The following is a 70,820-nucleotide window of genomic DNA, read 5'->3' as shown; positions in this document are numbered from 1 at the left end:
TCTCATTGGCGGTCTGTTTGTAAATACCTTATGTGAAAGGATGCAACTTGCACTGAACATCATAGAGGAATGGTGTCACAAACATGAATTGTCAGCGAACCCAACCAAAACGGAAATGGTTCTATTTACCAAAAAGACTAAGATAGGTAATTTAAAGCTACCTAAACTTTTTAATACAACCTTAAAGTTAACAAATGAGGTAAAGTATCTCGGCATATGGCTAGACCACCGCCTAAGCTGGTCTAAACATGTGGAGAAAACCCTAAGTAAAGCAACAATATCCCTATACCAAACTAGGAAACTTGTTGGATCCAAATGGGGACTCAAGCCAAAGCTGTGTAAATGGTTGTACACAGCGGTGGTCAGACCTATAATAACATATGGAGCAGTGGTTTGGTGGCAAAGATCGAACCTCATTACTGTGAAAAACAAACTACGACAGTTTCAAAGGCTTGCATGCGTTTCAATCACCGGATGTATGAAGTCAACCCCAACAGCCGCCCTAGAAATAATTCTAGGACTTCCACCACTCGATATTATCATCAAGCAGGAAGCTAAAGCGGCGGCGATAAGGCTAAGTAACATGGGACTATGGTCAACGAATACTACTGCACAGGGACACAGTCGCATACTTGACATTGCCAAGTTGTCGGCTCCCGGGTCCACTGAATGCAGCGACACTACTATAAAGACGTTTATCTTCAACAGAAGCTACACTATCCAGCGAGATCAGTGTGGCACATCAGACGAAAACAATTACGACATCAATATCTACATTGACGGAGCCAAGAACAAGAAGGGCAGCGGTGGAGGTGTCTTCTGCCCGGAACTTAATTTACAATACTCTGTCAGCTTCGGGAACAAAGCTACTGTTTTTCAGGCAGAAGCTGCCAGCCTACTTGACGGAGCTACACAAATAAAAGACACAAAAAATAGCAATATCTGCTTCTACACAGACAGTATGGCTATTTTAGGTGCCTTAGGCAGAACTGTAACAAAATCTAAATTAATTTTAGAATGTCACAGAACACTGGAAAACCTAAGCATTTCAAATAATGTAACAGTACAGTGGATTAAAAGTCATAACGACAACATAGGAAATTGCGAGGCTGACCGACTAGCAAGAATGGGATCAAATACCCTACCAATAGGGCCAGAACCATTTATTAGTCTGTCATCAAAGGCAATAAGGCAATGTCTCACCGATAAAACACTATCTGAACACAATCAGGAGTGGAAAAATCGTGTAGATTGCAGACAAACTAAAGCGTTTATTGTATCACACAACCACAAACTTACACGCTACTTACTCAACCTGTCCCGTAGTAATATATCATTAATGGTAGGACTAATAACAGGACATTGTTGCGTGAATAAACACTTATATACCATAGGTAACTCAACTAGTCCCTTATGTAGGACATGTAAGGAAGTAGATGAGACGGTTGAACATATTCTGTTAGCTTGTCCACCTACTACAGAAACAAGATTATCTATTCTTGGACCAACAGAGCGCCTACCTCAGCTATTACAACACCCAGGCCTGCTACTCCAGTTTACCCGGGAGCTAGGCTGGCTGAGCTGAAACCAAGGGGATATGTACAAAGGTTCCACTCGAGAGAGCCACGTACAGGAACTTCACCCCCTATGAGAATAGAATAGAATAGAATAGAGTATCTAAAATGTCCATGTAATTTCGTAAGTTTCGTTACAGTCACTGGATTTTACATGCACAATTATTCATCTTCAAGAAGATCAATTTATACTATTATTTACTAATTCTATGCTCTTCTGAAATACCTACCTAAATATATTAGCCGCCGCAAATAAACCCTCGGCAATCAGTTGCGGATCGAAGGCGTCCCACTGCTCTCTCGGAATGAACTTGGTCTGCGGGTCTCGTTGGATCTCCGTGGTCTGCTGGATGTAGGCCGCGAACCTCAGAAGAAGGACGGCCACGTACAGAGAGTTCCTAGTGAAGTCGATGAAGTTCCACATGTTACGCAGGTAGGATTGGATGCCTTCTATGTAGATTTCTTGTGTCTCTTCCCAGATGAATCCTGGAAAGATGAATGTAAAGTGAGCCCTATTGGCATTAATGATCAGACTGGACCACTTAATAGAAGGCCGCATCTCAATGGATGAGCAGACGTGTATATGTGAAAATTCTTAGAAGGTAAACAAAATTAGCAATTCGTTAGGTACCTAGCTCTCACAAAAAATGCAAGGTTAAAACTGTCGTAAATGATACTGCTACAGATGATGATGACGATGACAATGACGATAACTATGAGGATGTACATACCCAACACATAAACCACGACGACCACTTCAAGGTACGTGGGCCCGGCGCCGCGCTGCTTCTTCAGCTCTTCTTCCAGCTCCTTCCTCATCCACTCGGGACCAAACAGCTGGATCGCCTGCACCTCCGCTCTTTGTGATACCAGGATCAGAATCACTGTGAAAAAGTGACGCCTTTTTATCAATGAAGAAAAAAAATCTTTAAAAGTCACGTGGGTACCAAGCTTATGTCTAGTTTGGAGTCTGATGACCGTGTATGATTGTTAAAGTTCTTTTGAGGAAGGGATTATGTTATGCAATTCAAATTTCCCATCCGTTTTGGAGCCATAAAAAGGCTCAAAGAAAGTCACCGCCATATAACAGCCATCCAACACATGCGTTGCGGCATCTTTATCTTCGTACGACGACAAAGTATCGTCACTTTATCGTACTATGATATTGGTGTGATCATAGGGTGTGACGAATTATTATACGAGGGGCAGAATTTAAAACAAAACACAACACCAAAATACTTACAAAGAAAGAACAAGTAGCTAGACGCATGGATCAAGAACTTCATAAACGGCTTCCTCATCAGCTTCCCGGTGCCGCAGTTGGGAGCTATCATGTAGAGAGAGCAGTAGAACGGGAACAGAAGGGCCACTCGGCAGATGATCATGATCTTTTCCATGGAGGTCTTGCGTCGGAAGCCAGGCACTCCTTCGTACCAGATGGATGCTAGCAGTTGCTGGATGTTCGGGTGGGCTACGAACTGTATAGAGAAAATAAGTGATGTTATTATAAAATATATCCCCATAAGGATGGTATGGCATTACTGTGTCCAAAAAAAGCTGCACCTATGATCTTCCCCGATATATTTGAAATCACAAGTGCCAGAAAGGGAAAGGTCAATAAAGGCTTCGATAAGGATGATAGTTAAATAATAATAATAATATAATAATAATAATATATCTTTATTTCAGGTGTAAAAAGCCCATATCATGTCCTAATTACATTTAAAGCATACTTACATACATATTTATAGAATACTCCATTGTTTATCACAAGGCAGTTAGCATATAGCGCCAAGGGTCACGCCAATTTACCACGTCATAATGAAAGAAAGCAATAACAAGCATACTTTTTTTTACCTTCTTCTGCTTAAAATTGATAGCCTGTTCCAACTTGGCCAGCGCCATATGTTCGCCCTCTTCAAAGGGAGGTGAGTCAGGGTCGTGGTTCAGGATGATGGCCAGCTCCTGAGAGCTCCGTGATTGGTCGAGCAGGTCCACGGCAAATTGTTGGGCTTGACGACGCAGCTCCAGGTATTCTTGTTTACTTTCCTGTGTTTTATGAAGACTGTTAGCGAATAAAAGTTTTTTAAAGTTTGATCATGGTGTTTTTGAGATTTCTAGTAAATTATGCTGGTATTGTGATGCCCCTTTTGATCCTAGAGTAGAGACCGTGAATCACAAAGTTAGCGTGAGAGGCCATCCAACCCTTTCGACCGACGATCTAAGACAGCATGTAGTATTTGGATGTGGAATACCGAAAACCAGAGTGCTCCATAGAGGGGCATATCTCAAGAAGTGTGTGATGATGATGATGATTGTAAATGCAAAAGTTCATCAGTAACATCCTACCTGTTCAGCAAAAGCCAAGTTCCTGAGCTCCCAGGACAACTGGAAGGCGGTGATGATGGGGTCCACCGAGGACAGAGCTATGAGCGAGGGCGACGCCAGCGCGCGGTACTCATTCAGCCGGGTCAGAGAGTGACGCAGCGAGTCTTGGGTGGACTCGCGGATGCACTCGTCACAACCACATCTAGAGAAAGATTTTTATCGATTATACTCTGGTGACGACAACAAACTGTACAAAGCTATCACCCTATCTTGAAATCAATCATTGGAACCTGCATGCATTGAAAACGTCCCAAATATATTATATGACTCAGAAAAGTTCTGAGAAGGGATTATCTTGTTCAATGCTACAGGGCTGTCAGAATCTGCAATAAGGACTGTTATTTAGGTGTAGCCCATAATTTTATTGAACTCAAAAACTACCTTTGACTTTATAAGACAGCAATATACCACTAAAATCAACACTCACTTAACATCATGAGGGTTGGGCAGCGTGGCTCCTCTGTCCAGCAGTATCTTGATGATCTCGTAGTTGTTCCGGTGAGCCGCCAGCATCAGCGGGGTGATGTCCAGCGTGAACTGCGCTGTGTTCGGGTCTACCAGTTGCCAGCTCTGGAGGGAAGAAATTATTATGAAGCCCTCAATAATAATGCAGATGTCGACATCGACTTCGCTAGGTGAAAGGTGTTGCAAATCGAAATGAACTGAACAGAAAACCACATCACTGGTATAGCATGGGTTCCTCAAGGAAAGAGGTCTTTTAGGATGCCTCCAAGGTTTCACGTGCATCTTAATGATGAGCCTGATGCTGCTCGTATTGATGGCAACTAAAATAAATAACACAATTTTGCTGGTACTGACACAGACAACTAGTATAATAACTATCAGACAATAGTAAATATTACAAAAAATTGAAACTCACATAAGGCTCCCCAGGCTTATGAATGATCTCCTCGTGCTCCAACAGCAGCTCGACCGCCTCCACGAACTCGGAGTTGATGGCCTGCAGCAGCGCGTCCTTGGTCTGCACCTCCATGATGATGAGGAGCTCCACCATCTCCATGTTCTCTCCCTCGATGGCGAGGGTCAGCGCGCCGCGGCCGAGCGAGTCCACGCAGTTGATGTCGATGTGCTTCTTACGGTGCGCTTTTTGGAGGATTCTGGGGAGTGGAGTTGGATAGTTTATTTAGGTCATTCATCTGAGAGTTAAGGTTATCATAGGTCGGTGATCGGTTACTTAAATTCCTGAAATTTGCCGTTTAGTCTATAGTCATAGAATCGGTCATCCTAAAAAAACGTTTCAGTAGAGTCGTATACGATTTATTGCAATTTAAATTTGAATGAGAAAAGTAACGGCATATAGGTCCAGTTTTGAAAACCAATTAACTAATTATAATTCTGAAGCTTATCGAAGTCCCTCATGTAACAAAAAAATGATCACTATAGCTCGTGGCTATAGCCATATACCTTAGAGTTTCAGAGTGCTACTGCGCTAGCCACAACGCTATATTGCATAACAGCCATATAACAGGTCTCGTTCGTTCTTATGACGACCTAAATATTACCTAACTGTTATTTCTTCAGTACACTTGACCCTATTTGATCATAAAATATCCTTCCATCCAAAGGTTGTCTTACTAAAATCGCTTTCAGCGATAAGACCGCCATTTTTGTACCTATGTGTTAGTATATAAGTTTTGTAATTTCTTAATATTCTATTTAAAGTAAAAGTCTCCAGGAGCCACCAGATCCCGTCACCAGCAGCTCACCTGCGCACATTGGCCATGTCCCCTCTCTCCACGGCCAGAAGGTACTTCTTCTCGTCCAGGGTCAGCGCCTTGGGCAGCGTCGGCAGTTCCATGGGCTTGCGGACGAACTCCGTCACACCCTGGGTAAAAGAACGGGTGAGGAAGGGAAAGTTGTTTTCGGACATTAAGTTTTGGTAGCCATATTATATGAACGGCCACTGCAGTCTAAGTTAATTCGCATAGTTCAGCCAGTTTTTTATACATGTGTGCGTCCACCGCAAACTAACTACCTATCGCTGTTATTGCAAAATGTTCCATGTCATCGAACAGCGACGCTATGTACCTACTATGTACGAAAAACTGGCTCAACTATGCGAACTAACTTAGTTCAGCCGGCAGTGGACGTTCGGCTTTACCTCTCTATATACTTTTGTGAAGGTAAACTCAATATTTCGGGCTGCAATCCTACCAACACAGTTTTGACCCAATGTAAGCATTACAAAACTTAATTAAATTATGAAATAAATAAAAAAGATCAGAGAAGATACTTTTTTATGGCATGGCATAGAAATAACTGTGCAAGTAAGTAAAACTTAAGATGGGCTATGTCCTGTTTTATTCTATTATACATAGGTAATGCTGCTGAAAGAATTATTATGAACTTACGCTTTCCACATCTCCTTTCGAAGGCATGTTGGCTGGCGGGCCCCGGCCCAGGCTTCAGGAGGTAGCGTCCGCCCCCGCAGGCAGACTTCTGAAACATTCCAACGACACACTAACATCCGGCTGACTGTACCGAACTGCATAGAGTACCCATTTGGGTGACCTTTGTTCAATGCGTGGATATATATATAAATAAGACCCCAGCAAATGTTAATGTTAAATGGTAGGTTATCTTATGCTGCCTTCATGCCTACTTCTGGAAAACATTCTATTGTTAAAAGTTCTAGATTAAAAACTTAGGTAAGTAAGAAATAAGTATTAGTAGTATACCTACGTATTAGTGCTCTGATAGTAAAAAGTTCTGAAGCAATGGAATCTCAATAAGTATAGCTTACCTATTCATGATTATGGAAATCTCATCAATAAAAAATGTAGATAATATTTTTGATTGCTCGAGTGAGATATAAAACACAAGCGCGAATTGTTTGAACTTTTAACAAAGCCGAGAAAATCGAGGAAATGTGTGACACAAAGTTGTCGTTGCTAACTTTTAACTTTCTCTCGACTTTGAAAAGTTGGAATCAAAGTGACTAAAGGGTTTTCAACTCATTTAATGACCAGGAGGGGTACCGTGAAGACAAAACGAAGTACTTAACATTTACGAAGTAATTAACTAACTAGTGTCCAATATATTTTATATCCGAAAATTCGTTGTCATACCTAGTTTACGATAGGAGGCCAGTTCATTTACTTGAGACATAAGTGTGAGTTGGGCCGCTAAAGGTGCGTAGGTACCTAAGCCATTTCCACTTAGGTATTTGTTTGGATCGAAAGTGAGAAAATCCCGGATGTACCTACCATGCGTATACCCCTTACGACATCATTTCTTATGTTATGTTACATCATACACCTACACAAGTACCTAGCTATTTACTTATTATTATATACCTACTACGTCATACAATTGAATTACCCACATCCCTGTGTAAGGTTACGCGCGCGTAACTGGGCGACGCGCGTAATCTACATGTCAAACCGGATTAGTGTCGCTTCACGGGCTTCCTGATCTAGGGTTTAGAGAACAGGCTAAGTCTGGTTCAGGGCTGGTTGTCGGGTGCCCTGGATAACGCGGGTGGATTCTGCGTAGCGGAGCGATTCCGAGGTAGAGATGCTTGAGGCAGAAAGTGCCGAAGTGCTTATTTACAGTCACGAGACTTAGGAGCAATGAAAAAGTTCCAGTGACATATGGAACGGCATCGGCAATGGCATGGCGGTTAGATCTTTTTCAGTGCTCGTGAGTTCGTGACTCGTGAGTGTATGTTCATGGAAGTTACGAGTATGTTATGTTAATGTCAAAGTAGCACGTAGAAATCTACGACCATGGGCTTTAGGGCCACTTCACTTTTACTTAACGCTAAACGTATTTAAAATTGTATTCAAATCAAATTTAAATTAATTTTGTACTCATTGACAGAGGTTTAACAGGCGACTAAATACGTTTTGTGTTTGGTGAAATTCCACCTTAGTCTAGGAAAGTTACTATAAAGATAGAGCTCAACGATCTGCGGGCAAAAAAAAATACTTTCAACGCTTGAGGCTAAAAAGTCTTAACCATTAGCCAACTTTTCAGTGTCAGGCGCTCCACCGATAAATAAATTAAAATAAAATATCTTCTTAAAATTTAATATTGTTGGTCCTCGGGCTAAAAGCAAACTAAAAGAATATTTTCAAAAGTACTAAGTTACCTAGTCAAAACCTGACTAAGTTAGTACTTATCTTAATTTGACTAATGAGGTTCCATAAAAAAACGTCTTGAATACTTGAATATTCTCGGTCGCCAACCAGTTGAATAATAAGTAATAACGACCTCGCGGTAGTGAGATACCTTTCACTGGCTAAGATGTGAATTCACAATAACTACTAGGCAATGCAGTCGGTAACTTTTTATAAAATTCATCATCATCATCAGCTGTACATCATCCACTGCTGAACAAAGGCTTCTCCCATAGAGCGCCACAACACCCTTTCCTCTCCTTTCCTCATTCAAACATTATAATACTGGACCAGAGTGTCATCCTACCTAGGGTGGTTCGGAGAATAAAAAAAAGAGAGAAACATTAGGTATTTGTAATTCTTAAATAACAACCCCAAGATACCTATCTGCTTTAAGATCCGCTGCTGAATGTGGCGAAAGGCAGAACGCTACCAATTCGGACACGTACCGATTTGTAGTTAGGTATTACCATAAGTACTTACAGGAAAAGTTTAAAAGTAGAGTCCTACAATGCAACGCTAGGGAAATTATGTTTAAACGACTACTTCGAAAAAAGGAGGAGGTTCTCAATTCCTCTGTAACTATTGTACTTAGGTATATATTTTTTTGTTTAGGCACTTTTTTTGATTACTAAGTCTGATTTTTCGGTCTATGTAAAACATTTGACAATCGGTATTAATTGTAACTAGGTACCTACTTATTTTAAGCAGAATATCAAAGACCCATGACAACTTTGCTATAAAAAACCTTTTATTGTAAGTAAACATTTTGTTGTTGAAATTTAAAGTTTGCGTTTAGCAACTTTGAGAAGTTGCTAAACCCAAACTTTAAATTTCTTGGCTGAGGCCAAAAGTTTCTAGAATTTTTTTTTGATAAAAAATAAAAACTGTATCGTGGACAAAAGTATTGTAAACAATGTACTCACGTCGCACCACGCACCGAGGCTGGCTGGACGCCACTCCTGCGTACGCACTGCCCCCCCGCCCTTATATACCACCCCCTACAGGGGATGAACTCAGAGACAATCCAATTACATCCCCCACTAGGGGGGGCTTCGGCGCCCACATCCGAGATCATACGTTCAACGCATGTTGTGAGCTCTTTGCAACTAGACTTCTAGTAATCATCCTAAATAATATTATTAATGCGAAAGTAACTGGGTCTGTCTGTCTGTCTATCTGTTACTCTTTCACGCCAAAACTACTGAACGGATTTGATTGAAATTTTGTTATACATATGGTCTAGACCCTGAGAAAGAACATAGGCTACATTTATCCCAGAATTCCCACGGAAAAACTTTTTAAGGCGAAGCGAAGCTCGCTGGAACAGCTAGTAGCATATATTTTTTTGCAATTTTCTAGCAATGTTTTGGTAGTTTGAATCTGCGTCTCTTATTAATCGACTCAGAAAAAAGAGAGAAGTTCTCAATTCGTCTTATCTATGGTTTTTTTTTTATGAAAGTAGGTTTTATGTAGACCGTTAAAAAATATTTAAAAATGAGAGATTCTAATTAGGTAGATAAACAATAAAAAACGTGTTTAAAAATGTAAAACTTTTATTACATAATTTTTGCAAGTTATTGTTGCGGTATTATCGACCAAGTGGAACACATAAAAGTCTTTCATCCAAATTTGATAACTATAAACAAAACAATATTATAATTAATAAAATAAAGAAGAATGGCGAAACCTGACCCGCTTTGCGTAAGTTTGCAGCCACTAACCAAACCTATTTTAAGTTATTGATAAAAATGTCTACTATCAGGGAAAAATATTTAAAAAAATGTAAACCATGGGGTTCTTGAGATATTAGGGTTCAAATGTAAATTAATTAATATATTTTTTTTCGTTCAATAAGTTTTTGATGAATAGTACACGCACAAACAAGTTTTATAATCTAAATCATGAGATTCCCAATACATAGTGCATCACAAAATGTATTACATGATTTTATTTCTGCAAATAATATCAAGATTATTTTTGCACATTTCACACTCGGAAACCTATTTTTATAAAGAGATCAATTTCAAAAATTATTTCATTCTATTCAAGTTCCCGTTATCCCGAAGTAACATAGAATACTTTTTATCCAGGAATTCCCACGGGAACACTTTTAAAAACTATTTTTAGCTCAAGGGTAACATCTAGTACAGTAGAAAGACTTGATCTTTCGCCACTTATATCTTTGTTCTCCCATGCCTCATAATAATAAAATTAATACCAGTATATACTGTAGTCACGGACTACACATCAGTGTATGTTCCATCAATGGCTGCTCTGGGTCATGGCGCTATAGATAAATTGCCATTCTCCTTTGCATCCATCAATACAATGAGTAAATAAAATATATGAATATAATAAAATTTATCGCATGGCATCTACCTAATTTTGTCAATTTAATTATGATGTCACTCAGAAAGAAGAACAATAAAAACATACATTATGCAAAACATATTTAACATTACATAACACGTACCGACAATACCCAACTCTGGTTAAACATGCAGAGTGTAAGTTTTAAGATTTTACGTAAAAACCAAGTTTATGTTTCCATTTTTACCGCTAGAGGCGCTGCATGGTATGAAAAATTGAGAAAACTTTTTTAACGTAAATTGTGATAATCTTACACCCGGCACACTCAACACAATACAATCTACTAACACAAGCCTATGGCCATTTTCAATAGCTTATTGCTATAATTCGTAGCTCAAATATCCATCAATAATATTCTAAATTATTCGACTAGTGTTTCAGTTTAGTTTAACGACACTAAGGTTGACTTGCACCAAAACTATTTGCCGCTTTAACAGCAGAGCAATAGATTTAAATATTCGTTTAAATGTTTGGTGCAAGTCACCCTAATTGGTAGGTCCGAGACCTAGTAATGTTTTTGAGGTGTTTAAGTAAAAATGCTAATGACTGACGAAACATTACAATTTTAAAGATATCAAAGTCGTTAATCTAGTAAATACATATTTCATGTTGACTACTTCTACTAAAGTTACATGTAAAATTGTCCATACAGAGATCTGTGACGTTGGTCTTATAAACTATTGCCTGTTATTTATAAAAAGTTATAAGTACTCATTACCAATAACCAATTTTGGAAAAAAAATACTATAAGTAATTTACTGTGTTTTTTTTACATTCGTTTATGTAAAATTTAATATTTCTCCTGTAGGTCTATCACGAAGTCATTTTGACGAACGAACGAACGACGTGATTGGTGTAACATTTTATTACGGTCGAATGGCGTAGTGGTTAGTGACCCTGACTGCTATGCCGAAGGTCCCGGGTTCGATTCCCGGCTGGGGCAGATATTTGTTTAAAGACAGATATTTGTACTCGGGTCTTGGGTGTTGATATTTATATTTAATATGTATCTATCTATTCTATGTATTTGTGTTGTGTAGATATATCAGCTGTCCGATACCCATCCCATAACACAGGCTCTGCCTAGCTTGGGGTCGGATGGCCATGTGTGAGATGTCCCCACATATTATTATTATTTATTATTATAAAATTATTATTATGACGTTGACGTTGACCCTTAGTCGTTCGTTCGTTCGTCAATATAAGTTCGCGATTCCCGAGTCCCGAGCCTTTTCAAAATGTCGATGACTGCTTTTTTATTTCATTATGTAATCGAAAGAATTGCTTCACACTTCATAAATTATAGCTTTTTATATCTAACAGGATGATAACAGAGAAGTACTCGTACTTATAAGGTATATTGCACACGAAAAAGAAAGCCGCCTTATAAATAAATCTAATACAACGTATAATAGCTATTCCATGTATTATCGTGTAAGACTAATGCTGCGATCCCAGTAGGCAAACTGTTCGCGACCGACTGAGATAGCGGCGTATCACAGTTTGCTAGTTTATTGTGCTCACTCTAGGTTACGCGTTGCTATACTTCCTATAGTAACGGCCAAACAGATTGCCCACTGTGAACGTATAAGAATAAACTTGAACACCATTACCATACTAATTACTCCTATAGATACATAAAGAATAAAGTATCAGCTACACATAAGAAATATATTTATTACATTTAATGTTGTTTTGTTAAACACTACAATTAAAAAATCGAAAGCGTTCTCTTACAGCTGAATAATGTATTTTCGTTGTTATAAAATTACGATTGTAAATTGTAAAAATAACTTTAAAAATTACAACTAACTAAATAACTTTAAAAAATATTTATTTTCTAAGGTATAATTAGGATAACATCAACAAAATCATACAATGGTGGAATATTAAAAATTTAATACAACAAAATAGGAAACATTGTAAATGCAAGAAGAAAATGACTAATGTATAAAAATAACAACATTTTGGACGGACCTACAGGATTTTAATAGACCAAAAACAAATTATAATATGAAAAAAAAACAATTTTACTTATACCGAAAGACATTTGTCTATCTACATTGAAATTGAAAAATAAGATTTTATTAAAAAATGAATTTACATGACCATATCTTTGAAATGGTTTAACATTAGTTTTATTACCTACACCTACTAACACAACTGCTACTTATTAATTGACTTTCAAAATCGTTTTTGTTTAGATAAGTACAAAACAAACTAACATACATACTTATTAAGGGTAAAGAGCCCGTAGCATAAATTTTCATCGTAAACGTGAAGTAAAATTACTCGATGAATTTAATAGGAAAATTTTAGTTCTGCTACCGACCAGTGGCGCTGTTCATATATTCATAAAAAAATACTCGATGAATTTTACTTCACGTTAACGATGAAAATTTTTGCTAAAGGCTCTGGATTTTATTTTAATAAAATCATGACTTGCATTAATACAGTAAGTATAAAATCCTACATCCCATAGGATAGGGGATAAATTTTTAACTACTTTTTTTCTATGACATTGCGTAATTCACTTTATTATGTTTGTAATTTGTAATAGAATAAAAACAAATTTATTTATTATTATGTAAGTAAGTATAGCTATCAATTGAATTTGACTCTAAAGCTGTGGATAGTAAGTAATAATATAATATTGTTGTCTCACTCTAGAGTTCTGCCGATTAGTAATTTGCTATATAATTTCCAATAAAAATTCCCTATGATGGTCCTCTGAAACTACATTGTTTTCGATAAGTTTGTAATAAGTAGATTGACTTACTCATTATAGTTTTTATAATAATAATAATATATATCTACATCACTCATGTGTCAGTAAAGAAGAGTTAGAATTGATTAATTATATTAAAACTCAAAAAGTTTTTCTCCTGTTACGTCTTATTATTACATTAAGATCAAGTAGGTACTTGACTATGTTTTCTTCTTCTGTAAACATTTAGAACAAATAATTAGATTTTTTATCCTATCGAGATAAAAATTAAATTGATCACAAAATGTTGACTAAAAAATATGTCAAAAATATTTACACTGCTATTAAATCGTGATTAGTAATTAGAAATACTACAAATATTTACTTTAGATCCTCTTCGTCGTCCTCCACGTACAGTAAATCCTCCATCTTTGTTTTAAATTTACTGTTCAGCTCTTCCATTTCTGGCGTCGTCGCGTTTGGATTCTGAAAATGAGATAACACTTACTTTATAATAATAATATGTGGGGACATCTCACACACAGCCATCTGACCCCAAGCTAGGCAGAGCCTGTATTATGTACTTTATAATACTCTTGATGTAGGTATGTTTAAGTTCGTTTTTTATGTTGGAATTCACACGTTATATGTGGCGGCGTCCCAGTACGCAAACTGTTGTTTATTACGGCGATCATTCAAAGTTTTTCAGTTATTTTTTTCAGCTCTGTCTATGCAATTTGCAGCATTACGCAGAACAGTTTGCCTACTGGGAACGCAGAAGCTACGACTGACATTGTACTTTCAGCACGCTATGCTACTTCAGAATGTTTGACTTGTAAAGCTGCGTACAGACCGGCCAAACGAACGCCAACGAACGGGTTTCGTTGACCTTTATTGCTGCAATCTGCCCGGTATTATGTATGATAAATATCCATCGTTGGGCGTACGCAGCTTAACATGCTCATGTCAAATCAAAAATCAATTTCAATTGCCACATTTAGAACTAATAGGAAACAAAGAAGAACTTACTAGGTATAATGGAAGTCGCTCGTATTTCTTTGCTTCATTCTTACTATTTTTCTTTACCTACGTAACAATGGTTTTCTATCACCCAGTGGCAGAAAGGTTTTAATAAACATTAAACGTATTTCGTCTACTTTTTACTGTCAAAGGAAATTGATGACAGTCATCGATTAAATGTTGATATCAGATAGTTCCATTAAAAACTTCTTGCGACTAGGATAGGCCCTACATCAAATTTTAGAATTTAGATTGAGAACCAACACACATTAAAAACTCTAAACAATAACGACATTATATTTGTTATGGTTATGATATTATAAAATGAAACATGCATTCTTTTTTATGTATTTATTGCAAGCAAACAATCAAACGGATTAGTGCAATCAAACAAAAGCGGTGACATACACAATTCATGCAACAACAAAACATATTTGAGGTAAAATATTACAGCTCAAAAAACCTATTAATTTTTTCACAACTATTTATCTTTAAACAAAGCTCCTTTATTGCAAAACATTTCACTTTTTTACTGGCGGTAATTTGAGTAAAATAAATAATTCAAAGGAACAGTTGACTTTTACACATATTCGTATTTAGTTAAATGCATTTTATAATTATGTTTCACAATTATCTCCTGTTCTAAAACATTCTTAAAAATAGATGTTTGATCATTAAAATTACCCGGAAAATTAAAAACATTGGCATACTGAGGTAAAACTCAAAACTTAAAAAAATAAGGTATTTCTAAAGAGTACAAAACAGAACATCACACACAAACAACAAACAAATTGATAAAGAAATGACAATTGTCGATAAAGCTAGCATTATGTCCAGTACCTTTGAGGAAATTAGCACATTATGGCTAGAGATAGGTGGCCTTTCAATACTTAATTTTCCACATGATTGCAATCACAAACATCCAATGGCACTATTCAGTCTTATAGTTTACATTCGGAAGAGTAAAATCGGTATAATCTTTTATATTTCAGAAATACTGCTTTTTTACATCGTACACTATATCACTTTTAATCAAAGGGTGTATCGTGAAGCAATTTTCAGGATCGAACAAATTACGCGTCGTGATCGGTTCAACATTTGATTATGAAGTTCACAGTTCAAACTTCAATTTTGCGTTCGTTCGTTCGTCAATATGAGTTCGCGATACCTATACAGACACGATCTGTCAAATGAATTGCTTCATTGGCAAATAACAGTAGCCAAAAGTGACAGCTTCTACAATATAAAATACCAACCAGCAATTTAACATAGGCGCCATATCCATATCTTTCTATCGATCACAGAATACTTGAAATAGCTTTAAAATATTCTGAATTACTTGGCTTACCTACAACAAAACGCTGATAATAGTAAGAGTTTAAAATATTAATAATGAATATAATCTTCTTCTAAAGAAGAATATTTAGGCGCTTACACCAGCATCCTTAGGACGTACTGGCAATCTTTATTGAAAATGTTGTAAGAGTAAACCAAGTTATTCATATTAAACCATAACAGACAAAACACATACACTTTGGGTTCAAAGGATCACAGATGGAAGATACTATTATTAGAAGTTAAAAAGCCTGTTTTCACGTTTTTGGAATACCGGACATCAACGCTTTTGTAAAATTTATGCAATGGTAACAGTGATTTAGTTATCTTCTTTACAATACAGCGACTCAGTGGCGCCAGAATTTGTATGCAATTCGCGCCTAGTGGCCAAAAAGTGAAACTTTTGCGTTGTGGACTTTTGATGTCGATAAAAGGTCCCAAAACCATGAAAACAGGTTTAAAATGTTGTGCTTAAGTATCGAGCCATGTTATTAATTTAGTTGAAGCGTCTTGTCGGAGTCCAAAACATGCTGGATCGCGACCGTTCAAAACATTTGAACGGCGACTGTGGAATAAACACATGCGTTATAGGTTAGCAACATGCAACATACACTAGCTTTTAGCTATACATGCCACGCAAATAACGAAACAATAGGAAGATAGCAGCTGAACTTGTAATATTCGTAGGCCTGTCAATAATTCCTGTTTCTACTGTTTAAGTAACAGCCGCCATTTTAATAATATTTCGTTATCTGCGCTCACAATACCAAGCAAAACAATGTAGGGCACTTTTCAAATGATTTGTATATGCCGACATTTGAAAATATAGTGAAGTAGGGAGACTAGCAGTCTACCCTGAAGTTTTATACTGGGACGGGCAGAATACTATATATAAGCTATAATGTCTAATAGGAAACTGGGTGTTTGGTATTTTTATTATAATTATTACACACATGCATACAGAACATTATAATCATGCAACAACAACACAATACACATGCTCACATAAACAATAAACAAGCTAATGAAAGTAGCATAATTATGGATTAGGTAAATATTCTAAGTACTGAAATATTTCAAGCCGAGATACGAAAGAACGTCTAACTAAAGTATAAAATAAATTATTGATTAGAGGCGCGTATACGCTCCTCTTGCGCTATGGCAATTATTAGCATTAGACTAACCAGAACTGTACCTAATCTAAAATGGAACGCTCTTCTATCTTACCCTAATAGATCTAGTCTTTTCACAGACGTACTTATCATTGTCACTCAGTACATCCATTCTATAATTCACTATTGAATGCGAGGATCGATCGTTCTTTGCCTTGATTTAGCGACTGGCATTTCATGGCTGTTTTTAGCCTTAGTACAAAGAGAACGCAAGCTTTAGGTATTTACTCACGATTTAGTTCTGTGGTGCCTCAAAGTCGCTGAGATACCGTTGTCGTTTTGTTATGTAAACTAACACCCTCGATCCATCTGTATTCTTATCGTGCAACCGCATTATAAGATAGCGGTAGCGGCTAAGACACCGGTTCCGCTTTTATGACGTCATGTAACTTTCACTTCCACTTTAACTTCAACTAACCTGCTGCTGCACATGTGCCTGAAAACACACAATGAGCACGGTCATGTTGTCGCAGCCCACGCCGCCGGTGGCGCAGTTGGGCGCCAGGCAGCGCTGCATGAGAGCCTCGCAGACTGACTGTACCTAATCTAACCTACCTAGGCATACCAATGTTGTATTTAAACTATCTATACTCCTGCAAGTTGAATAACAGAAAATGAATAGCGATATGAACATAAGACAGCCGATTGCTACTACGACGCCCGTTCTTTTCCCCGATCATCGTAACAAAACGTCAATCGCATCTAAGCGACTGGGATTTTATGCCTGCTTTTAGGCTTCCTGCACTCACGATTTAACTAAAAAATTGTGAAATTGCGGGTCGCGGAGATGCCGCTGTCGTTTTGTCACGAAAATTAAGACACTGGTCTAATGATGATATATAATGATGACGTCATCCAACTGAAACTAACCTGCTGCTGCACATGTGCTTGAAAACACACGATGAGCACGGTCATGTTGTCGCAGCCCACGCCGCCAGTGGCGCAGTTGGGCGCCAGGCAGCGCTGCATGAGAGCCTCACAGACTGCTGTAGGCTCCCAGCCGGAGAGCAGGCGGGCGCGGCAGAAGGAGATTACTTCCTGGGGTGGGAGATGGAACGTTGTTAGCAGGAGTCGTGGTGGTGTAAGGTCGTAAGGTTTCGGCTCTCATTCGTCAGGCAGTCGAATACTGCCATGTACCACTGAGTTCTTTAAAATTTGAAACTTATTAAGTACATTTATACCACGTACTCCTACGGTGAAGGAAAATATTGTGAGAACACCTGCACATCTAGATTCTAGATGAGTACTCTATGTACTCGTTAAAAAATGGCGATACCTATCTATCACGTGAGTACAAATGTACAGTGAAAAGCGGGTGGCTTGCATGCAAGTCACCTCTGACTACCCCTTTAGGGATTACAGTCGTGAGCATATATTGTATACTGTATGTTACTCACGGGTTGAAACTCATAAATTTATTCTTGGCATAACTTTGTTGCCATCTTATCTATCATTATGAATATGAATAACATTCCCTATAGGGCTGCTTTTTCATTGGCCATGAGATGTTAAAAGTACATTTGTTTTACCTCATTAGACAGAACTTCCCAGATGCCGTCGCACGCGATCACTATGAACTCCCAGTCGTCTGTCAGCTGCCGGACTTGCACGTCGGGGTAAGCTGAAAATTATAGATAAGAATACATTAATATGAGTATTATAAGCCAATAACAAAGTTGAAAAATGGTATTAAACTTGTTTAAAGCTACATACAAATACCGGACCTGTGCCTGCCTTCAATCATTTATTCACGCCCGGAGGCGGCAGATCCCCTTAAACAGATAATTAACGTTCATTCACCATTCGTTCATTCACCGCTGGCGACCTGGTGGCGAGGTGGTAGTTCCTTTTGACTACATAATCACAGTTCACCCGCTCCACCTTCATTCAGTCATTCATTCGTTCGTTCACTCACCAGTGACAACCTTGTCCATAGGCGACAGGAGGTCATTCCTCTAGGATACAGAGTAACTGCAGCTTCGTTTATTCATTCACTCCTTCACTCACAAGTAACCACCTGGTCCCTAGCCGACAGGCGGCTATTCCTTTTGAACACACCTTTGTTCATTCATTCATTCACTGATTCCTTCTTTATTAATTCATTCATTCGTTCACTCACCAGTAACCACCTGGTCCCTGGCCGACAGGCGGCTGTTCCTCTTGAACACGTAGTCTCCCAGCGCCCTGGACAGGGCCAGGTTCCCGTTGACCCGGTTGAGCTGGACCCAGCCCCCGCCGGCCGTGATGCGGCGCAGCTCCTCAGGGTTGTTGGGCTTGTGGTCGTAGGATAGGGACTCAGCCTGGAAAGGAAGGTGAAGTTGGTGAATGAGGTAAGTGACTACTGGAGAAGAGTAAAGTAAGGCTAAAGTCACAGGGCTTTACTCATACTGTCTTGAGCTCTACAAATGACTTACATACTCTATTCTGTGAGTACCCGTCGTTCCATACTACCACAGCTAATATGTTGAAATAACCGTCGATGCCATTGATTTGCCACCAACATCTGCTGTTTTTTATTAGGCCTTACGTATTAAATTCTGCTTCTTACTAGATATGTACATAATATGCCGTGCTGTATGCTCACGACAGTTATTCCTGAAAAGGTAGTCAGAGGCAGTCGGAGGGTATGGATGGAAAGGCAGCCTGACACTCACCCGCCCGGCGACGCAGGCCACGGCGCGCGAGTCGCCCACGTTGGCGCAGTACACGGCGCCGCCGCGCACCAGCACCGCCACGGCCGTGCTGCCCGCCACCTTCTCCTGAAGGTCCTCTTCGAGCATCGCCTGGTCCAGGTCTAGGAAACCCTGGGGGGAAGGAGATAGGGGTGAGTTTTGGTTTGGCTGGAGATTGTTGGTAGGGGTGAAGATACTTTTGCTCCGATAGGGGTGGCTAAGGCGAGCCGTGGCAAAAGGTATCCAACATCTATGTCCTCTTGGAGTCAGTTGGAGCATCGCCTGGTTGAGGTCCAGAAAACCCTGGGTGGAAGCAGATAGGGGTCGAGTTTTTTTGTGCGTGAGCGAGGTTATTGATCAGAATGGTTTGGCAAGGAGGTTTTTCGCCTGGTTGAGGTCGAGGAAACCCTGAAGGGATCGAGATGGATAAAATGCTGTGCACTGACTGCAGTCAAGTTTTATAAAACCTAGAGGTCAGAGAATATGGATGAATATACTGTAGATACTATAGCCGAAGACATAGGACAGACTAATCAAGAAGAAAGTTTTGATTTGAACTTGCAATCTAAGCGAAAGATAATTCAAGTGGTACAAAATACTAGTATTCCAGCAAGGTATATTAAATTATTCGCCTTGACTTAAAATGTAATGTAATGTTACCGGAATGCAAATAAAACGGTACCGCATACGCTCAGCTGCCAAAACCCATTATGTATTACAATATAATATTAAAACACTCAACTCATATTCGTAACGACGGAAATTATAAATTCTCCGCAACAATTTACCACTTCTGTCGTTTTAATTTAAAGTGAGGAAATATTTACACGCAAATGCCAGATTCCTTTACTATTTTTGGCGTTTATTTTCTGTTAATTGTTAGCCATGATACGGTCACACCATATTTTGAATAAAGTAATCTAATCTAAACTATTACTAATAGTCCGCTTTGTTCGATGCTAATATCTAATAATCTATTAGGGACTTTCCAACACAACAGACACAATGTTCGACAGAATGATGTTTGGTACATTTAAAATATGACTGTTGTAGGTATATGAATGAGTAATAGATTGAACATGAAGGACAGTAAATAATTATGTAAGTCTAGGGAATTGATTCAAAGTTGGACGAAATATAAAAACTATGGGGCTTACCACAAAAACTTAGACAGTATTTAACAGATGTTTAGTGACAACGCCTACAAAATCTGTCAAATTTCGTTTTAAACACTAGTTAAACAGTGTTTGAAGTTTTTTTGTGATAGTAGTTAAGGTATACTGTGCTACCACAAAAAACTTTAAACACTGTTTACCTAACTAGTTTTTCAAACGAAATTTGACAGATTTGTTAGGCGTTTGACAGCGCTAAACATCAGTTAAATACTGTCTAAGTTTTAGTGGTAAGGCCCTTGATGTTTAAACAGGGCTCTATTATAGGTTTTCTAAGCGATATTCAATTCATAGCATAAGAAATTCCATCCGTTTCAGTCACTGTTACCATAATATCGCAGGAATCAGTCCCTCGAGGAAAGAAAATGCCAATGCTTTTACTACCTTCACCTTGAAATCTAATAAGACGCAAGCATTACCTCCGTAAAAGCTTGCCATACTTATGTACAGTCAGCATCATGTATACAGGGTGTTGCAAATAGGGTATACTAAGCCGAAACCTACATGTGAAGCATGGTATATCTAAGCCCGAAACTGAAATCAGAATTTAAAAATTCGCGAAAAAAAATATCATTTTCTATAGAAATTTTGTTGGTCACGTTACTTTTTTACTATGGGCAATGTTTTTTTTTAATGTAGTAAGTAAAATGTTATACAATTTTGTGCCCTATTTGTGCCTTTACAAACCACCTTTTATTCTTTCAAACATTGGCTGTTATTTTTAAAAAGTATAAAGCTGACCGTACTCTACGCACGATAATTTTAATAGATTAGATTCGATTATTCCGATATTTTCACAGAAATCCAAGATGGCCGCCTTAGCGCATCACGCGAGAAACTATTTAACTCCAATTATAAGTTATGAGTAACAAGCGAGTCACATTTCCCGAGTATAAATATATTTTTCAGGGCCGCGTCCTTGAGCATGCAACTGCCCATGTTCGGCATAATTAATTACCTCACACCTATATGTAAATTAATACTTGGAATGGTACGACTTTAGCAGGTAGGTACTTATTCTGCATACCTAGCACAGGGCGCGAGAATCGCACGACAAGACTCGCTCGTTTCTGTCGCGTGGCCTCGAGCGCGAGCGCCATAGTTAATAGAAAAATGATATTGAGACTTGACAGGGTATGACTGAGGTGGTCATTCTGAACAACTCTTGTTTTACGGCTGCTAGATATCGCTAATAGGTTACAGGCCACCGACTTTGAATTCAAAGACCATCAAAGTCGGTCATGCATTTCATCTTAAATAGGTACCTTGCTATTCTTAGATTTCCATTTTATCCCGATGCTTCTGTAGTGACTGTATTACTACGAAACTTGAAAACATGAGAAATATGACGAATTTTTAACAAATCCTAAGTATTTCTCATGGCATGAAGGTGTACATTTTTTTGATTAATTAGTTTGTCATTTCTCCAATTAGAAAATAATTCCCTTTTGTTTATAGTAATTTTATAGGCATGCAAACGTGTTGGCCTCCTTAATTAACAACGCAATAATATAGGGTATGGATTTTGATTAAGTTGTTATGTATTAAAGGAATTTCAATTCTATTACTCTTTCTCAGAACTTGAAAACCTTATGTAATAGGTAGGAAAGCCATGCATTTTATTACATCATACTGTGAGTCACATTTTAATCTTGTGGGTTTTTTACCTGTTATCATTGTCCTTATGCATGCTACCCATTCCGTAATGTTTCATATTCCTATCTGTATTTCAAACCTGGGAACTCCATAACGATAGGTGTAAGCATGTTGGTGATAAACACTATAGCTAGACTAGACTTGGATTTGACACTGAGGTTAAAGGATTTGTTCATTAGTATTTAGATTATTGTCAGTTGCTGGGTGCCCTAAGGTATAGTTGCTATGGCCCCAAACAAACTGGCTTATTTTTTGTTGTGGGTAATTATTTACTTTTCTATTTAAGGTTACCTGTTTCATGGCCTCTTCAATGTTCCCAAGATGGTACTCCGGCCGTGCTGTGATGAACTTGTGAAGGTGTTTGCCCGCATACTCTGCTATGTTTGCTCCTGAAAATTGTGTTTACATTTTGTATGATTAACATAATAATAATATCCCCTACTTTCTTAAATAAAGTGTTAGAGCTGTCTATTATTTCAAGCCTAGCAAAGGCCAACCCAATTGAATTATTTTGGATAGATATTTGAGCTAAGTAATTTTGTCTGTACTTATTTAACTTTTTAACAAGCTATTCTATTTTATTCTATACACCTATGTTATGTGTGTTTCTATTTCGCACAGCTGGAACTGGGAAGTCACTCCTTATTCTTCCTACCTTAGGTACACCATCAAATACATTCAATAAATTTTTACTCATCAACATCCATTCACAAAAACCTCCTTACCTCCATGCCCATCGTACACAGCGAAGAAAGCCGTTCCTGGATCATCAGGCAGTGACAGTATGTGAGTGTGAGCGTCGTCCATGGACACCCGCCACCCCTGCATGCAGGACGAGCCCACGAGGAAGCGGCTGTCCTGGCATGTGAACGACTGCTTCTCCGTCACCGGCTCCGAGAGGGTCTGACCCATCACTCTGGAACAGAAATGAAGATGTTAAATGTAATGGCATTTAATTTTTCTTGTCATGAAAATTTTAGGACTGACACGAAATTTACTCTTTGAAAGTGGTTTTTAGTAGTCATTGGAAGGAATATCTAAGTTTATTTTTTAAATATAATGTTTTGGGTTTTTTTGCCAACCAATAATACTGAAATAATTAAAACAAAATTAACACCAAATAATTAATAAGGTTGATTTCATCATTCCTTGAATGTAGTCAGGCCTAAGAATAACATATAAAATCCTAATTTTTCTCTTCAAAAAATATCCTTGCTTAAGGATACTAAAGTCAGCTAAAGAGGCAGAATATCTACCTACCTTTCGCATTACAAAGGCTATGATATCCCTTTCATAAAGTACTTGTAGGTACCTCCTCCATTGATAAAAAAATAGAATTTAAATAGTTGCCCATGTAGTTGACTCCTGTTCCAATGATAATATCGAGAGATGTAGTTCGCAACTTTAAATTTGACCTTTGATTGGAAAAATTCATTGAGTGTAAACATTAATAATCGGGTTTATTTTTAGGAACAAAATAATGAGTATGTTTACCTACTTACAAGCGGTGCTAGGTGATACAGGAATGTGGAAACTTCACTTTAAACCGCGTTTTAATCACTGATATTTAATCCCATTCGAATCTACTACCTATTGAATGTATTTTGTTAGAAGTTGAATAAATGAAATCCTTCCACTTCCACTTATTTCCACTACGAAGGAAAAAGGAAACTGCGTACAAAAATAACTTGACGAAACGTCAATTGTCAAAAAGGATGTCATCTGTCAAAGTATCAATGTAAAACCTGTTTCTTTACACGCACAACATAAAATTTGAGGTATTAAAATTTAGGTATATATATTATAAGTACGGATAGCGAATAAAGAAATACAAATGATCAATTTCATTAAAACAATCAGTAAAATCATTTTTTTAAATATACAGGTATAGGTTTATGTTATGTTTAAAAATAAAGTAATAAAATATGTTGTATAGTAAGGTAACACTAGATGGCGCTGTAACAATAAAATTAGGATGGGAAAATTCATAGGATAAGTATTTTTTCTGAAGATTCTTGAACTAGGTAACCTACCTACTTACCTAAACAAACTACGTCATAAATAATTAAACTAAATATACTTAAGTATCTAGTATAATAAAATTAGGTAAGTATATTGTCCTAGACTAACCGTAGCTTAGCGTAGGTAACCGTAAACACTAACCGTATCAATCGCGAAGCGGATAGAAACATGTTTACAGTAGTTTTTTATGTAGGTAGTAAGAAGGTTCAGATGTAGATCCTCAATAAATTTGTAGTTCCCAATGTTTCTTAAATCACACTGAATTACACTAACATTTTGTTCGAAATACTGAAAAGTTGTTATAATGTAAACAAACTAACCAAAGGCTACAATAATATCAGAGAGCACGAGAGCACACACAATGAGGTGAATGAGGTAGAGTTGTCTATGAATCCAACGGACCTTCTTATATTTTTATTAAAAACTCGGAACACGGATACTCGGATAGCCCTGACCCGAAAAATACCTAACTACCAGCAGACTAGTCTGTTTATAGGACCGTCTGCCTTTTTTTCATTTCTTACAGTGGTCAGCGAGCTGATGCGAGTGCAAGGGCTGAGCTGGACGGAGGCCAGGCAGTTGCTGAGAACAGGACGCCATCGCCATAAAAGCCCTATGGAGTCTCTGTTCCACTGGTGGGGTACCTTAAGACAGCAACATGCTTTGAAGCCATCAGTAAAGGCACCGACACATTAGCTGATAGCGACTGATACGAGTAGTGTGCACGGTCTTTCGGGACAGTTCGTTCCAGATCGCTCTCGGACGTTTTGTTTATTGTTCATTTATTTATAATACCTATTTCTTGATAATACATAGGTACAGTGCTCTTAAACCTATTAACGTCTGAAAGCTGAACGACAAAATAATGCTAATGTCCACTGCTTGGCATATAAGGCCTATCAAAAAGAGTCATAAAACTCTGGCGAAAAGTGGGTGCAGCAATGCACCTCTGCCTACCCCGCAAGAGAGTACAATAGTACAAGGCGTGAGTGCGTGTTTTTTTTTTTATTTTATTCATAAAACTGTGTCCTCGGCCTTCCTCATACAACCACAACGAACTATTTACATTTCACATTATACGCACCGCGGGCCGCAAGTTGATAATACGACTCCCAATAAAATAAAATTTAAACGGTGTCATTGATAGTAATGTTTGCGTAGTTTTTGCCGCTAGTTTTTTTGTAGTTTTTTAGGTAGGTAAGTACCTAGCTATTGGGAGTTAGTAGGTATTTATTGAACTCTTATTGAAATAAGTATACAAGCATTGGAGATTGTAGGCTATTAACCCCTAACGTCCCTAATCTATGAAAGCTCGAGAATTTCATAGGGTATATGGCGATAGTAGCTTTTACTACAGTAGGTAAGTAAGTACCTAAGTAGTTTAAATTTTATAAAGCCAATTTTACCCCATTGAAACAGGTATCTGTATGATGATTGATGATGATTATTTCCCCTAAGTCCACGAGGAGCATAGGGCCTCCACAGTTCTTCTCCAGACGTTCCTGTCCTGGGCTCTTTCTTTGGCTTCGTCCCAGGATTCCGACGGCATTGAGGTCGCTGAGAATGGATCTCCTCCGAGTTATTGCAGGTCGCCCTTTGCGCCGTCTACCCTGCTGCGGATTTCAATCGCCCTTTTGGCGATATTCCCCTCCTGGTCTTCTAAGGCAGTGTCCGATCCAACTCCTCTTTCTTCAGAAAATCTCTTTGGTATCTGTACGTAGGAAGGTACAAAATATACGCAAAATTAATTAAGTATAAGTACTTACGTTGTAAAGGACATAACATAACGCAACAAACCGCATGGCTTACAGCGAAAAAAACAACTCAAACTTGCGCGTATCTGTGAGAAATCACGGCGTCATTAAAAACAGTGACAACGTAATCAATAATTTAAGTTTTAAGTTACAGCTTATCAGTGTACCTACATGATGAAACCCACACTGCCGCTTGCCGCCGCGCTTCAGTCGGCTCGGATCGTATGTCGGATCGAGTTGTGAGAATCGAAACGCGAGCATTCCACGGAAAAACACGCGAGTTTGAAAATCGAATCTACATTCTACAGTAGCATTTTGTTTTTCTTAGCTGCCAGTGCTATCGGATTTAGCTATGGCTTGCCCAATGAGGTGAGTGGTTTTTCTTTCTTTTTTTAATCTAGTAAAAAGGTCTTGGACGTCAAAGTGATACCCTCGTTTTAAGATTGTTAACGTATTCGTTAAAGTGGGGTGTTAAGGTTCTAGATAAGTTAAATAAAGAATTCTGATTGTGAATATACAAACTTAATTTCAACAAAATTTCAACTGCCTATGTTTATACAGCAATGTATTTTCATGAAGAAAGTCGTTGTTATAAGCTTAACAGCGTATTCCCTTGTTTTGCCGTTTAATCTAATTACTTGACTAAGGTCTGTGTTAATGACTTTTATAACTAGGCGCCTAGTTGTTGAGTTAAACTGTTTTCTGCAATTTCTTGTCAAGTTTAGTGACCCAATAAAATTGGTAAACAAAACGATCACAAACTTATCTCGTGTTCATTCATGATAATGAAAGTTAACGCTATGTTAACTAACTAACCTGTACCTACTTAGGCATAATCAAACAGCAAGCTCCATATACCTACCTAATCATAATGTTTTTAATAATATCTCGGTAGTCGGTACCCAAAGGCGTTACATTTAATAAGAATACGATAAGGACAATTAGCAAATAACAAAACTGATTTATTTTCTTGTTGGTGCTGACTTGTTATGAAGACGCACGGTGTTTTTTTTTCAGTTATCGACACTATATATTGTTCAGGAGATTCAGGCTATGGCAAACTTGAACCTTCACAGACTTACAATAAGTGACTACTACTACCTTCCATTTGTAAACACCGTGATCACTTCTAGGTGTCCGGTTCCAGTATTGTTCACTTCAGCACAATACATTCCACTAATGCAAAGATTACTAAATACCTAGTTAGGTACACCTTTCTTTAACTACTGTTAATACTTCATTAACTATTAAGTAGGTAGGTACTATCATCAGGCAAACCCATGATGGTCCATTTTCAAAACAATTTCCCGTGCAAAACTCTTCGTGCGAGCATGCTTCAAGCTGTTCTAGTTATAGGTCGACTTCCACAATATTTAATCTGTGTCAATAGTATACGAAAGTACTTACCTACGCAAAAATAGCGGTAAATAATTTTTGCAACAAGATCAATTTAGTTTCCTGTGTGTCGATCAGGTTTGACGACTCGGAGGCATGTTATTAATTAGGAATGATGAAATGAGGCGAGTTTCTTACCACTTTTTGCTGAGAGAATAAATTAGTGATGGGACTCTTGAGACCGCCTGGCTAGCAGAATACGAGGAAGGCATACAAAAGTGTCATAACTTTTTTTGCTGGCGGTATTGGGGATTGGGGAGTAGAATTATTGCTGGAAATTATGTCCTGATGATTATTAAATTTTAATTAAGTAAGAAGGTATTGCTTTAGAATTCTTTAGTACACTTTGACCCCTCTTTGATCATAAATATCCTTCCATCCTATTCTATCTCTCTATCCATAGACTAAATACATTATCTATCCTCTATCACCCTTTTCGTTACTTTCACGGATAACTAATACCTAGGTAGATAGATATACCTATACCTCTCCCTTATTATGATAGGTTGTGTTGCGTAATTAGGTAGGTATTACGTTTTACGCGAAAACATCTGGAGCAATTCATATTGATGAGATTTAAACATAGGTTACTTATGTAGGAAACTGACTACTTTTACCATAGAATAACGAGTACTAGTATGTCCTTGTTATTCTATGGTTTTACACAAGTATACAGGTTTTTTATCCCACAATTCCAACTGCTAAACCTCCCATCTCCCCTCTTCCTGTTCCAGGTCAGCGATGGACCAGGCGTCCTCCAGCGACCCTCAAGGCAACGAGGCGGGCATGCTCTACGGAGAGTACCTGATGCTGGACAAGCTGCTCGCCTCCCAGCGCATGCTGAGCGCGCAGTCCAGCAAGACCGTGCACGATGAGCATCTGTTCATCATCACGCATCAAGGTGAGGAACTAGTCTGTTAGGACAGCCAGTTATAATCTAGCGTGGTAACCGTAAATGATGTCAGGTGGTGCTTAGGTACATGCAGTAGGTATGGCAAAAAGATCTGGCTCACTCTAAGAGGGGTCTGGTCTCTCTGCCTCAGGCAGTACAGGGCGCAGAAATAGGCACGCAAAAATACATAAGACCACAAAAAGTGAAATTCGGACTTACCTATGAAGGATTACATCCCATAGGTATACCTACCTAATAATATATCAACCCACTAGGTATGCTATTATACGATATGAAACCGATCTTTTTGAAAAACTGGATCATTTTATCACATCAGAGCATTGACATATATATTATCAGAGCCTTGTCGGTATAGTTCCCGTCACCGCTGTCTGTCACAAGCCATGCAGTTCTTTAATACATACATTTCATCACATAGGCTACCGGAAAACCCACGGAAAAACTTATTAAAACGAAGCGACGCTCACAGCTTAATATTCAAACTTACCTAATTGAACCATTCCACGTTCCAGCGTACGAGCTCTGGTTCAAGCAGATCATCTTCGAGGTGGACTCCGTGCGCACCATCCTCAACGTGGAGGGGCTGGACGAGGGACACACCATGGAGATCCTGAAGAGGCTCAACCGCGTCGTGCTTATTCTGAAGGTTAGTTGCCTCTGGAACTCTTTTTACGAAGAAAATAGTATCCGCCATCTTCTAGCCGCCATCTTGTATTCTCTTGGTATGTTTACAAGAAAATACGGCTGTCCAATTTCAAAACACAGTAGTAGTACAAAAAACAGCCAAGAGACAAAATGTTCAGGAGAGCCAAAAAACGTTTTTGTCCCTTCATTTCAATGCCCTGGTAAAACTATGATAGTTACATATCTAAACGAATGTAAGCTTAAAAGAACCGGCAGAACCTAGGCTTTACATACAATACTATTTCATTTAAATATTACTAATATTGTTGCTGTAATGCACAAAAGAAAACACTAACTAGGTTTTAAATGGTTTTCTCACCCTAAAACCGCCCTCACTGACCATTTTATAACCTAGTAAGAGCCATTATTGTGTAATTTAAGACAAGTAAAGTATATTGAAATTGCAATAATAACGTAATAATTTACATTTTTTTATTTTTTTATATGTTTTGGATCCTTTACATAATATAAATCAAATTTTGCAGCACTTTTACACGACCGCACTAAGTAATAGCTGAAATACCGGCATATTTTTAAGTTTTATCTAAATGAACCAAATCGCCATATTAAGAAGGCATGTCTGACACGAACATTATTTATGGCTGCCTTAAATTAGACAATATTTCCTAAATTTTGAGCTAAAATTAGTTTACAATGTTTGAGTTTTTTTTGGTTTATGCAAAATAGGGCTAGTAGAAAGGTTCTGACGAGAAAGGTCTCTATGGCTGTTATAAAGAAGACAAAATTTCCTTATGTTCTACTTTTAATTCACCTCTCTAGGTCTTATTGGTTCAAAGATACAGGTTCTGAAATATCTGATATTTTTTCGAAAAAAGTGTTTGTAATAATGTATGCCATTTGTGACTTACTAAAATTAACGGGCAAAAATTGACCTTTGCTGACCATTTCAAAACCTAGTAAGCGCCATTGACAATTTTAAAACCTAGTAAGTCATTTTCACTTACTGTGTTTTAAAATGGTTGGTGGCTCTTACTGTGTTTTAAAATGGTTTTCGTGGCATTTTTGATTTCGCAGCGTGGAGTTACTAGGTTTTTAGAAATTTTATTTTCGTTTCTAAGCCGTTTTTTGATATTCTGACAATGCAGGAATGTGCGGAATCGCCTAAAATAATGTATAAATCAAAGACCCGTTTTTTTTTTAAGTTGGCGCTTACTGTGTTTTGAAATTGGACAGCTGAATAGTATCCGCCATCTTGTATTCTCTTGCTATGTTTACGAATAAAATAGTATCCGCCATCTTGTATCCGCTATCCTGTAACCGCCAGCTTGTGTTCTCTTGCTAGGTTACGTTAAGTCCCAACTTATATCAAAGAGCTGCTGCCATGCTATTGATCAGAGTCGCGAGCACAGGATTCTAGAACTAACAAATTTGCCTTACATTTTGATAGTGACATTTGACGATACGCAACGTAAATGGAAGAATCCTGTGCTCGCGGCTCAGTTACATTAATTAAAGATACCGCGATAAGTTTGGTGGAGTTTGTTAAATCTTTAGATGCTTCTCTACTCCCACCAGCCGCTCGGTATATACAGGGTGTCTCAAAAGTCAACGTTATCCCGATTTAAAGTTGCGCGGCTGTTTTAACTACTACTGCCAATGCTGTCTATAAAACATTGTTAACTTCGTTAGGATATTATTTCATTCTAGTGCCTAGATAAGAAGAACGTATTTATTATCATTATTCAATCTAATTACAAGCCCATTTCTACAAATACTGTTGATATAATGTTGATCTTGCTTCTCCGAATTGACCCTATAATCATAATATTTTTTTATCTTCTCATGAAACCAGAATAAACTGGAATCTGTGGGATAAGTAATGCTATTTTTAATCCCTGACTGCAGAAGCATGGTAGGTAGTTATTATAAGTTAATACTTGGTAACTAAAGTAAAATTTATCTATGGTATTTTCCGGAAGTTTTTATCCGTGTTTGATCAAAGTGTTTTGCGCCGATTTTTATTAATTTATCAGTGACAATGATTTGATTTAATCATATCATAAATTAAATCTAGATCATGACTATTTAGACGATATTATCTAATGCCTGGTCATCATTGTGATGGTAGATCAATAATTTCTATGTTTGTCAACATGACTCTGGTGTTTGTAGTTACCACCCATTTCATTGTGTGATATTTATGATATCCGTAACAAATAGGAGCGATTTTCGATAAAATTACGTAAATTAACATCTTCTCCTCAGACAAAGAGCCTTTTACGACGTACAGTCGCATGCACACGAAACTGACCTCCTTGAATGATATTGCTACTAATGAGGTTTTTTTGCAGCCTATCTCTGTAAGTAAACTTAAAATAGTATATTGAGTAGGAAAGTAGTCTCGTTATTCTATGGTAGGTACTTATGTATAACAATATGAGTCCCATTAAGTCATTATAACAAAAGTTCTGTGGACAACTTTAAGTATATACATATAGTTAGTTACGATGACTAAAAACATGTGACTCTCACTATAACATGACGATGATACTCCCCAGCTGCTAGTGGACCAGGTGATGATCCTGGAGACGATGACTCCGCTGGACTTCATGGACTTCAGGAACTACCTGAAGCCGGCCTCGGGCTTCCAGAGCCTGCAGTTCAGGCTGCTGGAGAACAAGGTGAGATAGACGAATGAGATGAGGTCAGGTTTCGTTGCCCCAGATTGTACCAGCTGATTTTTAAGCACAGTATGTCAGAGTTGGTGCCATACATAACGTTATAGGAATTACAATACAGGGTGTTGCAAAAAGGGTACACTATAGTGTAACTATAGTTAAGCCAAAACCTACCGCGAATTTTGAAATTCCGATTTAATTGTAGGTTTCAGCTTAGTACCTATACCCTTTTTGAAACAACCTGTATATGCACTATGCATCCGTTCATTATACGCTGTTTAAAGGAAAATCACTGATAAAATTCCACCCTGTATAAGTAATTCGATAAGGTTCTAAAAACGCAGTGCAATGCAATAAATACTGCATGTCATCATTTTATTATTTTGTTTTGTTACTTATCTTTTCTCTATGTTTTCATCAAGATTTATAATGCCTATATGTAGGTATGTCAATTAGTTATAACTGTATGGATTACAACTGCATTCATAATTATACTGAATTATACCTAATGTGGCTATGATTTCAGCTGGGTCTGAAGCAAGCGCTGCGCGTCAAGTACAACTCTAGCTACCAGACCGTGTTCGGAGATGACCCCGAGGCCATGGACGCACTACAGAAGTGAGTACCTAAATCTGACAGCTTGCTGGAGGGAGCTACCCTATTGGTACCCTTAGGTGCAGAATTAACTGCTTTACTTGCCCATCCGACAGCATGCCTCAATTAGAAAATCAGGTGATAGTGATAATTTATGGTCGGATGCGGGATTCATGGATTGTTGCCTGAGGGCGCTGAACGCTTCTACTAAGTACTTACTATAGACTAGACCACATATACCTAAGTATAATGTAACTGTCTAGTTACATTATACTTAGGTACTCCTCTAACATAGGTACCTATGCGTAGATATCACTTATGATTAACATACTTTTTAGTCGTTTGCTCTAACAAGGTGTTAAAACAAGGTTATAGTAAGCCGAAAAGGTAAAGTCCCTTAGGGGGTAAAAGGTTTTCAGACCCCTGAGTCACTCCCTTTCCTATACAACTTTTTCAACACCCTGTATAACGATGTCCTCTCACCAGGTCAGAACAAGAGCCGGCACTGCTAGCCCTCGTGGAGCGGTGGCTGGAGCGCACGCCAGGGCTGGAGGCGCGGGGGTTCAACTTCTGGGGCAAGTTCCAGGCGGCTGTGGACCTGTCGATTAAACAGGATTTGGAGCTCGCTGCGGTTAGTTAATTAATGTTGTTGAATCGTGGTAAAAAGGATAGACAGTCAGTGCCGCAATACCTCTGTCACCTATATCAGGATAACAACAATTTTGTCAATGACAATCCAATAAGAGCTCATGGGTGCTAGAGCCTTTAGGTATAATTACTTAATTACAATCAATCTGTTTGTGTCGTGAGTGTATTTGGTGCTGATGAAAACTGACCACATTTAAAAACAATATCCCGTGGTAGCTTTCAAGCGGTTCTAATAAGCTTTAGGTATCCGCTAACCGATTCTCCTATACGTATCCCTCTAGTCCAAATTACCCTGAGAGTTTGTTCTACACTGTACTTACCTCCACATTTTACACTTATTTATTACAAACCTATTTCCTCTCCCTCATCCAGAAAGAGGAAACCGAGTCAGTGCGCCGCTACCGCATCCTGGACGCAGAGAACCGGCGCGAGATCTACCGGTCCATCTTCGACCCGGCCGTCCACGACGCTTTCCGGGCCAGGGGAGAGAGACGGTGAGGATATACTGGTCTTCTTTTACTTCTTAGCGCAATGATAAGACCATAGTATCTAGTCTAGCGCCGTGTTTAACCCTTAGTAGACCATGCAAATGTATATATTCTATTCCATTCCACTGCTGGAAATAGATGGAGGTTTACCGGGCCAAATAGGAGAGACGGTGCGTATTCTACTGTTCTTCTTCTTATTAAAGTGTTATTAAATATAAGCCCGTATATAGTCGTCTACTGCTGGAAATAGCTGCAGATCTACCGATCCATCTTCGAACCGGCCGTTTACGACGCTTTCCGGGCCAGGGGGAAGAGACGGTGAGTCAAAGACAAAATGCATCGTATAAAATGAATATAACATTTTCTGATGAAATACAACATAGGTACACCTACTAGTACTCTTAGTATTAGCGTGTTGATGACAAAAACTAGAGCTGGACTGCGTTTGTCACCATGGTGAAAGGAGTATTCCGGGCTTCAGGGTATAAGTGATGAGGGTCTACAGTCTTCTTTTACTTCTTAGCGCCATGTATATAATAAGCCTGTAGTGATCCACTGCTAGAAATACCTTGCTTGTGGCCCAAGGAGGCTTTACCTCAGGGGCGGTCCCATTTTAAACTATGTATAACTGAACATAACATGACTAATGGTAATATGACATTATTGAATTTGCCGAACTTTAAATTAGGTGCATGCTTTTGTAGGGAGAAATGTCACGGTGGATCTTGTATTCTTATATCAAGCGAGCATAAATATTTAGAAATAAAGGAAGCATATAAACATAACATTCCGAATATATTTGAATGCTGTGCAGTCAACCTGACTGAACATAATATAAATGTAGTTTGCCTGTATAGGCCACCCAAATATGACTCAAATACTATTGACATTTTTTTTAATGCACTTGACAATCTTTTGACATTACTTTCTAATAAGACTGCGAATAAGACAATTATTTGTGGTGACTTTAATATTGATCGCCTTATAAAAACAAGAATGAGTACACACTTCGAACATATTTTATCATGTCATAATTTAAAATTGATCATTAATGAACCAACCCGATTGAGCAGCGGCACGTGTCTAGACAACTTTGCCCACAACACACGAGGCTCTAAGGCTGAGGTAATAGAACTTGCATTGTCCGACCATACTGCCCAACTATTTAAATGCCCTGTAAAAAAATATTGTTCATTGAAACATTGGTTTATAGAGAGAAGGCAGTATACTGCTGAAAACCTTGATAAATTTAAATATTATATATCTCAATTAAGTTTTGAAGAGGCCTATAACTTAAATGATCCAAACGCAGCGTTTGAATCTTTTCACACAAGTTTTAAATTATTTTATGAACTTTGTTTTCCTCTGACAAAAGTAAAAATAGCAGCAACTACACGTCCTAAATGGATATCAAAGGGCATAAAACAGTGCTCTAAAAGAAAGCGTGAGATGCTATGGAAATATAGAAGGTATAAAAATAAGGAAGATAAAATAGCATTTAAGGCATACGCCAAAAGGTTAAAATCCATAATAAAACAAACTCAACGATCACAAAATGAATATAATATTATAATGTCCCAGAATAAGTGTAAAGAAACTTGGAAAATTATAAATAACTGTAAATCACAGTATCCTAAAGAAGAGATACATCAAATTAGAGAACAAAATGAAATTATTCAAAATCCTCAGGATATTGCGGAAGCATTCAATAACTTTTTTATTGACCAGGTTCAGCTTATTGGTGAACAAAATGAGAAAAGAGATGGTAATAGCTGCAGTTTCCCGCAACAAGAAAAATCTGTTTTCCTAGGCCTTACATCACCTGAGGACATATATAGAATCACAATGTCTCTAAAAAATACCAACAGTACTGGCTACGATAATATATGTACGAAAGTCCTGAAATACGTAGCACATATAATAAGCCCGATTTTAAGCCACATTGTAAATTTATGTATCATAAATGGTATTTTTCCCGATATCTTGAAAGTATCAATTATAAAACCTTTATTTAAAAAAGAGGATCGAGAAAACATGGCATACTATCGACCAGTAGCTCTCATCCCTATATTCTCAAAAATATTTGAAAAGGTGATTTACAATAATATATATAATTATTTTGAGCAGAAATCGCTGTTTACAGAATCACAAGCTGGCTTTCGAAAGAACAAAAATGTTAACTTAACAATATATAAGTTTTTGTTGCAAGTCACTGAAAGTCTGGATAAAAGGAAACTAGTTACTGCCCTATACATGGACTTGACAAAGGCATTTGACCTAGTAGATCATGCTATTTTAGTTAAAAAGCTTTACTCATACGGTGTAAGAGGTAACGTACTCGACCTACTAGAATCATACCTACAAAACAGAAAACAAATTACAGTAATATCAAAAACAAATCCTCAAAATAAAGTAGTTACACAATATCAATCTCAACATAGAACTGTAAAATATGGTGTCCCACAGGGAAGCGTATTAGGACCACTGCTTTTTTTGATATATATTAACGATTTTCCCACAGCTGTAAGTTGTCCAATGTACCTATTTGCTGACGATAGTACCGCTGTTTTTACAGACACTGACAATAACTTGATAATCAATGACATAAATACAAATTTGAATAATTTAATAGACTGGCTGACATTAAATAATTTAATTTTGAATATTGATAAGACGAAAATTATGACATTTACGAGACATTTACGAACAATTATAAAAATAGCAATTTTAATCAAGTAAACATAGCTTGGGATGGTAAGGCGATAACTTCTACTGATAGTGCTAAATTTCTAGGAGTACAAATTGACTCTAACCTGAATTGGAAGGAACAGATTGAAATAGTCTGTACTAAATTGTACAAATTTTCATACGCACTACATATGCTTTCCAAAGTAGTCAGTCAGAAAACGGTTTTAACAGCATATCATGCCTATGTCGTTTCTACCCTTCGCTACGGTATAATTTTTTGGGGAAACTCTACAGACAGAGATAGAGCGTTTAGAGCCCAAAAAAGATGTGTTCGTGCTATGTGTAGACTGAAACAAACAGATAGCTGTAAACCATATTTCAGAAAACTCTCAATTTTAACGCTGACTTCTTTATTACATATTTGAGGTTTCAACATTTGTCAAATCAAACATGTGTCTCTTTAGTTCTTTCAGAAGTGAACGACTTCAGAATAGAAATAAAATATGTGCTAGACCAAGAAAAACGGCACTACTTGACAAAAGTATATTCGGAATGGCAACAAAAATATTTAACCATCTTCCTAAAATACTAAGGGAAACCGATGACATCAAAGAATTTAAAAATAAATTAAAAATCATATTAGTAACAAAACCGTATTACAATATTAATGAATTTTTTGATGATTTGATTATTGAATAAGTTTATATAGAATTGTTGATATTTTAATGTTTGCTGCATGACATTGTATACATTATCTAGGTACCTTTATTTATTTATTTTCTTTGAATTTTAACTGACATTGATTTTTATTTTAATTTTTATAATAGAATTGTGTAATTAAATTAATTATTATCTGCATGCAAATATGAAAATTTGTACACCCTTAAGGGTAGAATATAGCTGACCTCTATTGTAACGAACATCATTGTAATTACCTATATTCAAGCAAATAAATATCTTTATCTTTATCTTTAAAACATTCTGTATAAGTAAACTTCGTCTTCTCTGCTCGCAGGTTGTCCCACAAAGCACTGCAAGGAGCCATCATGATCACGTTCTACCGAGACGAGCCGCGCTTCTCGCAGCCGCACCAGATCCTGACCCTGCTAATGGACATGGACAGCCTTATCACCAAGTGGCGTTGTGAGTATCAAAGCTTCTTCTTAGAGCTCCCGCAGACTTCCAATTTCCAGTTGGACGCCTAAGTATCTTTTACAATTGAATTGTCCAACTAACTAATTGGACACCGTTCGTATCAGAACCTAGATTCCCTTCCGATTACACCACGATTATTATAGTTGCTCAATTGAATTCTAAAATTCGGACATGTACCAATGAGTTCTTTCAATTTAAGTTCAATGTATACCACCACTCTTACTGAATATCTAAATATCTAGATTTAGCACATCTAGATATGTAAACCCACCAACCCGCAATGGACCAGCGTGTTGGGATGGTCCAAGCTTACGAAGGCAGTTTAGACCTTGGGTATATGTACAAAGGTTCCACTCAACAGGGCCAGGTGCAGGTACTTACACCCCCTCAGAGAATAGAATAGAATGTTGAATGGTTGCAGATAACCACGTGATCATGGTGCAGCGCATGATCGGCTCGCAGCAGCTCGGCACCGGCGGCTCCTCCGGCTACCAGTACCTGCGCTCCACGCTCAGGTAATGTACTTATACATTATACATGTGTTCATACTTGTAGACAAGCACGTGATCATGATTCAACCCAACTAGCGCCGAGTCCCAATACCCAGTACCTAGAATGAAGAAGTCGTTCTATCTATTCTATCTACTGTATGTTAGCTTTCTCATTAAAAATTATAGTTACTTTTGTCAAATCAAGGCATAAGAGTCCAATAATTATGTACCTAGCTGATGATAACATAATGGAAAATGTGTGTTTTCAGCATAAATCCACTAGCAATATTTAACAGCGCCTTTATCTCCTTTCCAGTGATCGCTACAAAGTATTCCTGGACCTATTCAACCTGTCTACCTTCCTGCTGCCTCGCTCGCTGATCCCCCCACTAGATGATACGATGAAGAAAAGCCTCAACCTGACGTGGGGACACACTGGACACACTAACGACGCCAGCACCAACGGGAAACAGGAGAGTAGTAATGAAGCCTCGTTATAGAAAAAGAGGGAGCAATAGGGTTGCGACAATGGTGTCAAATAACGCATCTTTTACATAATGAGAAAGGAAGAAACAGTAAGGAAATAGCCGAAGGGCACATGATTGGTATTATGGTCTATCTTATATATTCCGCGGGCGTATAAGTAATAACTCATTCGCTGATTTGCAAAAGGAACTTAACGCTAATGTCGTTTTTAAATGACATGTAGGTATCCTACCTTGCGTTAACAGTATACGGACAGAAAGAGACAGACATATATTTAATGCCGACATTAGCTTAAGTTTCCTTTATGCAACTCGATAATTGTTAATTATTCAAAAATATAGCTTTTTTGCCCTTTGAGGTTGAAGTGGCGCCATCTAGTGTCGGACCCTATTGTATTTTTAAACTTAAACCAGTGTTACATTTTACTATTGAATAGGTAGTATGTTTAGATTAGCCATGTAAGTTTTTGTTCGTGATTCATATTATTATCAATGTAATGGTTTTGTTTTTTTATTATTAATAGTACATAGGTAAGTAATAAAATTATGAAGTTTTGATAAATTTGTTTTATTTGAATGACATTAAATAAAAACATGTAATATAGGTATATTTTGGTACGTATAAAAATAATTTTAGGCAACTGTATGTTACATTATCTTATTTTCTGTGTCGGTCATATTTCAGTTACCCACTACAACAGGCTGTGGTTCGGCCTCCACGCCAAAACAATACTTCACCTTATGAATATAAACCTGTCCAGGCTTCAACACAGCTGTTGGGAAATTAGCATGGTTCACAGCATCAGGGAAATTCTGGGTTTCAAGGCAGAACGCTCCGTGTTTCCTGTAGCCTACGCCTTGTTTTCCTACCAACGCTGGTTCGTTGGGTGAGGGTAGGAAATTGGCAGTGTAGAACTGCACTCCTGGCTGGTCGCTGTAGACCTCGAGGTAGCGCCCTGAAGGTGGGTGGGTCACGCGGGACACGAAGTTTACACCCTGGGGAGAGTAAGGTATGCGGTTAATTAAGAATTCACTCTAGTGTGAAACTGAGGGTAAGGTTATGACTTACTACCGGTTTCACAACGTCAAGTTAAATAGAGTTTAAGTAGGTATAAGACATTCAGCTCCATGATTTGCTGAATTTGTCATTGAGTGGAAGGTATCTTTATTGCCTAGTACGGTCATGTGCAGAGAAACCTGACCCCCCTCTCATAGTAACAATGCTTCTGAGAGGGGTCAGGTTTCTCTGCCCCTTACAAGAGTATAAGTACTCTTAAAATTTTGAGGACTTGAACTGGCAGTGGGTTGTGTATATCTGCAGAGGAACCAATAAAATTGGTGGTGAATAAATAGCGACTTACCTTATTGCCATAAGTAGCCACGCAGAAGTTGTCATCATAAAGGTTAGTCCCCTTATTGATGACGTCACCGAGACGACGGGCTGTCCGCAAGTCGTAGGGGGTTCCCCCAACCTTCACGAATTTACCCGTAGGAATCGAGTTGGAGTCCGTATCCGTTATTCTGGAAAACGAAAACTGCTGTATAATTGGTAACTATACTTAACTAAGTAAATCCCTAAATAACAGAATCATGGAGGGTCAAGACGGATATGACTTAGGTAGATGAAAGGAACCAGTCAAGATTCCCTAATCATCAAAATATTCGTTCACAGCCTAGACAGGCAGGGAGGGACAAACCAAGCCAATCCAGCCATTACAAGCTGCTTGATTCAAGATGATATGGCACCTTCCAACATCTCTACAAGTAAAGCGATGTAGTACCACTGCTTTTTACTAGACACCTTGGTAGTCAATAGATGGCTTACTATGAATTTCTCATGTCCTTGATGGTACAGTTACTATGGTTCCACTCACCTATCAGCATTAATGGCCACCTCATGCTTATACAACTCATCTGCACCTCCGTCATGTCCAGCCAAGTTAAAGTAAGAATGGTTGGTCAGATTCACAACAGTCTTCTTCGTGGTAGTAGCAGAAAAAACGACGTGGAGGGTGCTGTCTTCTGTGACGTCATACGTGACGTTGGTGACCAGGTCGCCAGGATAACCTTCCTCACCGTCTTTGGATAGATAGCTGAAGGTTACCGCTGTGCCGTCTACTGATGATTGCCAGTATACCTGGTGATATTGGAAAAGAAAGAAGTGAGAGTTATTTATTTAAATAAGCATAAGTAAAATCGTAATAAATACATAACTATACAAACAAAATAAAAATATAGTCACAATGAACAGAGCGCCATCTAGCGACCCTTCATTCACTAACTCATTATTGTGACTAGAAAATAGTTAAGTAGGTATAGTTCAATACACCTCTAAGCCAGGGCGATAAAGTCAAAAAAAGACTCAAAATAAATACCTATTCAGAATTATTTAAATACCATTCCTTACCTTATCAAAGCCCACAATACCGCCATGTAGATGATTCTCCCCAATATTCTTCGCGACTTGATAACTACCGCCATCTATCTGGTACTGGCCGCGACCGATGCGGTTGGCGCAGCGACCGACAGTGGCGCCAAGATACGGCACGTTCCGTTTCACGTAACTATCGAGGTCATCGAACCCGAGCACCACATCCGATGTGATACCGCTCTTGTCTGGGACCTGTGGGAAAGATATCTAATTATACATATCAAATCACATAATTTATTGCCTAGATACTGTAGTCCTACTATGAGTTGTTCAGGTACGTAAAATTACTTCACCAAAGACAAATTATAAGTACCTACCTAGTAGCGCCTAGCAAACACTCATATCAATTTATCTTTAAGTATATGCCTGCCAAGCAGTCCAAACACTCAAGAAAATGAGGATGCAATCAAAATAATAAATATTAAGTACTAGGTAAGTATATAGTTAAGCTTGGGAATAGAAACCTGACCCCCCTCAAGGCTTTTGGCAACGCAAAATGGAGCGGAATAGGAGAATTTTGATTTTAATTTTATATTGACGACCAAACCGTATTGCATGTATTTTATAGTTTTGTTATGTATAGTATATAGCATGTATTGTATAGTTTTGATATGTAGGTATTGTATAGTATATCATGAATTAATATTATCTGTATAAGAACTAACCAATAAAATTAAGATAGTTTTAAGAACACTGTCACACATTAACACCAGGCAAAACAACAGCGATGACAAAAGGAGTGTGTGGCCACTGACAGGCGTCTGTTAAGTTCTCTGAAGACAGCTGACACTGGCCCTACCCTTCAAATGTTTGTTGCCATTATAATTGTAAGTGTGACTGTGTGAAACAAAGAAAAAAAAAAAAAAAAAAAAAAAACAAGAAATGCACAACTGGGGGTTTTTAGTCGGTTAAAGGCCGACACTACCTGGGTCCCCTTCCCAGGTGTCTGTGTAGATTTTCCTCCAGGAGTGCAAAAAAAAATATATATATTAATAATATATAGGTATATATATATATAAAAGATAAAATATATATATTATAAGCTTCCACATTGAGTAGTGAGTAGTTAAAAGATGAAGATAAAAAACAACCAAACTCTCACAATATATTGATCTCTCAAAAAGGCACGGACATAAAGTCTGTGGAGTGATAATAAAATCTTAAAAAAAAAAAAAAAAAAACCTGACCCCCCTCAATATCATTTTTCACAATGAAGGGTCAGGTTTCTTTGCACGAGACTGTACCAACAAGATATCTTCACCTACCTGGATAGAAGTGATGGTGGCTCCGTAGGATATGACAGACACCGAGAATCCTGAGTCTGTCTTCCAAGTGAACTTTTTGGCTTTCGATCCAAACAGTTCTTCCCTTAATTGCACCATGTTTAGTCAGGTACCTGTAAGCAGACTCTACTTAACTGATAAAATTCAACAAAACACTTACCTACTTAACCCTTGAGACCCTATCCAGGTCTAAGCACCATCAAGTAATTATCAGCCAATAATCATCCACTGCTGGACATAGGCCTCTCCCAAGGAGCGCCACAACACTCGGTCCTCGACCTTCCTCATCCAACCACTACCCGCCACCCGCCTAAGGTCGTCAGTCCAGCGGGCAGGAGGGCGTCCCACGCTGCGTTTGCCTGTTCGTGGTCTCCACTCGAGAACTCGTCTACCCCAACGGTTATCGGTTCTTCGGCAGATATGACCAGCCCACTGCCACTTCAGCTTGCATATTTAACGATACCATAAAGTAAGTTTCATGTTAACTCTTACGGATGATAGTTACCGAAACAACTTTGCTTGGTGACTATCGCAGAAAACTACCTATTGTTCAATAACTGAAAAATATTCGACAAATAAGTAAGTAGGCACTGGTAGGAGGAGGAAAAAAAACACTACGTTATAGTTATAACTTACCTAAACACTGTTTGTTAGTTCGTAACCGAAAAATACTTTAAAGTAAAATAATACCTACCTACCTAGTGAAACGGACGAATACAATACAACTTACCTCGCTTGAACACACGTCTACACAACATCAACTTTTCAAACCAACTTCACTCATATTTATTCGCGATGACAGCCACAGCACAGCCAGTAGACTACAGTAATGTAACTTACTAAGGAGATACTCCCAGCTCTGTACCTACCTATGGTATATAAAATTACAAACAATCCAGAGTCTTTATTACTCATTATTGCACAAATTTTCAAGTTACAAAAATTACACAGTAATGAAATGGTATAACCGGCGATTTAATGACAGTCGTTTCTTCCAGACAACCCTACTAGTGAGAACCTACGTATGTGGACTGTTAGGTGTAAGGGGAGTGATTATGGTATTCCAGTGACATTACAAGTAGATATTAGTATGTAGGTATATTTAACTACACTGTATAAATGTGCCACTGTGCCTTCACACAAATTCAATCAACAAATTGCTGTGAAGTGTGCACAAACCGCAAAATATCATTTGATAGGCTCAGATAGGCTAATATAGGTTAGTACTTTAGTTTGAAACAGTTCCATACAACAGCGATACCGGTTGAGCAAATGTTGAATTGAGATATGAAAATTTGCAACAGTTGAGTTCTACGTTGAGTAGTTTTGAATATTATTAAGAATAGTTTAAACATAATAGATACGTATGTATATGTAGGTAAAAAACTATATGACGTGATAAGATAAAAGTTGAGATGTTTTCAACGACTTGTTTATTGTTGTTAGATAATCGCGTTATCTTTTGTTTTTATAACTGTAGTGGTTAGGTTAAGTGTGTGGTACAATAAACAAAAAGTTGATCCCAAATTTTAAAGTAAGTAGTTAGGTATTCAATTCGATAAGTACCTACCTAAAAAATACATGAGTTTGTGGAATAAAATGCAACTGATTATCCACAAAAAAGTTTATTTTCTTTCGTTTATACATCCAATTTTAATTAAAGGCACTTTTTATCGTTTTAAACTAGGTCTAATGGAATGTAAACTTGCTCAGATATAAAAAATATTATTTAGTTAACACTTCGAGCCCTATGTCCCTGATTAGTGATTTCAGGACCTGATGATGATGATGATTTAGTTTACACACTTACGCATATTACCTACCTAGACACATTTTGGAAATATCTACCTGCAAAGGTAATCGTGTGCTGATGGTAGTTAAAGAATCTATTAACTACCTACACTATCATTTTATAAACAACGTTGATTATAAAATGATAGGTAGTGTAGGTAGTTAATCACAGATTAATCTTCGCTTCTAGGCCGTTTCACAATGTCTGGTTAGTGGCTACCTGTGAGATAAAAGACATGCTCTCACTTTCTGTTATTGTTTTTAGACAGTGACAGCATGTATTTTTTCCCACGGGTAGCCACTAACTAGACATTGTAAAATTAGTTATTTATTTTAATAGTAGATTAACTTTTAAAACTTCTGGGAAACTGGTCAATAGAACCTTACAACATTTATGGACTAGATTCTATTTTGATCGAAAAAAGTAATGTAGGTATACCTAATAATAACAATATGTATTACAATCGGAAGGTGATATTGTACACAAGCCAAAAGACACGAATATCAAGGTATAGATCACAGTAGTTGGCAAGTTTTACTTATTCGAGAATAACTTATGTTTTTCTTTCATTATTAATATCATAATTACCATGTTTATTGCTCTTACTTCTTTTACCTTTAAAGGTATCCGTAAACCAAAACTAAAGGCCATATATAAATCTACTGAACTAGCGCACTAATAACATATTCATTAAAGCTAACATGGTCAATTTGTCAGACAATAGTTCTCACCCTGTTAACAATAAGGTTTAAAATTTTATTGCACAGATAAAGTACCTAAAAAAGATTTATTTGTTCTTATATTTCAAAACAGACTTATTGCTAGGAGCTGCTACAACTACATAGGTACTAGCATTAGCTACCATTCAACCTGTAGGAGGTTGGAGGGAAGATATATTTTAAACACTAACTTACATAATGTAAAAAAGGTGGAATTACGGTTGGCGAAGAATTGGCAGACGTGAAGAAGAAATTGTTACTTCAATCATACAAAATGTAAACAATTACAATTTATAATTATTACACTATAATGAATTCTAAAAATTCGTTAAACTTAGCAAAAAGTTAGTAATTAGGTAGGTATGCCATTTCCTTCCTCCAGTTTTTTAAGACACTAGATTCAATCCACCTATCATTATTTAGTTCATTATACGAGTAACTATAACTCAATACCTACATATATCTATAATCTCATAAGACACATAATTTCTTAACAATAAAAATACAACATAAACCAACCCTAACACAATTTTTTTTAAACAAAAACCACTTCCCAACAACGTACCAAAAATCTTTATAAAAACACAACCTTAAACCATTACTTAACATCAACAGTGGAGACCTCTAGCGCTAACCCGCATATATTGGAGCCCACAGCCAGGTGTATATAGCCTGCGTTCCCAAACCCTGGTCCCCAGGAGTTCTTGGCTATGTAGTATGGCACTTCAGCTGTGAGGTCGTAGCCCACTATCTCGACCGCGTGGTTTAGATCTGACGCTGCACCGCTGGAAGTAAAAGAAATTGATTTTAGGCCGTGACAAGTATTTGATGGGGACTAGTTTAGTGTTTGTAGTGTATAAAGTATTTATTGGCAAAGTACGCTTTTATCTGCTCAAGGCACTGTGAGAAAAGCATATGCACTTACTCACTAAACCAGCAATAGACTAGCAATATTAGGAAGGCAGTTTAGACTTTAAGCAGAATAGTAAAGAAGTTCCATTTGATAAGCCAGTTGCAGGAACTATGGCACATGTATAGATTTTCAAAAAAGGCTGATAGACCGTGTCTTTTTCTTAGCATATCGTTGACAAATACTATAGCTGGACTTGGGTTTGTTTTCAATGAAATCTATGGAAGTAATATTACTTCCATAGATTTGCATCACAATGAAGCGTTTACACGGGTCGCTTCACAAATCGTCTCATCAAACTGCAAAGGTGTTAGTTATGCCGAGTTGCAGAAAGGAACTTAAGCTAATGTCGGCATTAAATCTATGTCTGTCTCTTTCTGTCCATATTTTGTCAAAGCAAGGCAGCAATCAATTTAAGGTCGACATTAGCTTAGCTCCAGTTTCACCATACTCTGTTAGATCATAACAAGGGATTAGTTCTTGGATTTTGACACATTTGTCTAGAATTTAATATGGAGATGACGTATAATTTTATTGATAACACAATGAAACAGGGGTGTTAATGATCTAGCAGACTATAGTGAAAGTAGGCCTTAAAGTAACGTAGTGCAACCATTGACAAAGGAATAAAGAGAGGACATGGCATATCCACGAAAAAAATGCGCCTACCTAAACTTTGGTTTCAATTAAAATGGCGGCTTTTTTCTTGAAAAATGTAAACAAACAAATTGTTTGACAGCTGAAGTACCTTGTGTTTGGATGTCAATCAACATGGCGACCGGTCGCAATGTTGTAATTTTAGGCAAAGACAAAACTACTGTTGTCCTTTTTTACGTAGGATAACACCAATAAGTTAAAAAGAGACGACGATATATTTTTAAGTACCGATTTTTATGCCAGGTCCTCTCTTTATTCCTTTGTCATTGAGTGCAACTCAGCGTCAGTCAGATAAATAAATGTCAGTCGCTGACAGCAACGCACCTGCAGTGGAACTGTATAACGCCGCCGAGGTAGTTCTGCCAGGTGAGCGCGTTGACGGCGACGGCGACCGGCCCGTGGGTCGCTAGCGCCTGCAGGATCTTGTCCTCCGCTCCCACGAAACTGTGGAATGGTTAACTGTTAATTTATACTAAACATTAATAGAAATTTGTTATTTTAGCGATCATGAACCTAATTTGATTCATGGTTTCGAATGAAATTCTATTGCGTAACGTTAGAATTTTGTTGTAATTTATTCGTCACCTTAAATTTTACAGTGACAGTTGAAGATACGCAACGTTAACGGAGATTCGAAAGTCTTGTAATCGCTGCACCGGCCTCTGTGGAAAACAGCACCGGCACCGGCCTCCTCTTGGAGAAACGGAGATGTTGCCGTTTTTATATGCCATACATATTAGGTTAAATGTTGTTTAATTCATCACTAAGACCCTGTGGGTTAACACAGTGGCTACTTGTTATCCAGGAATTCCCACGGCGAAGCTTGCTTGTAATAACTACTTACAATATAATATATAATGGCTCAACTTGCTGGCCATCGACAGAGAAGGATGAAAGCGCCTGATGTCAGCCCTAGACTCCTCTGAGGAGTAGCGGGAATGAAGAGAGAGGGAGAGAGAGAGATAATATAATATATAATCTACTAATCTACCTATCCACCTAAGTATTTACTCACTTGTCGCAAGTGAACGAGGCGACCTGCACTCCGGTGGCGTTCTTCTTCAGTTGGCAGGTTCCATCCGCCAGCCGGAGGGGGTACTGGGCCTCGCGCTGCAGGGAGGCCCCGGACAGCAGCAGCCAGGCCAGGCCAGGAGCAGGCAGGGGTCCGATACTATACTACCTACTATACACCATGATATGGACCGCAATTTTATCAAAACTAGAGCTGTTTTAACCGCGAGTTTTGCTTTGCTCTAAAAGGTTATCCCGTGGGAATTCCGGGATAAATAATATCCCATTTCATTCTTCTGGTTTTAAGCTACCTTCTTACAAATTTTCAGCCAAATTGGTTTATACATTCTTGAGTTATACCTAAATATGTAACTAACACAAAGAATGGCTTTTTCAGCGAGCTCCGCTTCTCTTGGCATCGCTCTAGAATGTTGTCCCGTGGGAATTCCGGGATAAAAATTCTTTTGGTTCTTAGCTACCTCCCTGCAAATTTTTAGCCAAATCCGTTGAGCCATTCTTGAGTTATACCTAAATATGTAGCTAAATCGGGAAAAAACCCGTTGAGTTACTCACTCATCGCAAGTAAACGAGGCGACCTGCACTCCGGTGGCGTTCTTCTTCAGCTGGCAGGTTCCATCCGCCAGCCGGAGCGGGTACTGGGCCTCGCGCTGCAGAGAGGAACCGGACAGCAGCAGCCAGTCCAGGAGCAGGCAGATGTCTCCGCCAGAGCAGCCACTGTTGCCTAGGCCGGCGCAGTCTATTGCTTCCTGTAAGGTTGGATGGTGTGTGAAGAATGGAATTTTATTGATTGCAGCTAAAATATAGTTATGCGTGAGGTGAGTTGAAATCGAATATGCTGGCTTAGTTTTGCGAATAAAAAAAATGTGATAGGTACAAAAACTTTTATTTTACGGTCATCATCATCAGACAAAACCCTACGCTCCCCAGTGGCACCTATCACTCTGTCCTTCTATGGCCTTCCTCGGTCGCAAAATCGCGATATAGCGACGTTTATCTACGTCGATTGCGAACCCGTGTAGCCGCAACAGGTGCCATGTTCACCCTTGTTACTTGTAAGCCACATTCCAAGTTAAACTGCCCTGTTCATAATATGTTTGCATTCGGCAGGATTCAAAAACAAGTGAAGTTATTATTATACCTGTACACTAAGCTGCACGTACTTCCCCGTGGCGATGGCGTTCATGGCCTCGATCATGCCGACGGCGCTGAAGGCCCAACACGCGCCGCACAGACCCTGGCTGCGGACCGGGCCTATCACGCCTTGGGTACGCCTGGAATGAAATTAAGTGTCATTGGACTACAATATTGGGATGTTTCTTACATTAATGGTTCGCCTGACGTGAGGTGTGAGGTGTACTACCTACACAAATATTATAGACACACAGCATGCGTCGCACAGACCCTGGCTGCGGACTACTACTACCACGCCTTTGGTACGCCTGGAACGGGAGATTGGGGTATACAGTGCTTTTAAAATTCATGCTTTTAACTATGTATGTGCTTTGTAGAGTCTGTGGCAAGAAAAAGGACCTGAAAGGACCCCTGTCATAGTGATAATGCTACCTGAGAGGGTAGTGTGGGTCTAGTTTTCTTCGCACCAGACTGTACTACTGTTTAATCGGTAACTGGATTGATTCAGTGGAAGACAGAATTCATCTAAAAATTATCTATAAAATAAAAACATGGATTAATTTAGTCTACAGTCCATTCTTTGTTACTACAGTGAAGTATTTTACTTCTTTAATTATTATGAGTAAGTCATTAAAGTTACGCAATCGTGTATAGTCACTTTAGTGTTCATCTTTATCATCATCCAAAACATAATGACTCATAGAGTCAAGAGAAAAACTTGATAATGTTTTAAAGACATAAATCTAGCAAAATATTAAGGAATAAATGAATATGATCCTTTCATTCAGATGAAATATCATTTACATTTATGTTCACTGCATCTAATCAACCAGCTAAACTCAAGTTTAGTTACTACCATTATTATTAGCTGTGTAACATTAATAATAATAATAAATAAACTTTATTCATGCTAACAGAGTTAGATTCAACTTAAAATTAGAAACTTATTATAATTCATGCATGAAGTAACATAATCTGAAGGAGTAATTATTTGATATGTCGAACTGTTGTCCTTACTAGGTTAGTGAATAACCTGTATAAAGGACATCAGTGCCACACCCAGACGAAGAATACTTAAATTATGTTATTTCTAATATAAGAACGTAATTAAGTAGACACATTATAAAGAGATACAGTTTCGAATTTCATTATAAAATGTGTAATTAAAGCTATATAAAGTAAAGTAATAATATATACCCAATTTGATGGGAACATAATAAGAAAAATACATAGGTAGGTAATTTAGGGAATACTAGGTAATAATCGTATACAGCAACTTAGTAATTATCTGAATATAATAAAGTCATAAAGTAGATTTTAGTCTATTTAATCTAGTTACACATTTGCGAGTGTCTCATACATATACTTTTGCAAAACTACGGTAATGAGACAATAACGATAAATATACATATTTTCTTTATTTACGTAGGTATTACGATATAGTCTGTAAAATTTCTTCAGTTTCAAAGTATGTTAGATTTTTTAGGAATTTAGTTATAATAGTTTTACATTCGTAATGAGTTAAATCAATTAAAGGAGAGCGTGAACTTAGTTTATTATATAGAAAAGGACCAAGGAACAGGAAAAAACGTTTAGTAAAGGCAAAGTTGGTACGTGGTATCGTACATACTTTGTCTTTGCGTCTCTTTGTTATTTTAGCGAAGGGAGTGTTGCGATGTTGGAGAAGTATAGTTTGTAAGATAAAGAGTTGTCTAACCGTCAAGACGTCGCAGTCTTTATACAACTGAGCTGTAGGGTACAGAAAAGGCCTGAATGTTGCGACTTTCAAAATTGCTCGTTGAGCCACTTCGAGAGGTTTTAGTGTGGTTTTTGCTGAGCCACCCCAACAGGTAATACAGTACGAGACAATTGACTCTACTAAGGCCTGGTACACTTTCCTGACGATAGAACCATTAGCCACGTGACGTAAGGTCTTAAAAATATAAATGAGCTTGCGCACTCTACTTGTTAAAAGTTCAATATGGACATTAAAATTAAGATGACGGTCAAGAGTAATACCTAAATATTTTATAGTGGGGGTTGGATTTATTAATGGACATGCGCAAGTTTCATTGACATCACAGGAGTGGGCATAGAGGAGGATGGGGGACTCTGGCTGAGAGGACGGGCGTAGGGAGTAGGTTATGAATTTTGTTTTGGAGGTGTTCAGTGTTAATGTGTGAGATGAAAGCAATTTATAGATGGAATTAAATCCTGTCTGAGCTATATCCTGAAGATCGATCCATGTGTCTGAATAGAATGTAACAGCGGTATCGTCTGCGAATGATATGATATTACCATTTGCTACATCTAGGTTACAGAGGTCATTGATAAAAACCAAGAACAGTGTTGGCCCCAGGATACTGCCCTGGGGAACGCCGTAGGCTATTTGTTGTTCATCACTAAGGTGATTACCAATTTTGACAATTTGAGTACGTCCAGTAAGATAGCTATGAAAAAGATCCAACTGGCGACCTCTTATGCCATATCTATCAAGTTTGGATAGAAGGGTCGGGATGGGGACTGTATCGAATGCCTTAGCGAGGTCTAGAAATATTGTAAGTACTTTTTTATGCTGATTAAGTTTGTCTACGATGAAGGTTGTCAGGTTGTTCGTTGCATGTGCTGTAGATTTTTTACTTCTGAACCCGAACTGTCGGTCAGAGATGATTTTATATTGTTCAAGGTAGTCTGTAAGTCTTTTATTCAGTAAACGTTCTAGAATCTTAGACATTGATGTGAGAACTGCAATAGGGCGATAATTGTTGACAGATTCCCCATCCCCACCCTTGTAAATAGGATGTATAATCGCTTTTTTAAAGGAAGACGGAAATATGCCTTTTTCGAAGCAGAGATTAAAGATATGGCTCAAAATTGTTGCAAGAATTAAGGAGTAACGTTTTATGATTGTAGTAGAGATTCCATCCCATCCAGTAGCTACATTATTTTTTAAGGAGTTTATGATTGAAAGGACCTCGTCAGGGTCAGTGTTGACTAAGGCAAATGAACTTAAATTAGTACGGGAATCAGGGATAGGTTTATCAAAAATAGCACCTTTGGGATGAGAAATTTTATCAGCCAGCTCCTTTCCTATATTTACAAAGAAATTATTAACTAAATTACAGGATTCTTTGGGAGAAGATGTGGTGGAAATTAGTTGAGATGAGGAATGTTTACTCTTGCATGTGTTGGTTATTTTCTGAATAGCCTTCCATAAAAGTCTAGAATCTTTACCAGCTTTATCTATTTCCAAAGCGTCATATTGTCTTTTTGCTTTCTTTATTATTTTATTACAAAAGTTTCTGTATCGTGTATATGTCTGCTTTAATATTAAGTTTTCCGGAGATTTTCTTAACTTTTTATGAAGAGAGTCTCTATTTTTTATACACCTTACAAGCCCCGGAGTAATCCAGGGTTTGAGTATCTTTTTTCGTTTTGATAAATTTATTGTTGTACAATTATTGTGGATAGCTTCTGACAACAGTGACTCCAGTGATTTCATAGCAATATCTGGCTCAGTAATTTTATAAATTTCACTGAACTTTAATTTATTTATATCAATATCTAATGACTTATAGTCTATTTTGGTTATACTAGTAATGGCGCCTGGATGACGCTGTTTAAGTGGTAGGCAAACAAGCGTTGAGAAATGGTCAGTGACTGTGGACTCGTAAACAAGTGTAGTAGCAGTGGATTTTGAGCGGAGTAGTACGTGATCTAAGCAACTAGTATCTCTTGTGGGGATTGTGTAACATGGAAGGAAGCCATGATATGCTAAGTGGTTGAGATAGTAATGCGCACGGGTGTCGAGGGATGAAGGTTTTATATCTATGTTTAGATCCCCCGTTAATATAACATTTTTAAAGTTAGAGACTGACTTTAGGATTGTATCTAGGCAGGAAAGAAAATTATCTATACAGTCTATGGATGGGGATCGATAAACGCAAATGATGGCTGTAGTTTGAGAATGTTTTAAAATTAGTCCTGTGGCTGTACCTTTGAAATCAGGCTCCTCCCATGAGATTAAAAGGTCCTTCTTGACGTATACCACAACCCCGTCGTTTTGGTTGAGGTTTTTGTTTGTAGATATAGGTAGAGAGTAGTCTTGTATAGTAGGAAGTAAAGCGTTAGATGCGCATAAAAGCCAGCATTCGGTAAGAACAACTACGTCACTGTCAAAAGAGATTCTATCGGTGAGCGTTTCGAAGCTTGAAAAATTACAATTTATAGAGCGAATGTTTTGAGTTAATATTTTTAAATAATTATTAGGGTTTGTGAGGTGTGACTCTGATTGTTCAGGCGCACAAACAAAAGTGTCTGATACAGAAACATTATCAATATCATCTAGTACATTTGTAATATTATCAGTAGCCATCGGTAACAAAAAGATTTAGGGAAAAATAGCGTAAAGGAAACACATAATGCTCGGAATTTAGTAGGGATGTAGCTGGTATGTTATCTAAAATTAAATAATTCCTGTAGAATGAAGCAATTTTATTCATATCGCAATACAGTACTTGATCGTAATTATAGTTTTTTGTAGTTTTGCAGTTGCATAAGTAAGGACATTGTATGAGACCTGAGTAGAAATAAAGTATAACTAAAGTTAAAAATGCATGCATAAAAACTAAAATATAAAGACCATTATTTTTAGGATCGCATAAACTACGCTCCAGTATTTTTTGTTGACAACTGTTTAAGATGGTATTCGTCCTTAACAATAATGTGAGGACCGTCCTTGTCTCTACGTAAAAGAATGCGTCCATTAGATACCCAACAAAATGCGTAGTTTTCAGCTTTCGCAAGAGCCCTGGCGAGAAAGTACAGTCTCTTGGTTGTTTTAGTTAACTGTTCAGCTACGTAGATAGGTGTTTTTGGTGATCCTAGTCCTAGGTGTGACGAATTGAGCTTGTCTCTACCGTTTGCCTTGTTAAACTCTTTCGTACTATTTAGGATCTGGCTTTTGATTAAGGTATTTGAAAACTCCACTGTTACAGCTGAAACTTGGGTTTCTCTTTTCGAAGGCTGACGTGACACGTCTCTGATATCGTGAGGTTGAAGGGCGACGTTTAGAGTTTGTGCGAGTGTTTTTATAAGACAAAACAGGCTTTCCTTAGTTTCAGTGGGTCGCTTAGGAACGTTGCGTATCTCGATTGACGATTTAACAAGATTCTTGTCCAAGGCTTCCAGCTTGTCTTCAATCGTGCAGACCTGAGTAGCTATTTCGTTACGTTGTGACTCCAGACCTGAAATCTGTGCTTCTAAAGACGTTAATTGGCTAGACATTGAATTCATTGCTACCTCAATATCCTTATTAGTATCTTTGACGGTAGAGAATTGGTTTTTCATATCCAACATATGCTTTTCCAGGTTGTCCATTCTAGTATTTTGTGCGGAAATCAACTCCTTTATCATGTCTTTCATATCTTTTTTGAATTCAGAAAGCTCGTCCGCTAGTTCGTCGCTGGCCACTTCACGGCGCCGCTTAATTCTTTGAGGAAGATGTTTCTGGGATTCGGGAGATAGTAACGGCATAGTATCCATGTATTGTGGCTTTCGAACGTCCTCCAAACTACGGGACTCGTTAAGCGCAACGGTGTTGGTTCGAAGCAAGTTGTTAGGAGGTGTTCTTTGCATAACATTCTGGGTCGACATATTAGCAAAGTATAGAGTTTTTGCAACAGTGCGATTATCAATTGAACAGGCGCTGAGCGGGGTCGGGTACGTGCGGTAGGTGAGCAAAACTTGTTATCAATATCACAATCGAGATTATAAGATTGTATAAAACTCACGAATCGCGCACTGATGTCCACTCGTAGGATGATTCTGGGATACAGATTATTTCACTGCACTAGTATTAATAGTTTTAAATTCGATTAAACTGTTGTAGATAGCTTTTCTTAATTTAATTGACGGAGCAAAAGTAAACACGTCTTAACCGCTTGAGGGCGAGCGGGGGGGGGGAATTATATTATGCAATGACCTAAACTGGTTTTCTTGGGCAGGTTTAAGTGTCATTCGACCACAATGTTGGAATATCTTTACATTAAATACCACCCACACAATATTATGTAATAGAATTGATGAACATTTAACTTGATCAGACATTAAGTCTACTTACCAGTCAATTTTCAATGGCAAAGCGGCTCTTTTAGCCCGACTAACAACATTGACTTCATCTTCTGTATGTCCATGATGGTGATGATGATGATCGCCATTGCCCCAACTTCTACCATAGTCCTGGGGCGGTTTGGCCTGTTTCTCATCAGACAAGTGGATGTCCTGATACTCCAGTTTGGACATGTCGCTCAGTCTGGTCAGACCGTAGCGAGCTCGGTGCTCCTCAGGGCCCTGGGCTGCGGCATTCAGCTTCTCAATTTCTTCCAGATTAGCCTGATTAAGGAAATAAACATATGAAGTGGGTTTTAATTTTGATGCAGAACCTACACTCATACACTTTTGGACATAAGTCTCTCCAGAAGAAGGGCAAAACTCTCTGTCATTAGGCATCTGATTTAGTCACTACTGGCTAGTAGCTAGTCAGGTCACTGTATTGGCTGGTTAGAGTTTGGGCATTTCATTGCTTATCAGTCAGCTCAGTATATTAGCAAGTTATTTATTTTAATTTTAATTTAGATTCATAGATAGTCACATATGTATCCAATTTAACCAACTTATTTAATCATTATCACACTTATTCAATCACTATGAGGCAATATTGGATCTTTTTTATGGTCACTGCCATTTGTGAGCTCAGTCATGGATGATTGGGGGGTTAATAAACTCTTGACAAGGTCATACATTATAGATGATTAAATTAGTGGTTAGGATTAGGAGCTCTTAAAGTTAAAATGTATGAAGATTCTCCATGCTACAGAAGGTTCCATTAAATTACGCTACATCTTGTATTGAATTTGAATTCGTATACTGTTCAGTTGATTAAAGCCGTTTACTAATATCCAAGGATTATTGGAAGTTTATAAGAAAGCCTTAGGTTAGCGGCCAACTAAAAAGAATAAACAATATCAATAAATAAATCTCATAGTTAACTTACCATAAAGTGTTGAAATCTTGTCTGATACTCGGCAGGGTCACTTTTATAAGTTTTATTGAACTTGGCAATGTAATCATCAAACATTAGTTGCAATGTTGCCTTCTTATTGCCTGTGTAACTGATAGGTATGGCTATTAGGAGAAGACAAACCAACCCTATCGCAAGGACCCAGTTCCACCATTTCTGCATTTTGTTTTATAGCTAATAACAACAGAAATAACTATAAAATTTAAATTAATAAAAACAAAAGAGCGTCGTCGGTCGCAAGCGCAACGCAACAGAAACAAAATGTCAAAAGTGACAGATAAAAGCTTTTTTAATCACAGATAACAAAAAAATACACAGACCAAATCTAAATAGTAGTATTTACCTACTCCTCTCCTACAATGGGTGGGTGGGTCGGATCTTCTCGATAGAGTACTTATGTATGTTCCTTAGATCGGATACCCCAAGCCAAAACACTTAAAAAAAAAAAAAAAGATCGGATACCAAACAAGAAACCTATGGAAGAGGTATAAAATTACCAACTTCTGCGACCTGTTAGAAGTTGTTACCTCGTCCATAGGTTTCTTCAAAGAGTAAAGTAATAAAGGGGGAGGGTTTCTTCATGCGGACATAGTCTACCTATTATGCCGTGTAGAATTCTTGAAATTCGGCAGTTTTTTTTGTCATATCATATTTATGAAATAAAATAAACGATAAATATAGGATGTCACACTTTATTATAAAGATTATTAAGTATGTTGAAAATGAATGGAACTTAACATAAGTATATCTTAACCTAACCATCAACTATTGCTAACATTACGAAACATAGTTATAGAAATCGTAACTAAACACTAAAATACCAAACTAAGACTTAGCTTTAATAGTATCGAACGTGATATACGTCCAGCGGCGCTCAATGCTCGCTCCAACACCCGTGGTGGTCTGAGCAAACACATCGTCATACTTCTGCAATATGTCACTGACTGTCGTTTGATTGACTCGTGGCAATATCGACCTGACATACGACACAATATAGTCTACGGACGCCCCTAGCGGGTGGACCAATAGGAACGCTGTGATGACGCTGATAAGTCTGGCTTCGGTGGTGGGTACTTTGATGCCAGAAACTGGGTGTTTTTCGTCATCCAGGTCGATGGGTTTTGGCGGTTTCTTCTGGTCTGGTGTGGGTGGCAGCGGTGGGAACACCTGGAAAGTAACAATACTGTTTAGATTTGTGGAGGATGAAAGATTGAATGGGTTGGTTTAGACTTGGCCAGCATGTATGTCAATAGGGTAGAATGTGAAGTCTCCCAACTCTTTCCATCATCACCATGAGAACACAATGGCAAAATTTCAAGCACTTCTAAGTGGGAAAGAGGTAGGATAGGCCCACTGATTTACTCAACCACACCATACGCTAGCTAGAAAGAGACAAAATAGTACGTAAATACCCTTGCTAAAGGCCGGTCGACAAGCAAAGAGAAAATGGAACGTTGACCTTTGCATCTACAACCAATCTCTGCCGCCGGCCATCAATGTTACTGTGGGTACTGTTACTGTGCGCGTGTGGGTACTATTACAGAGATAAAAAGGGCAATGTCCGTTTTTCGCTGTGCTTAGCGACCGTGCTTTAGAAAGAGACACACATACCTACCGCATCCTAGCTAGAAAGAGACAAACATACCTGCGGCGACCCCTGCAGCGCCTGCTGAGCTATGAACTGTGCCTTGAACTTCTCGAACTTTCTCTCCGCCTCCTCCTTGGCCATGTAGGACTCGTTCTTGTAGCCCGCCAGCTCGTACTGCAGCGTCTCGTTCTCGCGCTGTGGGGGGCAGAGTGGGGGGGTTAGGTCGGTTGTTATTGTAAGGGCCCCTTTTGCGGCGGATACATGTTATGCACGGTGTAAGAAATATGTATAATAAGCCGAAAGAATGTGACTCTTGGAGTCATTCTGAACTGCTTTTGTTTTACGACTTTTAAAAATTCACGTAAATAAATAATTATTCTCCATAGAAACATTGTTCAGAGTTATTTTGTCCTGAGCAACCTCCTGACGCTAATCTGGCTGGCCAATCCTTTCACCACGGTGACCAACCCTAGATTCCTGTAGTCCTGGATAAGGTACAAAATGTATAGCAGAAACTATATGCATACCTTCAACTCTTCGTATTTCTCCTCTAAGACCTTCTTGCTAGTAGGTTTGTCGGTCTTCTCTTCCTCTTCATCGAAGTATCCGTTGAACTCTTCCTTCATGGTATCCAGTTCCTGTCAACATCGTAATAAAATATTTAAATAAATGAAAAAACTATAAATTTTATAGATCTAAAACTACTAGTTGGTTCCGAAGACTAATGTTCTGGAGATCAGCTTACTTCGCAGTGCTGCGCAGGACTAGATTAAGAATCCAAGTGAAGTACTGATTATGTTTCCGCACTATCATGACCCAGTGACAATGTTTATTGTATTCGATTGAATTTGTTTACTTCGACCTTTCACACGATGATCCACATACCTTCGTTATACCTGTATCGTATGTCTTAAATCTCTGGAAGATTCTACATAGCTTGAACGTTGGGCACGGCATTTGCAAACGACTAATCAACAGCTAAAACTACCGGTGTGTAGTATAAAATGTTTTAAGATGTTAGGATAAACACACAGCACTTCAAACAGTCATTGTTAGTGGATATCTTTACCTAAAAATACTTCGCAATTTACGATGCAATCGGCAGTTTCACCACCGCTTTACCTTTTGTCTTCGGTCCTTTTCAGGCGAGCGGGTTACTAATACCGTTACAATTCCCATTAGCAGGAGCAGGAAATTTCTTACATTTAATACCCAAGTCTCGAGCCGATTTTGCTCGGCACATGTGCGAAAAAGCCCTAGGTACATAAACCTTACTAATCCTCTTCCAATGTTGTAGATTCAAAGGTGCAATCTTGTAACGAGATCTTATAGCAGCTTACAAGTGTAGAGCTCTACCGCTGGTCCTGTGGACATCTGGACTATCGCTCTTGGTTTCCATAGGACAATCCACGCGTATACAGGGCCCCAAGTCTGCTAAGGAATGGCGGCACAGTTGTGTGTCGGCAGCATGGATTTCGCACTGTAGGTATTCATTATCTGCGTTTTAGGAAATATTTATTGCTACTTTTTTAAAGAACTAATGTTACCAAACAGTAATAAGTGTTAAGTGTTTCATATTGCTCTACTGGGAATCACTAACCAAGAGATAACGGATACCTAAAGTCGGAAAACCATTCAGACGACACAGCATTGAGCCGCCATTCATTAGCAGACTTGAGGCCCAGTTTGGGAAACAGGAACTCTCGTTCAACTGGGGCCGACGGCACTGCGGGGTCACTCTATAAATCGACGAATGAACGAACAAGAATTGTCACGCAATCGGGACGCTAAATACAACGATAGAGTCGTGGTTAGCGCTGCAGTTTTGTTTTTTATAAGCTTCGGACAATTCCTGTTCGTTCGTCGTTTATAATCTTTATCCACTTGCTGCTGACATATGCCCTCCGATGTCCACAAGGCTCTGGAGCGTTCCTAGGAGATGGACAAAATGGATGATGAACCACGCGATGCCATGGATGCCTTCCTCATTGCCCCGCAAAGACTGCTGCGACGCAGCTTTATGAAGTCTGCATTCTGAGGGCTATTTTGCCCTAGAAATCCCTGTTTCTGCAGCAGTCTGATTATCTGTCCCCTGAATATGACGTACCTTGGAGGACCTGGAAGTGTTTAAACCTATTTTTGTGTTGCTTTTCTGGAGATCCACAAACGATGATGCACCGTACTTACTAGAAGAACACGGGACAAAAAAGAATCGGCATACTGGTCCAACAATTACTTTTGGGTAGTAGTATCTTTATCTCTCCAAGCAAGGCCACCCAGGCTGGTTGTAGTATCCTTTCATACCTATAAAGAATTATCAACACCATCAACCATCTCTTTTTGATGTAGTCACTGTAAGCATTGCATGTAATCCTAAAGGAACCGGTACCTAGAAAGAGGCCTGGAAAACGGCAACTTTATTGTGGGGGTGGCTCAAAAAGACTCCACTTACAACAAAACGGCAGTGATTCAATTCAATTCCTCTGGCTGCGTCGGAAAAGAGTAGCCTCGCCGTGATGTCAAACCCTTGGAACGCCAAGACGACGAAACTGAAGACGTTAAAGCTGAAAGCAAAGGTTGTTAAAGCCGTAGATTTCAGCTAACTCGTTACTTTGAAGACTGCTCAAGATTGCTAGGTGATGCTCGTTGAAACCAGCTGGTAGACCGAAGAACTTCTGTGGCTTAATTTTAAACAATCGCTGACGCGTGGTAACTGGATCCTAGATACATAATCTGGTGACGTATATCTTTACCGCTATCTACCTGCTCAATGACTGTTTGAAATTACCTGTTTACTATCCTCATCTTAAAACATTGAAAGAGAATTGGTTGACTGTGCATAATGTTTGATCTTTGGACTTATATATATATTATTGGACATGTCCTATGTCCGCAACATCAGCAAGACGGCTTATTGAAATCTACTGGACTGGAAAAAAATCCAGTTAAAATCTACTGGACTGGACAATCACAATAATATATCGCCCCCTTTATATGAATATTGCGTAGGGTCTTGCCCACCATCTTTCCAATTAAGAGGGAAGTATACCACTTGCTCGTTCATACAAAAAGAAAAAAGTTTTACTACCTCTAAATATTATCCAATCTCCATGCTTTTTAAAAAAAAAAAATCTATAGATTCAAAATTATAGGCACCTCAAATAACGTATTTTTTGTGATAAAAACTTTGTTTAATCAAACCGTTAATTAAACAATAACGAAGTATTTTTTTTTTTAAAGTGAAGCTATAAACCTATATATTATGCTGAAGCGATTGACATAAAAGTCAAAGAGATTGGTTGATATTTAGTTAGTGTAAAACGTTTTCTCCCGAAACCAGAATTTCATCAAGAAAAGTACCTATTGTCAGTCGCGAGCTGCAGTGCATCTCTATCGCACCCGTGCCAGGGGCATGAGAGTACAAGCGATAGCAAATGTTTTCCTAAATACCTATTTCGCTAGAATCGCGAAGGTATACTCTCCTCTTAAGGATTATTCTAACAGACTTATAGAAAGTCTTCATTTCGTTACTTGGCCGTTCTTAACATTAAACGTGCCAAATGGCGTGGATTTTTATCTTAACAGGCGCGGCCAAAGCAGCAGATGTATTAAATGCCGGGCAGGAATGCTCCAATGTCATTTTATCATTGTTTTACACGCTATATACACAATCTTGTATACCTTCCCTGCTATCACCTAGAATCAAACCATCCAACTCAAAGGTCTCTGTCAAAATATTTACCCGATTTTATATTATGTGTACGGGCGAGGCCCCATTGGAGCGTTGCGTTTTCACTGCCATATTATTTTATGACAGTTCCTTTGCGACGGCACAACGCACCAACGGGTATTCACCCTACGTTGTTAGAAACCTTGAGTTCAATGGTTCGCGTGAATTTTACGTACCGAAGTCATTTTCTGCCACATCTCGATATTGCGCCGTTGCTGCTTGGAGAAGTGGTCCCACACTCGTTGCAGCTTCGCCGCCGACAGTATCTTCGCGACCTGCTCGACTATAGTTGACAAAACATAATGTTTACAGTAAAAACAGGTGCTCTATATAACGAGCAATATTCTACAGTTGCTTCTCAGGATTTCAGGACACAAATAATGCGCATTCTCTTGCCATTTTTGGAAAGAAATACACACAGAAAGAGTAAATATCGGCCAAGTTTACAGGGTAGCCGATATTTATTTCGATAAAAACTCACTCCTGGAGACGTGTCGGACGTGTCGGTAAGTTAACACAGCAGTTATATTGTTTGATGTACGGTTTAATGAAAACAAACAAAATATTTTTCAATACGAAATCAGAAAAACAAATTGATACGTCTCTTATACTTAATACTACATAGGCACGAAGACATAATAACAGCAGTCGCTTCCAGTGACACCATCGCTTCTTGCGGCATTCCGCCACCTATTTTTAGTTCGCTCACCACAAGAGGGTACAAAATGTACCTAGGCTATTAAAATGTACTTGTACCTATAGGTAGAGTCTACGAGCTATAGTGAAGGCTTAATAAAAAAAATATCTTTGATAAACAGTACACAGGGCTATATTATGCATTCTATTTCTGGTATCGTTGAGCGCCATCAATACTTACCTACATCGCGCAATTGAATTGCCACTGTCGTTTCGTTTCGTTTCAGTGACAATGAATCACTGAAAAAGTAAGTCTAGTATCTTTGCTTTACAGTGCAACATCTGTAGCCGCACGTTCAAGACCAAGTTCGGCTTCGCAAGCCACGTACGAGCACATGCCAGGAACTGACAAGGTGTCGCCGTCGACGGACTCGTCGTGGAGGACATCATCCTTCTTAAAAATAAGTACCGGCGTCTATATTCCATTTCACGGGGAAAGTCATCTGAGTCGCGAGCACAAGTTTCGAACCTCCGTTAACGTTGCGTATGTAAGGCAAAGTTAGTTCCAAAAGTGACATTTGTTTTTTCCATATGTTAGGTGGAATTTCACCAAACGCTAAACGTATTTAGTAGCCTGTCATAGTCTGTCAGTTAGTACAAAATGTATTTAAAATTTGATTTAAATACGTTAAGCGTTTGGTAAAAGGGCCATTATTTTATTTTAGGGACCATTATCGGTCCCCTACAAAGAAACATTTTTTAAAAATTAAATAATGAAATTCAGGAATATAGCTACCGTCTGTAGCAATTAAATAAGACACCGGTCACAGAAAATATAATGAATTTATGTAAAATACTTTATTTATTTACAAATTACGGTAACTCTGTTGTTGTTTTTGGTAACGCAATTGTTTTTCATACAAAAATTGTCTGTCCCTCGGAGCGAGTCATATGAAACAAGCACAACGTGTGTAAAAAAATATAATGGAAACAATTTTTTTGAATATTATAACGAATATGTCATTATTTAAACTTTACTTCACGGTAATATTCATGATTTTATATGAACATATTATGGGACAATTAATATTCCTGGCCGAGTCCCCAAGTCTAAGCAAAAATACACCTACACTAGGTTACCCTAGGAAATTCAATCATAAATAAACTTTTTTTCACTTTCTTATACCTAAGATCATTTGAATGGCTGTGTATTTGTATCGGAGTGCAGGAAAGAGAGCGGGACGGATAAAATGACCAAGTCTTTCGGATGAGAGTCCTGGAGAGAAGCGCGTGTATTTATTGTGACGCCACTGAGTTACCGGCGACATACGGTGAGTTTTATAGAGATTTATTATTTTATTTCATGCAATATATGTAATAATTAGCAGGCCTGTGTCACTCCGCGCGTGGGCGGCGCAGGCGCCAGCCTGGCGCCTGCCGCGTCGAGTGGGCAAATCTAGTCGGCTGCCGCAAGCGGAAGACGATACACGCGCGCGCTATTTGTTCCTATTTCGTACTAGTTTATAAATGTCGTATTTAGGTATTTATTAAAATTTATGAATAGAAAAATGGACATAAAAAGAAAAAAGCAGCAAAAAAATACTGTGCCGTATTTAATTGCTTAAATACGGATCGTGATCCAAATTTAATTTTTTTTAGATTACCAAAAGATGCTGACAGGTAAAACTAATCTAAGTATTTTATTGATTTCTTCTACGTTCCTTATTTGAAATGAAATTAATCCGAACTACAAACCCTTTTTTTCTCCACGTTGAACAAAGTCTATTCCAATTTTGTTTTCGTTAAAGTATTAAATTTACAGACACAACTACCTTCAAAATGCATTAATGAATCGATTATAAAATGTGCGCTGACCGCTGAGTGGGATTAGTGCTTAACGAAACTAACACGTTCTGTACCATAATATAAATTATATCCATAATATAAATTATAACGAAAAAAAAAACATGTTTTCACAAAATTAAATGTTTTAGGTACTTAGATTCATACATATTTTATGTACTTCAAAATATCTTAACTATGAAATTGTTATTGTTTTTACTGTTTATTTCCAATAGAAAAAAAATTTGGAATAGCTTTGTATTCTAAATTCAAATTAATTTTGTTTTAAAACATGACATTCTTTTTACAAAGTCAGTCCGTTGCTTAGTAAACGTTGTAGTCTGTGGTGCTGAGGCAACCCTAAGGTGGCTTCTTTTTCAATGCGTATAACCACGTATAACTTATTATGCACCGTAGTCCAGTGAAATAAGGCGCATATTCCCTCAAAAATTAATTGGTAGATAAGTAAATAAAAACGTGTGCGGCTGGAACGCGATCTAAATTAGATCTTATTGCTTATGCGATGGAGTCATATTTCTTTGCAGGCCATTGCGAAGATGGGCTTCTGTACCTGGTACTAGTTATTATTCTGTGTAATTAGTAACAATTATTAGGGCATTTTGATATCCCATGTATGTGTATTCATTTAAGTACTAACTTCAAATAGGTTATTGTTTTACAACTGCGTTACCGCTACACTTCGTTACTTTTTCAGTAACGCAGTTGTAGCTATAGTAACTCAGGGGTTTTTCTTATAGTTTTCAGGTATCTGTTACTCAATTTATGGTACAAATATAACATTTGAGCATATTATATTGTTACAGTATAACATTTCAGACTCAATGGCGTAAACAGCGGCTGAAAAACAACGGCTTTATAGGCAAAAAAAATGAGAAATATTTCTTAGTATTAAGTTGTTATATTTTCAGCGATTTTAATGTTTGATATTAAACAAAGAGTTCTGTTAATTTTAGTTTGATAGTTTTTTTCACATTATGATCAGTTTTAATTGAAGAAAGTATAAAGATTGTGATTGAGATACCACTGTGTTACCAATTAACCACAGCGTTATCTATTTGTCCCTCGTTTCCTGAGAGTATTCACAAACATTTTAGCTACTCTATATTAGAAAGAATGTTAAACTAAATATAATAATTATAATTCACCTTATTTTGAGCTATTTCTAAAACTTTGAGCAAAAAATTATGATTATTTTGTCCTTTTTTCGAAAAGTATTGCATTAAAACTTATTGATTGGTAACGCAGTGGGAAACTTTATTATAGAATGAATAACAAAACTGAGAATATTTTGTAACGTAAACTGTTAGATTAATGTTTTTTTTCTTACTTTTTATCTGGTATATGTTTACGAACCAAAATATATGTTCCTAACAATAAAACATAATTTTGTATGAAAGTAACGCAGTAGTATTTTTTTCTCATCGTTCCTCGATTAAACGTCAATAACTTTAAGAAATAGCAAGAAAACATCGCTGCAAATGTATTTAATGAATAATATAAATGTTAATTAACATAAATAAATATTGAAAGGTTAATTAATAAGAAGTTTATTTTTGAAAAAAATATCTGTAAAAGTATGTCCAATTGTACCCAAAATAAAATAATGGCCCAAAAATGACCCTTCGTGTAGATTCGAAAATAGTATCGAATCCTGTGCTCGCTGCACTGATAAAAAACTACCCTTATTCGAATGTAATACGGGTTCTGTCTTTCCCCGTGAATCAAGGTATAAGGTATCCAACGATTTTATATTATGTAGATCCAACCGCGTCGTTGTATGGGTGAATACGCAGCATACCTCGGTGAATATCTTATTTTTTTCTCTGTTGCTCCATCCCTCAGCTCTAATTTACAAATATATTCAATATACATACCCAACCCATATGTACCATCGAAGAAATTCATGCTGGCCAGATTAAAAAATATACCCCAAGCGCAACTCGGCTTGCGGACATTTGTGTTTATAGTAAACACTCATTCAAGCTGTATGCGGTGGCAACTGGAAGATAGTTCCTTATGATGCAAGTCGTTGAGGGTTGAAGGCGTTTTCATAAACATGTCAAACGCACTTTTGTATTGCGTTACCAGTCGAGTAGTTATAACGTTGTAAAACCATTACGCCTGTATTTATAGTTACCTATTTATTAAGAGGTTGACCTAATTTTCATTTTACACAAAACCATAAATCAAACAATATAGCTGCTTTGTCGCGTACTTATTAAATAACAACGTGGACCATGATTAAATACAGGGTTAGGAGAGTTCGCCTCAATCCAATCACTTAAAGTAACTAATAATGTAGCTGATTCTGAAGCAATCAATTATTGATTTAGTGCTGTAAAATGTAAAATTCTTTGTAAATAAAACTCTGATGGGAACTTCTGAAAGTATTTATGCCGCAAAGTTTTTTTCGTGATACATCAGCGATAAATTAATGTTGGTTGCTTCAGTATCGCTACCAGTATTCCACCGTAGCGATGAATTGGACATGTATATTGGTATGCCCTTTCCAAGTCAGACAAGAATAAGGTAGGCACATAAAAGGCAGGGCTGCATTCAGGAAACTTGGTAGAATATGCTGCTCATCCTAGTAGGTAATGCGCCATTTCGTATCCCGTGAAGGATGATGTAGGATGAACCAAGACTTCTTCTTAGCGTGCCGTTGAAAGGATTAACCAGTCAGATTGTACATAGGTGACTGACCAGACATTATAGTTGATAGACTTTTTCCAGGATCCGTCGTTCTGGTGATGGAGTGTGAAGAAACCTAGGCAATGCCAGTAGGACTGTACCTAGACTTTAAAGACACAAGCGTATATCCAGCATTTCCCGTGTTGTTAATGATAATGTAGCATCTACACGCAGTCTGCAGGGCCTCCCACGCTATCCACCTTCACCGCCGCCAATTTCCCAGCATCCAAGAAATCATCAACACCATTAAAATAATAGTATATATTGCTGGACATAGGCCTCTCCCAATGAGCATCCAAACACTCGATCCTCGATCTTCCTCATTCAACTACTACCAACTACTTGTCTAAGGTAGTCAGTCCAGCAGGCCGAAGAGCGTCCCACGCTACACCATCCCGTTCGAAGTGTCCACTCAAGAACTCCTCCACCCACCACCAGTCCTCAGTTCTTCGGCCAACCCACTGCCACTTCAGCTCACACATTTTCAGACCAACAAGTCCTTACAACTACTGCAGTTTACTCATTTTATAATCCACAAGTCCTTAAAAACACAGTCCACTCACACTGGCTCAGGATACGCAGGAACTTGTCCCGCATAGCTGACTTGAGGTTGGCCAGCTCCTCGTCCACTTGCATCTTCTCGTTGAAGAGTCTTCGGACCTGGTTGTTGCTTGCCTGGATCAGGGAGTAGAACGTGTTGGCGTTCTTCTTGGACACCTCCCCGCGCTCCAGCCAGCCCGCTAGCGTCTGGAATAGAAGGAAAGAAAATACATTAGAATAGAAGATGTAAAGGGATTGTGCTCTATCATAAGTGCTACATCGTACGGTCAGCTTCAGATCATCTATGTATGCCGAAAAGGACATACATACATACACAATTACACACTAACGAAACTACATTGCTCTTTTTTGCAATGACGCGTCGATTAATTTGTAAAGTTTATTTATTAAAAGCCATAGATTGCACTGCTGTTAGGTACCCAGAGTCTGGCTTTCTCTAGCGCCCTCTATGACCTATCCTTTTCTTTGTCCTTCTAGAATGTTCTTTATCATTTTAAGATGTTCCATTCTTACCGGAGCGGCCGAGCATAATTAAATAATAGCACTAGTTCTAGCGCCATCTTAAGACTTCCTTAAAATGGCGCAGTAAAACTTCTAGGTTTTAGGTGTTTCTATATCATTCTAGAAAGTTCTAAAGCTTCTATTCTTACCGGGGCGGCGTCTGCGAAGTGGTCCTCGCTCTTGATCTTGTCGGCGAGCGCGGCGAGCGCGGTCGGCGTGAACGGCTCGATGCGCGGCGGCGTCGGCTCTACTACTGCAGCTGGGGCGCCGGGAGTCGAACCCGGGACTTAGTAACCTAACCCTGCGCTTTTCAGTAGTTTTTTGCAACATCGATATTAGAATGTAAACGATGATACAGACACACAGCCAACTTCATTATAGAAAGCGCTGTATTTCTTTAGATACTAGCGCCATCTAGTGATGTTGACCTCACTGAAGAGCTACTCAACAAACTCGAACGTCTCCAGAACTTGTGAATGATCTTCAGATAGATGACGCTAATAGGTATCGGAAAGTTGCTTTTGCTAGCCATAGCGCTCTCTATGTCTAATAATGTCACTCTAGAATGTTCTGTACTTACTGGCGCAGCGTCTGCGAAGTGGTCCTCGCTCTTGATCTTGTCTGCGAGCGCGGCGAGCGCGGTCGGCGTGAACGGCTCGATGCGCGGCGGCGTCGGCTCGCGCGCGCGTTTTGAACGCTCGTACTCTTGTTGGTCGTCGCGGTTCTGATGAAATAAGAGAGATTTTAGGCAATAATAGACCACTGCTTAGCATAGATAACAAGGTACAAGTCAGACGCCTGATTATCTAAAAGAAAGCGAGTGTGCTGGTTTGAATCCTTACAAGGGTATTGTTACACCTAACGAGTAGTGGCGAGACAGTATCCTCGGCCGAGCACACAGTAAAGTGCTAACTGTTAATTGGTCGAGGATCGGCCAAGCATATTCGACCCATTGGGTCGATTACACCTAACGAGTACAGTGTCCTCAGCGGCGCACTCGGTCATTTGCTAGACGTTCTTTGGTCGAGGATACTGTCTCACCACTGTTCTCGTTAGGTGTAATCGACACAATACCGTCTCGCCATTCGTATCGTTAGGTATAATCAGGGTATTATGATGGAAGCTGAATGTGATAAAAACACTAGTTCTCAGTGTTATATTTGCTTTGCCTGAAATATTTATCATCATCATTGATTCAATCTAAATTATGGAAACTTAAATTATACTTTCTCTCTTTTTAAAACTTCTATAAATTGTGATTTAAACATTGATGATAAACTTACCAAGGCATAGTCCAAGAACAAAGTCGTGGCCTCTGCATCAATCTGATCCTGGTATCTGAACCTGTACCCCGACAGACTGAATGACGCCTCCACACTCTCCGGCATCGCAAACCTGATGTGACAGAACCCCTTCCTGTTCAGCATCAGGTCTTTAATCTTGCCAAATTTCTGGAATATCTCCTTAAGTATCTCCTCATTGATCTTATCTGGCAGACCTCCTACAAAGATAGTGCAGCAGCCCGGAGGCTTGTCTCGCCGTTCCGGTAGAGATGCACCGGGAATCGGTGGCAAAAGAACCGCTTCGGACAGGTAGATCAGCTGGCTGTTTAAAGGCATCATGCCTCCCATCATCGGGTTCATTTGCGGGTACATGTTGCCCATCATACCCTGGTCGATCATCATGGACGGGTTGCCGGAGCCCATCATGGGGTTTATGGGCATCATGTTGCCCATGTCCATGGGAGCCTGCCCCATCATGCCGTTGTTGTACATGCCGCCGGGGTACTGCATCATTTGTCCTCCACCTAAAAGATGTTTTAAGATTAATGACATGTTAAATGTAAGGTATGTATGGAATAACTCATAGGTTCATCATAATGTATTTTTTTACCTTGCATCATCATGTTAGAGGCTTGTGGCATCCCTGGGCCTCCCTGGTTCATATGTCCAGGACCGCCCATTGGTCCAGGACCTCCCATAGGTCCAGGCCCTCCCATAGGTCCAGGCCCTCCCATAGGTCCAGGCCCTCCCATAGGCCCAGGACCTCCCATTGGTCCATGGTCCCCCATAGGACCAGGCCCCATTGCATCAGGTCCATCCCCCCACCTGTTCTGCCGGGGACGATCAGACCGGCCACCTCTTCCCTTCCCACCGTAGTCACCTCTATCGCGCGGGCCCTGATTCCCTCGGTTTCTGTCACCGGGACCATCATCAATGCGTGATCTGTCCCTGTCATGACGGTCTCTGGACCGACGGCGTTGTCCTGTAGGAGGTGAAAAAGGTGGTAAAAATACAAAAAAAAAAAACTTTTGTCTGCAATTTTTATGCCTGGTAATAGTCACACATGGAAGAAAATTTTAGATTGAAGGATTACTGAACCAGACAATTAATATAGAACTGAAGCAGTGGCACTCTTGTGCTAGGAAATGTCTAGCTGTGGATGTGTGTTGAGTTATTGAATAGTGCTTAAGTGTATTGACTTGTGAACTTACTAGGTACTGAAAGACTACTCATATTACAGCAAATACATTAATATTTTTGAATTTTGAGGCACACACACTGAACAAACAGAGTAATCTTTGAACTCAAATCCACAAACCTCTATGCCCTTGCATGTCCCGTCTATCCCTGGATCCTCTATTCCCCGGCCTCTGATTGCCCTGATCTTCATGCGAAAGGTCCATCATCATCTGGTTCTGGTCATTGGGCATCATTCCCGGAGGCATGCCCTGAGGACCAATAGCGTCGACATGCGGCATGCGGGGTCCAGGCATGTCGTCCATCGGACCAATCAGGGGCACTTGAGGCGGAAGCAGCGGCGGCATGTGGTGCATGTCTTGCGCAAACTGGCCATTACCATTCCATGAGTTGTTCATCTGCGTAGAAAAGGGGGTGTTTTTGGGTAATCGGCTAATGAATGTGATGCATGATTATTACATTGTTACTTTGACAGCCATGATAAAATTGTGTTTGATTTACCTTGAGATTGGATGAGATGGCACACTATTATCAATTATCAACGGATAATGATTACGTAGGGCCTTCTTTCACTGCCTAAGAACTTTATCACAGCAAATAAAATAAAATAATCGTTTCCTCACGAAACAAAAACATTAACTTTCGTTTCGCTTCGTTTTTTTTTAACATTGATCACAGACAAAAAAAACACCGCAGACTAATTATTGAGGTACTACTCATACCCCATTTACACTCTCGCACGAGTGGCGAGGCGAGCGAGGAGGCGAGGGGCGAGGCGCGAGTGTGAACAGACGCTCGTGGCTCGCCTCCTCGCTCGCCTCGCCACTCGCGGCGCTCGCGTCCGGAGCGGTTTTTGGGGCACGAGTCAAAGGAGCTCGCGTCGCACGCGAGCGGGTGTTTACACTCTCGCGTCCGCTTCATTCTGGCTTCTACATCGTGCCGCGCAGGTTGTGTTCGTCGTCGTATAATTATAAAGTAGTGTTTTTTCCTCAGTTGTATAATGGATTGGTCGCAAGACGAAACATTTAATTTCATATAAGTAAATATTTCAATAAAATAATAATACTTAATAAAAAAACACTAAAACGTAAGAAATAAAAGCAGTACTTACCTGCTTAGATATATTAGTACTGTCACATAGAATAGGTCTAAACCATGTCTAAACCTTAAATTATTTCTTACGTTTTAGTGGTTTTTTGAAGTCGTTTTTTTTATCATTATTTTATTTTATTACTTATTTATACTTAGTTTATTTGCAATAATTGACAATCAAAATTAAGAAGCAAATGATACCTATAAGTCCTACTAGTCAGTAGTAAGTAAACACGAAGTAGTTGCTATATACCTACCGTTGAGGAGTTCCCTTGACTACCTTCCGTTTCCATCATCAGATCAGCTCAAGGTCACCATCATATTTTTTTTAATGTTAAAATATAGGTATATACCTATGTACTTTCTAAATTTCATTAACTACAATCGGTTAATAGGTACCCAAAATGGAAATTCATAGCCTGTTTTTAACCCTTTACCCACCCTTGGAGGTGGAATCAAAATTTGAAAAAAATGG

General features: G+C 38.5%; 6 protein-coding genes across 16 annotated transcripts in view; 1 reads left to right on the top strand and 5 right to left on the bottom strand.

The window, feature by feature from the left end:
- LOC105391193 (transient-receptor-potential-like protein) overlaps positions 1 to 9,212 on the bottom strand; it is a 21,171-nt gene extending 11,959 nt beyond the window's left edge. The window contains exons 1-10 of the mRNA XM_048625522.1: positions 9,031 to 9,212; positions 6,335 to 6,422; positions 5,690 to 5,808; positions 4,843 to 5,080; positions 4,390 to 4,532; positions 3,924 to 4,104; positions 3,432 to 3,623; positions 2,818 to 3,052; positions 2,306 to 2,458; positions 1,805 to 2,060 (exon numbers count right to left, since the gene is read on the bottom strand). Coding sequence (XP_048481479.1) covers positions 1,805 to 2,060; positions 2,306 to 2,458; positions 2,818 to 3,052; positions 3,432 to 3,623; positions 3,924 to 4,104; positions 4,390 to 4,532; positions 4,843 to 5,080; positions 5,690 to 5,808; positions 6,335 to 6,361 — 1,544 coding nt within the window. The 5' untranslated portion in view covers positions 6,362 to 6,422; positions 9,031 to 9,212. The remainder of the gene's footprint in view (positions 1 to 1,804; positions 2,061 to 2,305; positions 2,459 to 2,817; positions 3,053 to 3,431; positions 3,624 to 3,923; positions 4,105 to 4,389; positions 4,533 to 4,842; positions 5,081 to 5,689; positions 5,809 to 6,334; positions 6,423 to 9,030) is intronic.
- A 3,144-nt stretch (positions 9,213 to 12,356) lies between these two features.
- On the bottom strand, positions 12,357 to 24,443 carry LOC105391183 (probable protein phosphatase 2C T23F11.1). Of its 9 annotated transcripts, none has more exons than XM_048625422.1 (9): positions 24,375 to 24,443; positions 22,937 to 23,127; positions 22,503 to 22,600; positions 19,366 to 19,515; positions 18,831 to 19,011; positions 18,241 to 18,332; positions 17,687 to 17,749; positions 17,130 to 17,234; positions 12,357 to 13,670 (listed from the first exon to the last, which is right to left on the bottom strand). In XM_048625422.1, the coding sequence occupies exons 1-9, from the start codon at positions 24,401 to 24,403 to the stop codon at positions 13,566 to 13,568; spliced, it is 1,014 nt and encodes a 337-aa protein (XP_048481379.1). In that variant the 5' UTR covers positions 24,404 to 24,443; the 3' UTR covers positions 12,357 to 13,565. The 9 variants fall into 9 exon arrangements, with proteins under 9 accessions (XP_048481379.1, XP_048481378.1, XP_048481385.1 ...); XM_048625421.1 differs by having other exon boundaries at positions 17,130 to 17,246; positions 17,699 to 17,749; positions 24,375 to 24,442; XM_048625428.1 differs by having other exon boundaries at positions 12,357 to 13,674; positions 17,132 to 17,246; positions 17,699 to 17,749; positions 24,375 to 24,441.
- A 1,727-nt stretch (positions 24,444 to 26,170) lies between these two features.
- On the top strand, positions 26,171 to 38,722 carry LOC105380941 (tryptophan 2,3-dioxygenase). Its single transcript, XM_038120471.2, has 10 exons — positions 26,171 to 26,356; positions 28,117 to 28,283; positions 28,808 to 28,941; positions 31,499 to 31,621; positions 32,145 to 32,236; positions 32,699 to 32,843; positions 33,233 to 33,354; positions 37,052 to 37,179; positions 37,613 to 37,706; positions 37,999 to 38,722. The coding sequence occupies exons 1-10, from the start codon at positions 26,340 to 26,342 to the stop codon at positions 38,180 to 38,182; spliced, it is 1,206 nt and encodes a 401-aa protein (XP_037976399.2). The 5' UTR covers positions 26,171 to 26,339; the 3' UTR covers positions 38,183 to 38,722.
- A 115-nt stretch (positions 38,723 to 38,837) lies between these two features.
- LOC105380940 (galactose mutarotase) lies at positions 38,838 to 42,669 on the bottom strand. Of its 3 annotated transcripts, none has more exons than XM_048625410.1 (6): positions 42,612 to 42,669; positions 41,864 to 41,994; positions 40,575 to 40,790; positions 40,042 to 40,304; positions 39,529 to 39,688; positions 38,838 to 39,163 (listed from the first exon to the last, which is right to left on the bottom strand). In XM_048625410.1, exons 2-6 carry the CDS (start codon positions 41,978 to 41,980, stop codon positions 38,849 to 38,851), a joined length of 1,071 nt encoding a protein of 356 aa, XP_048481367.1. In that variant the 5' UTR covers positions 41,981 to 41,994; positions 42,612 to 42,669; the 3' UTR covers positions 38,838 to 38,848. The 3 variants fall into 3 exon arrangements, with proteins under 3 accessions (XP_048481367.1, XP_048481368.1, XP_048481369.1); XM_048625411.1 differs by having other exon boundaries at positions 42,580 to 42,627; XM_048625412.1 differs by lacking the exon at positions 42,612 to 42,669 and adding an exon at positions 42,518 to 42,536.
- Positions 42,670 to 44,972: 2,303 nt separating this feature from the next.
- LOC105391180 (cathepsin O) lies at positions 44,973 to 55,459 on the bottom strand. The gene is made up of 6 exons (XM_048625449.1): positions 55,177 to 55,459; positions 54,244 to 54,515; positions 48,130 to 48,262; positions 47,544 to 47,737; positions 46,284 to 46,403; positions 44,973 to 45,177 (listed from the first exon to the last, which is right to left on the bottom strand). Exons 1-6 carry the CDS (start codon positions 55,363 to 55,365, stop codon positions 44,991 to 44,993), a joined length of 1,095 nt encoding a protein of 364 aa, XP_048481406.1. The 5' UTR covers positions 55,366 to 55,459; the 3' UTR covers positions 44,973 to 44,990.
- Positions 55,460 to 55,875: 416 nt separating this feature from the next.
- Positions 55,876 to 69,914, bottom strand: LOC105391179 (ecto-NOX disulfide-thiol exchanger 2). The gene is made up of 10 exons (XM_038120448.2): positions 69,755 to 69,914; positions 69,375 to 69,651; positions 68,667 to 69,038; positions 68,057 to 68,580; positions 67,354 to 67,497; positions 66,275 to 66,458; positions 60,698 to 60,804; positions 57,319 to 57,429; positions 56,849 to 56,986; positions 55,876 to 56,370 (listed from the first exon to the last, which is right to left on the bottom strand). Exons 2-10 carry the CDS (start codon positions 69,649 to 69,651, stop codon positions 56,029 to 56,031), a joined length of 2,199 nt encoding a protein of 732 aa, XP_037976376.2. The 5' UTR covers positions 69,755 to 69,914; the 3' UTR covers positions 55,876 to 56,028.
- Positions 69,915 to 70,820: the final 906 nt, after the last annotated feature.

Source organism: Plutella xylostella, chromosome 14, assembly GCF_932276165.1.
Source record: "Plutella xylostella chromosome 14, ilPluXylo3.1, whole genome shotgun sequence".
Taxonomy (NCBI): domain Eukaryota; kingdom Metazoa; phylum Arthropoda; class Insecta; order Lepidoptera; family Plutellidae; genus Plutella; species Plutella xylostella.
The sequence above is the reverse complement of the archived record's forward strand: the minus strand, read 5'-3'. Positions and strand labels throughout refer to the sequence as shown.

Bases quoted from the DNA above. Each gene is read 5' to 3' on its own strand.
- LOC105391183 (XM_048625422.1), bottom strand. From the start codon at position 24,403: ATGTTTCTATCCGCTTCGCGATTGATACG. The intron at 19,516-22,502 runs GTAACCTTAAAT...CCTTCCCCCCAG, and splicing joins TTGAAGAGGCCATGAAACAG to GGTTTCCTAGACCTGGACCA. The intron at 13,671-17,129 runs GTTAGTTGAAGT...TCTCATTTTCAG, and splicing joins AGGCACATGTGCAGCAGCAG to AATCCAAACGCGACGACGCC.
- LOC105380941 (XM_038120471.2), top strand. The intron at 28,284-28,807 runs GTGAGGAACTAG...TCCACGTTCCAG, and splicing joins GTTCATCATCACGCATCAAG to CGTACGAGCTCTGGTTCAAG. The intron at 33,355-37,051 runs GTGAGGATATAC...CTCTGCTCGCAG, and splicing joins CGGGCCAGGGGAGAGAGACG to GTTGTCCCACAAAGCACTGC.
- LOC105380940 (XM_048625410.1), bottom strand. From the start codon at position 41,980: ATGGTGCAATTAAGGGAAGAACTGTTTGGATCGAAAGCCAAAAAGTTC. The intron at 40,791-41,863 runs GTAGGTGAAGAT...TCTTTCCCACAG, and splicing joins CCACCATCACTTCTATCCAG to GTCCCAGACAAGAGCGGTAT. The intron at 40,305-40,574 runs GTAAGGAATGGT...CAATATCACCAG, and splicing joins GTATTGTGGGCTTTGATAAG to GTATACTGGCAATCATCAGT.
- LOC105391180 (XM_048625449.1), bottom strand. From the start codon at position 55,365: ATGCAGAAATGGTGGAACTGGGTCCTTGCGATAGGGTTGGTTTGTCTT. The intron at 47,738-48,129 runs GTATAATAATAA...CCAACCTTACAG, and splicing joins ACGTGCAGCTTAGTGTACAG to GAAGCAATAGACTGCGCCGG. The intron at 45,178-46,283 runs GTGCGTTGCTGT...TTTTACTTCCAG, and splicing joins GTTATACAGTTCCACTGCAG to CGGTGCAGCGTCAGATCTAA.
- LOC105391179 (XM_038120448.2), bottom strand. From the start codon at position 69,651: ATGAACAACTCATGGAATGGTAATGGCCAGTTTGCGCAAGACATGCAC. The intron at 56,987-57,318 runs GTATGCATATAG...TGCCCCCCACAG, and splicing joins AGAAATACGAAGAGTTGAAG to CGCGAGAACGAGACGCTGCA. The intron at 56,371-56,848 runs GTATGTTTGTCT...GTTACTTTCCAG, and splicing joins CGCTGCAGGGGTCGCCGCAG to GTGTTCCCACCGCTGCCACC.